Source organism: Canis lupus, chromosome X (genome assembly GCF_048164855.1).
Source record: "Canis lupus baileyi chromosome X, mCanLup2.hap1, whole genome shotgun sequence".
Taxonomy (NCBI): Eukaryota; Metazoa; Chordata; class Mammalia; order Carnivora; family Canidae; genus Canis; species Canis lupus.
In genome coordinates, this window is record NC_132876.1 from 83,382,754 (window position 1) to 83,454,461 (window position 71,708).

A 71,708-nucleotide genomic window follows, 5' to 3' on the forward strand; every position below is an offset into this window, starting at 1 on the left:
TCACTACCTGAGCTGAAGGCGGACTTTGAACCACTGAGCCACCCCGGTGCCCCTGGAGGCAGTCTTTGAGACACTAGTCCACAGTTTTCCCGGTGAAATAAATTCCTTTATTTCCCCACCCCTCGATTCTCTGCCTTTGGATTTTGTCAGTGGCTAGTGGCCAAACCTGTTCTGTTTGGGACCCCTGGAGCCTGGTGCTCTTGCACTCCCACACCCCAGCTATAGAACCAGTAGTAGAATAGCTTAAGGGTGATATGTTTTGGGGGGAGGGGAAGGTGGCTTAGGTGATTTTTGCAATGAATTGCTCAGCTCTGTAAAATATATACTTCCTTCACCACCAGTCTTCTCTATGAAATCTGCAATAAATTGCCCTTTTATAATGATGTTGCCTCGTGAAATGAATTTTCTTTTCAGAGAATAAAACATGGAGTCCTGTTTTAACATTGGTGCAAAGGAGCCTACAGAGAGCCTGGGGGCATGAACAGGTCTCAGAGGACCCAAGCCTGCCAAGTGAAGAAGCCCAGGCTGGCCTGCTTGAGGATTAGACCATGGGAAGCAAAGAAAGACTTCTGCTAGCTGAGGCCTCTATCAACCTGCCAGCTGACTGCAATTGTATTAATCATCCCAGGCAAGACCGGTGAAAGAACCACTTGGCTCAACCTGAAGAGCTGACCCATAAAATCGTGAGCAAATAAAATGTTTGTTGTTATAAGGCACACAAAACAAAACAAACCCCCGCAAAACCATACCCCAAAGGAACCTACATATAGCCAGTCTACAAAATATTATATACAATAATTTTTTTATTTTGTTAAGTAGGCTTCATGCCTGATGTGGGGCTTGAACTCATGACCCTAAGATTTAGAGTTGCATGCTCTACTGACTTAGACAGCCAGGCACCCCATATATACAATAACTGATGGGTTTCTGTATACCAACAATAACCATTTAGAGAATAAAATGGAGGAAAATCACATTCATATAGTGACAAAAATATAGAACGTATCTAAAAACAGATGATTGGAGGAGGAAGGCAAAATAGAGCCTGTACATCTATCTCCCATCCCACCCAACTTCTATTGATTTGGGAAGAAAACTGTTTTTAAGGATAAGTTTTTTTTTTAAAGTAAACTCTACCCCCAATATAGGACTTGAACTCATAACCCCAAGATCAAGAGTTGCATGTTCTATCAACTGAACCAGCCAGGAGCCCCAAGGATAAATTTTTTTTAAGATTTTATTTATTTGGCACAGAAAGACAGAGACAGCGTGTGCACACAAGCAGGTGGAGAGGGCAGGCACAGGGAGAGGGAAAAGTAGGCTCCCCACTGAACAGAGGGCCTGACATGGGGCTCTGGGGCTCAATCCCAGGACCCCCAGATCATTACCTGAGCTGGAGGCAGACACTTAACCTTTTGAGCCACCCAGGAGCCCCAGGTGAGTTGATTAAAAAGCTCATTTGTAGGGATCCCTGGGAGGCTCAGTGGTTTAGCGCCTGCCTTCGGCCCAGGGTGTGATCCTGGAGACCTGGGATCGAGTCCCACATCAGGCTCCCTGCATGGAGCCTGCTTCTCCCTCTGCCTCTCTCTCTCTCTCAGAATAAAATCTTTATTAAAAAAAGCTCATTTGTAGATTCCCCTCCAAATGCTACATACATTGGCTGGCAACAGGCACTTCCTCCTCTAAGGTGAAGCTCCAAGAATTGTTCATTAAAGAAAGTGAACAGGGCATGCCTGGGTGACTCAGTGGTTGAGCGTCTGCCTTTGGCTCAGATGGTAATCCCAGGGTGCTGGGATTGAGTCCCACATGAGGATCCCTTCATGGACCCTGCTTCTCCCTCTGCCTGTGTCTCTCATGAATAAATAAAATCTTAAAAAAAAAAAAACATTTGACCATGTAGTAGGCCCAAATACAATCTGGAGAAAACCATGCCCCCCAGCCCCACCAAATGTAGAAAAATGCAAAAGACATTTGCTGAACACAATAAAATGGAAAAAAAAAGGTTTCCACTAGGAAGGGGAAAACACCCTTTAAAGATGATCTGAAGATGGCTGCTTGAGCAAACTTGTCTACCTCCCCACTGCTCTACTGAAATGACAGAAGAAAAAAATGTATGCAGTACCATAAAACAAGAAAGGGTGCCATTTGGGGAGCAGGAATTGTGAAGAATTCCTTAAAAAGAGAAAGTAGGGATCCCTGGATGGCGCAGCGGTTTGGTGCCTGCCTTTGGCCCAGGGCGCGATCCTGGAGACCCGGGATCGAATCCCACGTCGGGCTCCCGGTGCATGGAGCCTGCTTCTCCCTCTGCCTGTGTCTCTGCCTTTCTCTCTCTCACTGTGTGCCTATCATAAATGAATAAAAATTAAAAAAAAAAAGAGAGAGAGAAAGCTCAGATGAGATCTGCAAGGGTGAAGGGAACTAGAAGCCAGAATGACCAGGAGGAAACAACTAAGAGGATGAGTATATCCAGAGAAACTTCAAACAGAGGGTAAATGGATGAAAAAGCAAGAACTACGGGGGTGTTTGAGTGGCTCAGTGGTTGAGCATTTGCCTTTGGCTTAGGTTGTGATCCCAGGGTCCTGGGATTGAGTCCCACATTAGGCTTTCTGTAGTAAGCCTGCTTCTCCCTCTGCCTATGTCTCTGCCTCTCTCTCTGTATCTCTCATGAATAAATGAAATAAAATCTTAAATAAAAGCAAGAACTACAATTACAACTAAAGGGCTAGGTGGGCCTTCAACACCCTTATACTGGGCAGATGGCATGCTAATGACCATGAACTCCCTACCTCCTACATGGGAAAGTCCCCTAGGGTGTGTGTAGGGAATGCTGAGAAAGAAGTATATTAGAGCCTGGGGTACCTTTGGCCCCTCACAATAATAATGAAGAAGAGAAATGCATTTGTAGAGAAGGGACCATTTTTTTTACAATGCTTTATTATTTTTTTATATATAAATTTATATTTTATTGGTGTTCAATTTGCCAACATATAGAATAATACCCAGTGCTCATCCCTCAAGTGCCTCCCTCAGTGCCCGTCACCCAGTCACCCCCACCCCCTGCCCACCTCCCCTTCCACCACCCCTAGTTCATTTCCTAGAGTTAGGAGTCTCTCATGTTCTGTCTCCCTTTCTGATATTTCCCACTCATTTTTTCTCCTTTCCCCTTTATTCCCTTTCACTATTTTTTTATAGATCTTGAATACTAGCTCTTTATCTGATATGTCATTTACAAATAGTTTCTCCCATTCTGTAGATTGTCTTTTAGTTTTGTGACTATTTCTTTTGCTGTGCAGAAGCTTCATGAAGTCCCAATAATTCATTTGTACTTTTGTTTTCTTGCCTTCATAGATGTATCTAGCAAGAAGCTACCGTGGCCAAGTTCAAAAGGGGTGTTGCCTGTGCTCTCCTCTAGAATTCTGATGGACTCTTATCTTACATTTAGAGCTTTCATGCATTTTGAGTTGATCTTTGTGTATGCTGTAAGAGAGTAGTCTAGTTTCATTCTTCTGCACATGCCAGTTCATAATGGACTTCCGGCACCATTTATTGAAGAGACTGTCTTTTTTCCAGTGGATATTCTGTCCTGCTTAGTTGAATACTAGTTGACCATAGAGTTGAGGGTCCATTTCTGGGTTGTCTATTCTTTTTTTTAATAATAAATTTATTTTTTATTGGTGTTCAATTTGCCAACATACAGAATAACACCCAGTGCTCATCCTGTCAAGTGCCCCCCTCAGTGCCCGTGACCCATTCACCCCCACCCCCCTCCCTCCTCCTCTACCACCCCTAGTTCGTTTCCCAGAGTTAGGAGTCTTCATGATACAGTCAACAAAACTAAAAGACAACCTACAGAATGGGAGAAGATATTTGCAAATGACCTATCAGATAAAGGGCTAGTTTCCAAGATCTATAAAGAACTTATTAAACTCAACAGCAAAGAAACAAACAATCCAATCATGAAATGGGCAAAAGACATGAACAGAAATCTCACAGAGGAAGACATCGACATGGCCAACACGCACATGAGAAAATGCTCTGCATCACCTGCCATCAGGGAAATACAAATCAAAACCACAATGAGATACCACCTCACACCAGTGAGAATGAGGAAAATTAACAAGGCAGGAAACAACAAATGTTGGAGAGGATGCGGAGAAAAGGGAACCCTCTTACACTGTTGGTGGGAATGTGAACTGGTACAGCCCCTCTGGAAAACTGTGTGGAGGTTCCTCAAAGAGTTAAAAATAGATCTGCCCTACGACCCAGCAATTGCACAGTTGGGGATTTACCCCAAAGATTCAGATGCAATGAAACGCCAGGACACCTGCACCCGATGTTTCTAGCAGCAATGTCCACAATAGCCAAACTGTGGAAGGAGCCTCGGTGTCCATCAAAAGATGAATGGATAAAGAAGATGTGGTTTATATATACAATGGATTTTTTTACAATGCTTTAAAGTAATTTCTACACTCAACATGGGGCTTGAACTCACAACCCCGAGATTAAAAGTCACATGTTCCACCAACTGAACCAGCCAGGCACCCCAAGAGGGGATAATTTTTAGTCTATCTGTTCCATGGCCTGTCATCCCAAAGCAAAGAGGAATACTCAGCATGTCCTACCTGCTTACAGAGTCTGAATCAGGTGCCCTACAGCAAAACCTTCATGTATTGTATGATTATAACCATTCAGATAAAACTGCAAAACATGGGATCCCTGGGTGGCGCAGCGGTTTAGCGCCTGCCTTTGGCCCAGGGCGCGATCCTGGAGATCCAGGATCGAATCCCACGTCGGGCTCCCGGTGCATGGAGCCTGCTTCTCCCTCTGCCTGTGTCTCTGCCTCTCTCTCTCTGTGTGTGCCTATCATAAAAAAAAAAACAAAAAAAAAACCTGCAAAACACAGAAAATGTTGTCCAAAGCATCACTGGCCTAATTCACTGACTCAAAAACTATGTTCCCACAAGTACATGTGTCTCCTTAAGGGAGAATAGATCTCATCTTTTTAATTGAGGTAAAATTGGTATATAACATTATATAAAGTTTCTGGTGTACAATATTATAACTCAGTATCTATATATCCTACAAAATGATCACCACCAGAAGTCTAGTTACGTTGCCATACAATTGACCTCCTTTACCCATTTCGCCCAGCCCCGCTATGCCCTTCCCCTCTGGTAACCATTAGTTTATTCTCTATGAGTTAGTTTTTGCATTGTTTGTTTGGTTTATTTAGATTCCAGGTATGAGTGAAATCATATGCTATTTGTCTTTCTCTGTCTTGTTTCACTTAACATTATATCCTCAAGGCCATCCAAGTTGTCCTCTACCCTGAGACTTGGGACAGAACCTGAAGCTTAATCAAGTCCTCTCCCCTCAATACACACCTGTCTTTCTTTTTTAAAAAAGATTTTATTTATTTATTCATGAGAGACACAGAAAGAGAAGCAGAGACATAGGCAGAGGGAGAAGCAGGCTCCCTGTGGAGAGCCTGATGCAGGACTCAATCCCAGGACCTGGGGATCATGACCTGAGTCAAAGGTAGACTCTCAATCACTGAGCCATCCAGGCATCCCCACACCTGTTCTCCTTAATGTCTCTGAAGTCAGAGTTCCAAACCCATCCCTTCCCACACATGCAAGCTTCAGGAACTCTGGCAATAAATCTGACATCTGTCTGTTTCTGTTTATCTATAATCTCTCTCTCTCTCTCTCTCTACATATACATATGTATATACAAATATATATATATATATATCTGTAAAATACAGGATTAATATTAATTGCACTTTCTGTGGTTATTAGAGAAGATGGCCTGAGAAGACTGCAGTGAACCAGACCTCCTTCATTCCTGTAGACGGTGCTCCTGGCCTGGAATGCAGAGTCCTAGATTTGGGACCATCCTACCCAGAGGTGTGACCTCAAGTGACAAGACAATATTCTCAAAGAAGCAGGTAAACAGTGATACCCCTGCTACACATTCCCTAGGAGCTGACTCTGTAGGGAGGGTCACCCCTGTGAATAAGGCTGTACCATGGGGAACACGCTGGTCAGAGTTCATTTGTGTGTCCATATTTGTCTACTCCCCTGTCTCCTCTCACAGACTTCTAAATGGACCATCTGAGCTCCTGACCCTGGAGATCTTACAAAGAGCAAAGGCCAAGGTGTCCAACCAGCACCCACTCCACGATTGGGGTATACAGTGTCCATCAAAATGAAAACTGGAGGGGCATCCCGGATGGCTCAGCGGTTTAGCACTGCCTTCAGCCCAGGGTGTGATCCTGGAGACCCGGGATCAAGTCCCACGTCAGGCTTTCTGCAAGGAGCTTGCTTCTCCCTCTCCCTGTGTCTGCCTCTCTCTCTGTGTGTGTCTTTCATGAATAAATAAATAAAATCTTTAAAAAAAATGAAAACGGAAAACATCCCCCATTAGAATGTCAGCTCCACACGGGCTCAGACATTTGTCTGCCTTGTTCCCTGAGGTTTTTCCAGAACCTAGGACACTGCTTGGTACACAGTACATGTTCAGTAGGTGTTTGTTGAATGAATGAACTCTTTGACATAACAATTCCACTTCTAAGACTGTATGCTAAGGAAACACACATATGCACAGGGCTCTGTGCACAAGAATGAGATGAGCAAACAGCTGAAACTTATGTTTATTAATTATCAATGACTGATGAAATGTAAATGAATAATGGAGGTTTGTACCACAGAGCACCTGCTGAACAGGAACAAGATGAAGGGTACTTGTCTGGGGTGTGCTGGTAGCAGGCAAAAGCAGGTGGGAGATACTTACAGTGGTACTGTGTATGTGTGTGTGTGTGTGTGTGTGTAAATACAGAGAAAAACATGTGCAAACAACCAGAACCGCTCCCAGTAATCACATCAGCAAAAGAGGGTAGTGCTGTTCTGGGCATAGAATAGCTGACAATACTTGTTTTCTAAGTTAAGTGCATGGATATACAAAAAGAAATATGCATTAAGTATATGTCTTGCTCATTAACAAAACTCTAATATCTAACAGAATATTTGGCAGATAGTAAGAAAAATCACGCTTAACTTTTCACTATTGTGAACTCTTGCTTGCTATACACCTGATGACTAGGAGTTCACAGCCATGCCCATGTTCCTGAAAGGCCACCAGGTTCTGCTTCTTATCATGGGCACTTGTCACATCCCTGAGGTTGAGGCAAGGAAAGAGAAGGAAAATAAGTGGCGGTGAGCTCCGATTAACCGATAAATCAATACCGAACTCCTCATCCAGACCTGCAAGACCCCGAGCACTCTGGTTCTGCCCTACCTCATGATCTGCAAGCACCTCCCACTGCTCCTCAAAGAGAACCTTATGCTCATGCCACAGTGACTCCCTTACCTGTACTATGGGTTTCTAGGCTAGAGGAAGGTGTGCCCTACACATCGGGAGCTGACCTGGGGTTTGGGAGCCCACAGCATTCTAGGTAGGGAGGATCCCTGTCTATACAGAGCATGGAGCAGAAAGAGCATGGGAAACCTCATCATTTAGCCTCAAAACTGCACCTCAAGAGACTAGGAGAAAGTAATGATTTGGGGGAATAAGTGACAAGATGTGATGCCAGTACCATAATGGAAAAGTACATTTTGCAGGTGTGTGGGTATGGACTGAAGGGTCACTTACAGAGTTAGTCCTCTTCCTCAGGATCACTGATCTCTTCATACACTACTAGGTTCTTCCTCTCCCGCAGTCTGTAGGCCCAAATACTATTCTTCCCTCTCTTGGGTCCTATGGTAGAGTAGAGGTGGTAAGTGGGGGATGGATGGGTTGGGTAGTGTTAGTCTCTGTTTTGTCAGATAAGGAGATGCCTCCTCCCTTTTTAGTGCCCACAGGCATTTAACAGTCTGCTTTCCACATCTTCTTGCTCAGAGAGGCTGAGATGTTAGACCTCCACCAATACACATCAAATGCCAGTTAGAATTTTAGCTGCTGGCTCCTCCCATTGTCAGGTTTAGATTCCCAACCTCTTTACTTACCAGAACATTCATTCAGACCTTCATTCATTCAACCTATGTTTGTTAAGCGCATATTGTGTGTCAGGCATTGAGTTGAGGGCTGGGAATACATCTGTGAGTCAGATACGTTCCCAGGTTATCACAGATGGAATTGCTTGACGACCTTTCAGGTGGTCAGGCTTTCTAGATCTAACACCTTTGAACAGTTTGTGAACTATGATTCTTTACTTCCATTTTCTAGACTAGGAATCTGGAGTTCAGAGATTTTAGAAGACTTGCCTAGAATCACTTGGCTTTTATATCAATGACCATTCAAATTGGTGACTCTGGAAGTCATGTTCTTTTTTTTTAAAAGATTTTATTTATGTATTCGAGAGAGAGAGAGTGAACGAGCGAGCGCATGAGTTGAGGGAGGGGCAGAGGGAGAGGGAGAAGCAGGCTCTCTGCTAAGCAAGGAGTCCAATGTGGGGCTCGATCCCGGGATTCCAGGATCATGACCTGTGCGCAAGGCAGACACTCAACTGACTGAGGCACCCAAGCGCCCCTGTAAGTCATGTTCTAACATCCCAGCTGGAGCTGGGTGAGCTCCTCAGTCTGGTCTGGCCACAAGCCTGTCCAGGATCCATCCCCCATACTTAGACCACATACTTAACACAGCCAGAAAAGGCAGAGGAGTTGTTCCCACATAGCTATCCATCTCTTACCTGGTATTATCTCACTCTGTTGATCAGAGGTACTTGCTTTTCCAGGGAGGCACAGCACTTTCTGAGCCTGCTCAAATCCAGGTGTTATTGGTATTGGGTCTGAATCCTCTTCTTCCTTCACCGTTTTGAGCATCACCTTTTTAATGTGAAGGTCACATATAAACAATATCAATGGCATTTTCTAGTGCTTTAGAGCTTACAAAGTGTCTTCACATGCAGTACCTTGAGTAATGCCCTCAACAACTCGGGGAGATCATTATTTACCTAAATTATGAGCAACGTTAGAACAAAAGGGAATGGCCTAAATGAAGGGTGTTTCCAGGACTAGAATGTTTGTCTTCACCTTCTTTCCAGGCAGTCTTGCAAACAGCAAAATGCTCCATGTAAATGAAGTGTGGTATACAGAAGATTTGGGGAAGAATAGCATTCTAAGAATCCATGTAATCTGTGGAAGAAAGGAGGGGGTTCTCTAAAATATAAGGGATCACATGGAAGCTAGTAGAGAGCTGCTGGGAGAGTAAATGTATGAATTCACAGAGGGGACAGAACACTGCTGGAAAATGGTACAGGGGAGATGAGTACAGGGGAGAGGAAAGGAATGGTTCACAGAGATGAATAGATACAGCAAAGAAAGCAGCGCCAACCCTGAATAGCGAGGGGAATATTTATTTATTTATTTATTTATTTATTTATTTATTTATTTATTTATTTTTTTTGCGAGGGGAATATTTAAAAAGAAAACCATAGCTGGGGGCATCACAATGCCAGATTTCAGGTTGTACTACAAAGCTGTGGTCATCAAGACAGTGTGGTACTGGCATAAAAACAGACACATAGATCAATAGAACAGAATAGAGAATCCAAAAGTGGACCCTCAACTTTATGGTCAACTAATATTCGACAAAGGAGGAAAGACTATCCACTGGAAGAAAGACAGTCTCTTCAATAAATGGTGCTGGGAAAATTGGACAGCCACATGCAGAAGAATGAAACTGGACCATTCTCTTACCCCATACACAAAGATAAACTCAAAATGGATGAAAGATCTAAATGTGAGACAAGATTCCCTCAAAATCCTAGAGGAGAACACAGGCAACACCCTTTTTGAACTTGGCCACAGCAACTTCTTGCAAGATACATCCATGAAGGCAAGAGAAACAAAAGCAAAAATAAACTATTGGGACTTCATCAAGATAAGAAGCTTCTGCACAGCAAAAGAAACAGTCAACAAAACTAAAAGACAACCTACAGAATGGGAGAAGATATTTGCAAATGACGTATCAGATAAAGGGCTAGTTTCCAAGATCTATAAAGAACTTATTCAACGCAACAGCAAAGAAACAAACAATCCAATCATGAAATGGGCAAAAGACATGAACAGAAATCTCAGAGGAAGACATCGACATGGCCAACAAGCACATGGGAAAATGCTCCGCATCACTTGCCATCAGGGAAATACAAATCAAAACCACAATGAGATACCACCTCACACCAGTGAGAATGGGGAAAATTAACAAGACAGGAAACCACAAATGTTGGAGAGGATGCGGAGAAAAGGGAACCCTCTTGCACTGTTGGTGGAAATGTGAACTGGTGCAGCCACTCTGGAAAACTGTGTGGAGATTCCCCAAAGAGTTAAAAATAGATCTGCCCTATGACCCAGCAATTGCACTGTTGGGGATTTACCCCAAAGATACAGATGCAGTGAAACACCAGGACACCTGCACCCCGATGTTTCTAGCAGCAATGTCCACAATAGCTAAACTGTGGAAGGAGCCTCGGTATCCATCGAAAGATGAATGGATAAAGAAGCTGTGGTCTATGTATACAATGGAATATTACTCAGCCATTAGACACTACAAATACCCACCATTTGCTTCGACCTGGATGGAACTGGAGGGGATTGTGCTGAGTGAAATAAGTCAATCGGGGAAGGACAAACATTATACGGTCTCATTCATTTGGGGAATATAAAAAATAGTGAAAGGGAATAAAGGGGAAAGGAGAAAAAATGAGTGGGAAATATCAGAAAGGGAGACAGAACATGAGAGACTCCTAAGTCTGGGAAATGAACAAGGGGTGGGGAAGGGAAGTAGGTGGGGGGTTGGGGTGACTGGGTGATGGGCACTGAGGGGGGCACTTGGAGGGATGAGCACTGGGTGTTATGCTATATGTTGGCAAATTGAAATCCAATTAAAAAAATAAATTAAAAAAATAAATTTAAAAAAAAGTGCCAGATGTCACATCCTGTCCTACCCTGGCAAGAATGTTTAATGTGGAATTAGGCAAAATGGTTCCTGTACCAATATTGCTGCTGTAGGGGTGCATCACTGGCCAACAATCTTTTATTTTATTATATTTTTTGTTAAAGATTTTATTTATTTCTGAGAGAGAGAGAGAGAGAGAGGCAGAGACACAGAGGGAGAAACAGGCTCCATGCAGGGAGCCCAACATGAGACTCGATCCCAGGATCATGTGATCCAGGATCACGCTCTTGGCTGAAGGCGGCGCCAAACTGCTGAGCCACCAGTTTGACCAACAATCTTAAGCTACCTTTCATTCAGTCTCCTCATTTATGAAACAGTGAACAACAAAAGAAAGCTAAGTCAAAGTACAACTTTTCAATGTGCTAATTAATGAAAATGAATACTTTGTCTTATGATTGTTCTTTGAATGGTCTCAATGGTCTCCACGCTGGCAATCCAACTTCCAGAGCCCTTTACCTTCCAGAGTTTCATCTACAATTGCAGAATCACTTAGTCAATAAAAAATTTGGGCACCTTAGAGGGTCCCCCTGGGCTGGGGACTGAGGCTTCACAGATGCCTCAGGTGCAGACAAGACTGGAAAGGAGCTCACGGTAGGGAGGGGCTGACAGCCCAGGTCATTTCCAAGCCACGTGAGACTGGCCCTGCCACAGAGCAGAAGGGAGCTGGTACTTCTGTTGCAAGAGTGGGTGTCTAAATGAAAACATCAGCAGCTTCTGTGGGGTAAAGCCCTTTTGGGGGGGAACCCTTGAACTTCATACACACATGAAAAGGTTCATGAGCTGGAAAATCATTTCTGGCTTTTCTTAATTGTCCTGTGATTCATTAACAGTGTCTAGCAAGAACAATAACCCCCTTAAAAAAAGAAATGTTTAAAATGTACAGATTATTACCATTGCCACTGTGGTCTCAGGCAAATTACTTAAAATCTCTGTACCACAATACCCTCATCTTTATGATTAGTTATTATTATTATTATCCTCATTATCTGGGAATACTGATAGGAAAATGTCATAGAAGTTTTCTGAAGGATTAAAGAAATTAATCCTTGTGAATTGCTTAAAATAATATCGGATATCACCATGAAAACAAAAGAAGTATCAGCTACCACAATTGCTACTCATTAAGCTATTGATGATGCTACATCAGGAATTGTGATAAAGGGATCAGGAAAGGGAGGCAGTGAGGGCCAGGGTATATTCAATATTCTCCCACTCTTACCAATATTCACATCCGTGGAGAAACAGTCTGTTTTTTTAGATTTGGGAGATACTCACCTTCTGGTGTTTTCTCTTTTTCACATTGGAAACCTCCTGAAGAGGTTCATCTAAAAAAAAGTGATAAATGGTAATTTTACTTTGTTGGCAAATATTCCCAAACTCCAGAGACTCATATAGTATCAGGGAATTCTGCAGGAAAGGGTTATGAGTCCACTCATTATCCAGAAGTTATTTTGAGACTGGCTTTTGAATTATCTTTATTTTTTATTTTATTTTTTTAAAAGATTTTATTTATTCATGAGAGACACAGAGACACAGGCAGAGGGAGAAGCAGGCTCCATGCAGGGAGCCTGATGTGAGACTTGATCCCAGGTCTCCAGGATCACACCCTGGGTTGAAGGCAGGCGCTAAACCGCTGAGCCACCCAGGCATCCCCTTGAATTATCTTTAAATCATGGTTTATTCATTTATTTGTGGTGCCATTCATACTTTCCTTTTGATGATTTATAAAATGTGAACCAAACCCCATCACTGCCTCATCCTATTCTAGTATATATTTCTTCTTCCCCCTAAAGAAATTAAACTGATTGAATTAATTAAATTAAATTGATTGCTTTCACTTAAAGTTATGTGGCAACAAAAATCACTATCCACTTAAGCCAGGTTAATTTTATAGCATGCCAATTAAACTTCAACAAAGCCATCAAGTGTATGAGGAACCCTGGATGATTTAGCCCAGTGAATCTGAAATGTTTCTAGAATAAAGTTACTCCTTTAGTGTCAGAAACTTTGTAGATTCTCAAGCACTAGATTTTCAGCCCTCTCAGTCATTTTGGGAGCCTGTGGAATCTGGCCTATTTTCCTAGAGAGTCATAGGTCTATTGGAGACAGTTTGAAAATTCTGACTCTGCTTACCACTGTGCTGTCAGAGCAGAAGAGAAGTGAATACATCTCATCCCTTTATAGTGAGTACACACACGATCAAATACACAAAGATTTCTAGAATCTGCTACCTTTTTCACCATATGTTACCTCTGCTCACTGATAAGGAGAAAAGCTCCATGTGTAGAGGATCACTTTCTCAGACCCTCTCCCAGGCTCAACAGATAGAATCAGGTTTGATTAGGAGCAAGAAGACTATTTGGTTTTGGTAAAACAGGAAAATAGCTGTTTCACTTCATAATATATTAATCACTCTTTCTTAAGATATTTATCCAATACCTTTACCCTATTATGAAATTGAGCCTGGAAGTTTTTTGTGGATTTATACCTTTTTAATTTCAATGTTATTTTTAAAAAATATTTTATTTACTTATTTGAGAGAGAGAGAAAGCACGGGCTAGCACAAGCAGGGCGAGGGAGAGGGATAACCAGACTCTGTGCTGAGCGTGGAGCCCAATGTGGGGCTAGATCCCATGCCTGGGTGGCTCAGTGGTTGTGTCTGCCTTTGGCTCAGGTCGTGATCCCCAGATTGTGGGAATCATGACTCAAGGATCATAATAAATATATATAAATAAACAAATATTTATTCATGAGACACAGAAAGAGAGGCAAAGAAACAGGCAGGCAGAGGGAGAACAATGCTCCATGCAGAGAGCCCCATGTGGGACCCGATCCCGGGACTCCAGGATCACGCCCTGAGCCAAAGGCAGACGTTCAACCGACTGAGCCACCCAGGCACCCCTACATTTTTTAAAGAAGTAGTTTCTGTGACCAACTTGAATTCATAACCCTGAGATCAAGAGTCACATGCTTTACTGACAGCCAGGTGCTCCACATGGATTTACGCTTAAATTAAATTTTAAAAAATATTTACATATTTATATTTGTTAGAGAGAGAAAGAGAGAGTGCACACAGAGGGAGAGGGAGAAGGAGAGAGAGAGAAGCAGACTCCCCGCCAAGCAGGGAGCCTGATACGAGGCTTGATCCCAGGATTCCGGGGTCAAGACGAACCAAATGCAGATGCTTAACCCATTAAGCTACCTAAATGCCCCAAATTAAATTTTTCTTAATTGTCCTGTGATTCATTAACAGAGTGTAGCAAGAACAATAACTCCTTTAAAAAAAGAAATGTTTCGGGCACCCCAGGTGGCTCAGCAGTTTAGCCTGCCTTCAGCCCAGGGCGTGATCCTGGAGACCCGGGATTGAGTCCCATGTCAGGCTCCCTGCATGGAGCCTGCTTCTCCCTCTGCCTGTGTCTCTGCCCCTCTGTGTGTGTGTGTGTGTGTGTGTCTCATGAATAAATAAATAAAATCTTAAAAAAATAACAAAGAAATGTTTCAAATGTACAGAAAATTATGGAGAATAATATTGGAAACGCATGCCTATTTACCACTGAGTCTAGTCAGAACTTACCATATACCACAGCTACTTCAGATTATTTTTAGATCTTTATTCAAAATATAACACTATAAACAAGTCACAGCTGAAGCCATCTGTGCAGTCCTCTCTGATCCCTGACCTCCTTCCTTATGCACTCCTGAATTTGATGGGTTTTATTCTCATTCAGGTTTTTATACATTTACCATTTACTTATTATCCATAAAAATATATACTCTTGTTTTGCATGCTTTAGGATTTTATATGAATGGCCTCTGACCATACTTAACCTACATCCAACTTTTCTCACTCAGCCACGATGCTTTGGAGGTAACAAACTCTGAGACTCCTTCCCAAGAACTGGACCCCAAAGCAGCTGGGCTTCAGGAGACTCTCCCCAGGCCCTTCCTTCCACTCACTCTGATTCCTGTGGTTCTCATTTTCATCAGAATCATGCCTCTTGGATTTTATGGCACGTTTTTTAGGACACATGAAGGCTGGGAGGGTGGCCCTGAGACCTAGAAAGAAGCAAAAATATCTGTTCCTTAAGAGACAGCCCAAGAGGAGGAATGCAAGATAGAATCCTGGGAGGCAGCAGAGGCAGGCAAGCTTATGAGCTAGGGGATTCCAAACAAGGGTAAGCAGAAGAGAAACATGCAAGATCTAGGTCTGAGCATCTTTGTGGCCACTCCAGGCCCGCAGTCCTGCACAGAATATAAAACAGCAGAGCGTCCCAAAGCTGCCCTAGGATCCCACCCCCCACCCCCGCACAAAAGGAAGGTGTGGGACACTTGCTGCAGCCTAGGAAGAAGCCATGGCATGTAAAGGGACTGAGGTATGGTCACGTGTTCACAGGCTTGTCTGCACCCAAACTTTCTGTTACCTAGACCAGTCATGGTGTCATAGTTTCTCTTCATGTACACATAGGTGATTTTATCTGAGTAGCCAAGCTTTGCCCATTCTTCCTTAGAGAAGTATTTGGAAATATCCTTGAAAGCCTGGGAAAGAAAAATAAATAAACCTTAGCAGCAAGTCAGCTAAACATGTCTGATCATCAGCTGAGGTCTCTTTCTCTGCTACAGGTCCATGTTGGATCTGTGAACTGGGGCTAATAATCCCTCCTGGTTAATGTCAAGGCTAACGGAGAGAACATGGATAGGGGTGCCTGAGTGTCTGTCTTTGGCTAAGGGCCTGATCCCGGATCCTGGATCTGGGGATCGAGGCTCACATCGGAACTCCCTACAGGGAGTCTGCTTCTCCCTCTGCCTGTATCTCTGCCTTTTTCTCTGTGTCTCTCATGAATAAATAAATAAAATCTTAAAAAAAAAAGAACATAGGTAACATTCCCTACCCTCTCCTCAGGCATGCAGTAGATGCTTAATTAATGCTGGTAGCATGCTCTTTCACTTTCTAGAATGGAGTGAGAGTCACCAAATGCAGTGCAAGGTCACAGACCTATTGTCTCCAGAGATGTTAGGTGAGGATAGAGTGAAGGTGGGAAGCTCCTGAGGCTCTGGATTTCCCCGACACCCTGATCCCTTTCCCCAGTGCCTCTGACCTCACCTCCTCAGAAATCTAGTCCCTCTAGTGTCCCCTGGGCCATCCCTCTACCCCCTCCAGATCCCTTACCTTGCATTTCTTCTCTGATTTCTGGGTATCCTCCCTGGAGCTCTTTGCAAAGGAGCTGCCTTTATTCATGGTGCTGGGAATGGTCTGATCTCGAAAGGACAGAACCTAATCTCTCTAGCCACAATGCCAAAGATCCTGAGGAAGGGAGAAAGCACTGAAGGTAGGTTATATCCAGTTAATCACCTGGAATCAAGGTTCTACTTTTCTCCATCCTGGGTTTATCTGTTCCTGAGAAAGGATGGGGGGGGGTGTGTGACAAAAAAAAAACAAATAGAGGGTGAGAGATCTATGAAAGAAAGTATTGATTAGGGACAGCAGGTTTTCTGTAAGCATGATCAAGGCAGCCTTGAGTCTTTGAGAGAAGGTTGGCTACTGTTAGTAGTTTGCCTGAAGTTTGGCTTATACTGAAGGAAAGATATTAAGATCCTTATTGGGGAAACAGTGAAGTGAACAAGTAGTTTTATGGAGGGGGTGACTTTTGAGGCAGAAGGGTGGGGAGATAAGTCTCATAGATTTGTCTCTGAAAAATGGGTTTGGGTTTTCAGGCAGAGGGATGTGGGGTTTTGCTCTGTTGAAAAGAAACAAGGATCGCTAATATAGAGTGGATTTAGAACCCATTACTAGGTTATTTGAAAATTATTAGCGTGAAGAGAACTGGAATTTCCAACTACGGGATTAGCCATCACTTCGGCTGAGAATGTGGAGAGTTTCAATTTTTATTTATTTTTATTTTTTTTATGATAGTCACAGAGAGAGAGAGACAGAGAGAGAGAGAGAGAGAGAGGCAGAGACACAGGCAGAGGGAGAAGCAGGCTCCATACACCGGGAGCCCGACGTGGGATTCGATCCCGGGTCTCCAGGATCGTACCCTGGGCCAAAGGCAGGCGCCAAACCGCTGTGCCACCCAGGGATCCCTGTGGAGAGTTTCAATGCAGCAATCTGGTGCTCCCCAACTGATGGCATTGGGAATCTCTTAGGGAGAGGAAATTTAGGGGTCTCTGACGCCAAGAAAGTTTCTGCTTTATCCTAGAGTTGGTGATAAAAGAGTCACTTAGGCAGCGTCTATTTTCTTCGGTTAAAGAAACCTAGGGACCTCTAGCTGATTTGGGGGTTTCTCAGGCCAAGGTGAGTTCTTTTTCCCTGAGGAAGAGCAATTAGAAAAAGTCTCACGGACCGAAAATAGTTTTAGTTTTATCTTAGCCTGAGAGCAATCGCTCCGAAAAGCTTTAAGTCATTTCTCCGTCCTAAGGATCTGGAGGCTGCTGGAAGGTACAGAAAGAACTAAACCAACTGAGTGAGCTGGAGAGGTTCCTCACATTTTACTAGCCTACCTTTAACTTGTTTAAGAGGATCTAATGAGAAAGCTTACCTCAGGGTTGAAGCGGTGGTGGCAAAGAATCGCTCCACGAGATGATATCCCACAATTCCACTGCCCAGCGATAATCAACCAATCAGAACAGTTAATGAACTTGAACTGACCAATCAGGGGTTAGGGAAGTAGGCGGGGCAAGTGAGTCGAGAACGGGGTCTCTAAATCCAGCTCCAGGGACAGGACCGTCTTTTCAAAGGGGGTTGGTTTTCCCGCCTGAAGCGGGACTGTGCTCTGCCAGACTTGGCCCCTCCAGATGCCATAGGCTCATTGGTGCGCATGCTCAGATTCTCCTGTTCCTTTATGTATCTAGCTACTTTCTGCTCTGCATTTGTTATTTAGTTTTAACAAATGGTAAATATGAGGCCACCACCTCAAATCCTTGCTATCAGTCTCCAATTTCCTCAGATATGGGGTTTTTAGGACCTCTCTAGTGACTTAAGAATTTTAAACTTTTTTTAGACTGAATTACTTTTGTTAATATACACGTCAAGTTATTGAAACAGTGACTTCATATAGTTGTCCCATTAAAGATAGCACTTTCAGGTACGAAGGTACAGAAATGTCTACAGTCTTCATATGTTTACTTGAAAAGATCTTTCAATAGCAGTCTGATATTGGGTTTCCCTCTCTAAATGAAGATTAACAAATTATCCGTAATCAAACTGATGTCTTTGATTAGATGACTAACAAAATTTCTAGTAATTTGGCTAGGAGCTTCCCAACAAAGAGACACACAAATAGGACGCATCACAGGAACTATCTGAAATAGGAGTTATCTGATCATTGTTGCAGTGATTCCATAAATGTTAAGTAAAAATTGATCCTGGACAAAAGGAACACTTAAAGGTTGTATGCCAGGATAACTGGGTATCTCAGTGGTTAAGCATCTATCTGCCTTTGGCTCAGGTCGTGGTTCCAGGGTCCTGGGATCGAGTTCTGCATCAGCTTCCCTGAAGAAAGCCTGCTTCTCCCTCTATGTCTCTGCCTCTCTCTTGTGTGTCTCTCGTGAATAAGTAAATAAATTTTAAAAAAAAGTCAGATGCCCAGAAAAACTTGTATTTTCTTTACAAGTCTCTGTGTTCTCAGAGATGAGTGTTTTATTACTGTTCCCTACTTAATCTTGAGAGATCTCAAAGTTTGGAATGAGAGAGGAAACATAGTATTCATCTTGATACTTCTTTTTTTTAAGATTTTATTTATTTATTCATGAGAAACACAGGAAGAGGGAGAGGCAGAGACACAGGTAGAGGGAGAAGCAGGCTCCATGCAGGGAGCCAGACATGGGACTCGATCCTGGGTCTCCAGGATCATACCCTGGGCCAAAGGTGGTGCTAAACTGCTGAGTCACCTGGGCTGCCCCTTAACAAGATTTATAATGAAGCCTCAAATAATAGAATTTAGTCTGTTTTGCACAGCATTTACAGCTACCAGAAAACTTCCTCACAATAGTTTCAAAGTCTAAGGCTTATTCAGGACAGTCTCTCTCTCTTCTAGTCACATTTCCATAACATAGGGGGTAACATATCTTGCTTTCTCTTGTTACAGTCAGAAAACATTTTTTATAGAAGATGTGTTGATAAGCCATGGCTGCATGGCAGTTTTGAGCACCTCTAATAGGTGGGCCAGTAGAAATCATCTTTGGTGTAGGATGTGTAAAGCTCCTCAGTCATGGTGAGGGATGGAGGATCAAGGCAATGGTGGTGGTGGTGGGTGTGTCAGTGGTGGCCTGCCCAACTCCCCATGTAAACTCAGTGGGGGAGGGGAATCATTTCATTTTAAACTTTATTTTTTTCCCCATTTTTGATATGGGCTTTTAAAAAATGCACTTTTCTGGGACGCCTGGCTGGCGCAGTGGTTGAGCATCTGCCTTTGGCTCAGGGTGTAATCCCGGAGTCCCAGGATCTAGTCCCACATTGGGGTCCTGGCAGGAAGCCTACTTCTCCCTCTGCCTATGTCTCTGCCTCTCTCTGTGTGTCTCTTGTGAATAACTTTTTTTTTTTAAAAAAATGCACCTTTTCTAGAAACCCAATAACCAGGAACAAGTCTTACCCCTTAATAGTAATATTTACAATAGTATTAAAAAGAGTGTCCATGTAATTACAGTTTGCTGTGTACCTCAGGGGCTTCAGAAGTTACTTTCTCCAGGAATTCTCTCCTCCTCCCCACCATGAGTGCCTCCAATGAGTCCCCAATTCCCCTGTGCTTTCAATCCACAGCCCTGAAGTTGTTCTCGCTAAGTTGTTCTTTCCAGAATGACAGAGCTCTCTTAGGATAGGGACAGGGCAATGACCCTTGTTGCTGGCACAAAGGCCTTTATGCACATCATCCCATGTAATTTTCAGAACCTCACCTTGAATTAAGTACTGTTATCCCCATTGTGCAGATGTTGAGACTGAGGCTCAGAGGGTTAAGCAACCTGATTAAGGTCACATAATCAGTGGGTGGCAGAGCTAGAATTCACTCCCAAGTTGAATTGAGTCCAAAGTTTGTGTTTTTTTAATATATTCTTTTTTAAAGGATTTTATTTATTTATTCATGAGAGACACAGAGAGAGAGGCAGAGACATAGGCAGAGGCAGAAGCAGGCTCCCTGGGGAGCCTGATGCGGGTGGGACTCGATCCCAGGACCCCGGGATCATGACCTGAGCTGAAGGCAGACACTCAGCTGCTGAGCCACCCAGGCACCCCAAAGTCTGTTTTAATTACTCTTTTTTTTTTGTCTCAAATATCTGTTGGTTGCCGAATGAATAAATGCATCTTAAAACTCCAAAGGACCTTCAACATAATCTCCATAATCTTTTAAAATCACCGAAATTTCCTTTGGCTGTTGTAAGAAATTATCAAAAATTTTGTGCCATAAAACAACAGAAATTAATTTTATCATATTTCTGGAGGCTAGAAATCTAAAATTATTTTCTTTGGACTGAATTCAGGGTGTCAGCAGGGCTGTACTTCTTTCAGCTGCTCTAGGAGAGAATCTGCTGCTTGCTATTGCAGCTTCTGGTGGCTGTCAGCATTCTTTGGCTGTGGCTGCATCATTCTAATCTCTGCCTCCATGGTCACGTCACATCCCCCCTTCTGTTGGTGTCAAATTTCCCTCTGCTTCCCTCTGTTAAGGACACCTGTGATACATTTAGGATCCACCCAAATAATCCAGGATAATCTCCCTATATCAATATCTTTAACTTAATCACACCGGCAGTCTTTTTTTGTTATTGTTGTAAGATAACACACATAAATTCCAGGAAATAGAATATCTTTGGGAGGGGTGGAATTATTCACTCTCCTGTAATCTGCCCTCTGGTCCCCTAAGATTCATGTCTACTCCACATGTACTATATCACCATATGCCCAAATTTCTCAATATATTGCAATATGAACTCAAGGCCAAAATCTCATTTAATACATATTTTTAAAGATTTTATTTATTTGAGAGAGAGAGAGAGAAAGAGCAGAGGAAAGACAGAGGGACAAGCCAACTCTCTACTGAGTAGGGAGCCTCATATGGGTCTCAATTCCAGCACCCTGAGATCATGGCCTGAACTGAAGGCAGATGTTTCACTGACTGAGCCACTCAGGTGCCCCTCTCATTTAATATTATCAGCTCAAAAAATGCCAAATCTCATCACCTAAAATAGGTAAGGATTAAACTCTGGATACGATCCATTCTGGGTCAAAATTCCTCTTTGGACTTGTACACTAGAAATCAAATTATATAAAAAAAGAAATCAAGTTATCACTCTTAGAGGGAAAGATGGCTGAGTAGAAATATCCTGAATTTACCTCCTCCCGGAGACATACCTGTGACTACATTTGCAGCAGGTCTTTCAGAAAATGACTTGGAGACTAGCAGAAAATTATTCCACAGCCAAAGACATGAAGAAAAAGTCACATCAAGAAGGGTAGGAAAGGCAGGATGCATCCTGGTTGGGAACCAAAGTCCTGGTGTAACAACTCATAAGTGGAAGAAATATCACGGGCATTAAGGTCCTCTGTGAGGAGCAAGGGATTCAAGCCCCACATTAAGTACCCCTAGCCCTGAGGATCTGCACTAGGAAAATGAGCCTCCATAAAATTTGGCTTTGAAAATCAGTGAGGCTTAACTCTGGGAGGGCTGGTGGGCTATAGGAAACCAAGGCTCCATTCTTTTTTTTAAGAATTTATTTATTTATTCATGAGAGACACACAGAGAGAGAGCCAGAGACACAGGCAGAGGGAGAAGCAGGCTCCATGCAGGAAGCCCGATGTAGTACTCTATCCAGGGACTCTAGGGTCACGCCCTGGACCAAAGACAGGCACTCAATGGCTGAGCCACCCAGGCGTCCAGCCAAGGCTCCATTCTTATAAGGCTCACACAATCTTTTTTTTTTAATATTTTATTTATTTATGAGAGAGAGGCAGAGAGAGAAGCAGGTTCCATGCAGGGAGCCCGACATGGGACTGGATCCTGGGTCTCCAGGATCACACCCTGGGCTGAAGGTAAACCACTAAGCCACCGGGGCTTCCCCAGGCTCACACAATCTTACTTGCTTTGACACCTAGCAGAGAGGCAGCAGTTTGCAAAGTACCTGGGCCACACGTGGAGATTGATCGACTAAAAGGGCATGCGCTGGAGGCTAGAGATCTGTAGGAAATTTTTCCTGAAACGGAAGGGCTTGCATTTTTCTTGCCTTCTTTCAGCCTCCAGCTGGGCAAATGCTGGCAGGTACTAGTTCTGACATTCACCATCTACTTTGCTAGCACCACTTGCCCTACCTGACTTCCCTGCAGCCCCATTCTGCACAACATGCCCATCTCAGCAGTCACTCCTCCAAAGCAGCTTCTGCTCTACCACACCCTGTGGACAGCCTCAGTTGGGACTGTTACCCCTCCAAAGTGACTCCTGTGACAGGGAGAGGCAGCCACATCCACCAGCATGCCTACAAGAGTTATAGGTAGGTCTCACAGCCAGCAACACCAGGGGATAACTCCACCCACCAGCACATTCACAACAGCTTCAGCTGGGGCTCTCAGGCAGTCATGCTGGGGGCCAGCACTACCCACCAGCAGTTGCAGCCTGGTCACCATAGGAGAGCACATGCAGCCCACATAGGGGCCGCTCCTGGAGTGCCTGGTTCTCCAGAGAGGATTGGGACCAGAGAGGATTGTGCTTCTGGGCCCCATAAGGTGCCTTCTACTAAGGGCACTTAAAGACCAGGAGATGTAGCTGACCTACTTAATGCATAGAAACAAACACAGTCAGACAAAATTGAGGAGGCAGAGAAATATGTCCCAAATGAAAGAATAAGTCAAAATCTCCGGAAAAGAATGAAATGAAATGGACATAAGCAGTTTACATGAAAAGGGTTCAAAGTAATCATCATAAAGATGCTCAGAGAACTTGAGAAAAGAGTTAATGAACTCATTGAGAATGTCAACTAAGAGGTAATATAAAAAACATCAGATCAAAGCTGAAGGATATAATAACTGAAATGAAAAACATTAATGGAGATTAACAAAAGATTGGAGGATGCATAAGAACAAATCAGTGATATGTAGTGAAAATCATCCAAACTAACATCAAAAAGAACAAAGAATTTTATTTATTTATTTTTTTAAAGAAGACTTTATTTATTTATTCATGAAAGATACAGAGAGAGGCAGAGACACAGGCAGAGGGAGAAGCAGGCTCCATGCAGGGAGCCCGACATGGGACTCGATCCTGGGTCTCCAGGATCACGCCCTGGGCCCAAGACAAATGCCAAACCGCTGAGCCACCCAGGGATTCCCAAGAACAAAGAATTTTAAAAATGAGGATAGGTTAATAGGAGAATATCAAGCATATTAACATTCATATTATAGGAGTTCCAGAAGAAGATGAGAGAGAGAGAAAGGGGCAGAAAACATATTTGAAGAAATGATAGCTGAAAACTTCCTTAGCCTGGGGAAGGACAGACATCCTGGCCCAGAAATCACAGAGATCCCCAAATAAATGAACCGAAAGAGGTCCACATTAAGACACATAATAATTAAAATGTCAAAAATTAAAGATAAAGAGAAAATCTTAAAAGCAGCAAGAGGAAAGCGATTAGCCACATACAAGGAAACACCCTTCAAGCTATCAGCTGATTGATTTTTAAGCAGAAACATTGCAGGCCAGAAGAAAGTGGCATGATATACTTAAGTGCTGAAGGACAGGGCGCCCAGGTGGCTCAGAGGTTGAGCATCTGCCTTGGGCTCAGGTCATGGTTCCAGGGTCCTGGGATTGAGTCCTGCATCAGGCTCCCCTGGAGGAGGAGACAAAAAAAACCTTCAACCAAAAATACTTCATCCAGCAAGATTATTACTCAGAATTTAAGGAGGGATAAAGATTTTTCCAGACAAATAAAAGTTAAAGAAGTTTACCACCACTAAATCAGGCTTACAAGAAATGTTAAAGGGAACAGGAGAAACTCCTAACTCTGAGAAACAAACAAGGGGTAGTGAAAGGGGAGGTGGGCGGGGGAATGGGGTGACTGGGTGACAGGCACTAATGGGGGCACTTGATGGGATGAGCACTGGGTGTTATACTATATGTTGGCAAATGAAACTCCAATAAAAAAATATACAAATAAATTAATTAATTAAAAAAAGAAAAGGTCATTACCAGATGTAAGAAAATTATGAGGGCATCCCCGGTGGCACAGCGGTTTGGTGCCGCCTGCAGCCCAGGGCATGATCCTGGAGACCAGGGATCAAGTCCCACGTCAGGCTACCTGCATGGAGCCTGCTTCTCCCTCTGCCTGTGTCTCTGCCTCTCTCTCTCTCTCTCTCTCTCTCTGTCGATCTGAATAAATAAATAAAATCTTAAAAAAAAAGAAAATTATGAAAGAAAAATATCATTGGTGAAAGCAAGCATATATTAAATGTAGTTGATCAATAACTTATAAAGCTAGTATGAAGATTAAAAGACAAAGATAGTAAAGTCAGATATATCTACAGTAAGTAGTTAAGGGATGCGCAAAATAAAAAATGCAAATCATGACATCAAATACATGAAACATTCAGGAGGGGAGGGAGTAAAAATGTAGTGCTTTTAGAATGTGTTTGAACTTGGGGCACTTGGGTGGCTCAGTGGTTGAGCCTTCGGCTGGGGTTGTGATCCTGGGGTCCTGGGATTGAGTCCCCCATCAGGCTCCCAGCAGGGAGGGGAGCCTATTTCTCCCCCTGCCTATGTCTCTGCCTTTCTCTCCATGTGTCTCATGAATAAATAAATAAAATCATTAAAAAATGTGTTTAGGGACGCCTGGGTGGCTCAGCAGTTGAGCATCTGACTTTGGCTCAGGGCGTGATCCCGGATTCCCAGGATGGAGTCCCACAGCAGGCTCTTTGCGTGAAACCTGCTTCTCTTCCCTCTGCCTGTGTCTCTGCCTCTCTTCCTGTGTCTCTCATGAATAAATAAATAAAATCTTTAAAAAAATAAAAATAAATTTAAAAATGTGTTTGAACTTAAGCAGCCAACAACTTAAATTTAAGACTGCTATACGGCAGCCCAGGTGGCTCAGCTGTTTAGCGCTGCCTTTGGCCCAGGGCGTGATCCTGGAGTCCCGGGATCGAGTCCCGTATCGGACTCCCCGCAGGGAGCCTGCTTCTCCCTCTGCCTGTGTCTCTGCCCCTCTCTTTCTGTGCCTGTCATGAATAAATAAATAAAATATTTAAAAAAGGAAGGGAAGAAAAGTTACAACCAACACCACAGAAATACAAAGGATTATAAGAGAACTATGAATATACCAACTAGTTGGACAACATACAAAAACAGATAATTTCCCAGAAATTTACAATCTTCCAAGGCTGAATCATAAAAAATAGAAAATCTGACTAGACTGATTACTAGCAAGGCGATTGAATCAGTAACAAAAACCTCCCAACAAACAAAAGTCCAGGACCAAATGGCTTCACTGGTGAATTTTACCAAACATTTTTTTAAAAGATTTTATTTATTTATTCATGAGAATACACAGAGGAGAGAGAGAGAGAGGCAGAGACATAGGCAAAGGGAGAAGCAGGCTCCATGCAGGGAGCCCAATGTAGGACTCGATCCTGGGACTCCAGGATCACACCTTGAGCCGAAGGCAGGCGCTCAACCGCTGAGCCACCCAGGCATCCCTCTACCAAACATTTAAAGAAGAGTTAATGCCTATCCTCAAACTATTCCAAGAACTCAAAGGGGAAAGACCACTTCCAAATTTATTCAAAAAGTTTTTTGATATTAAAACCAGATAAAGACACTACAAAAAAAGAAAACTACAGTCTAATATTCCTAATGAACACAGATGCAAAAATCCTCAACAAAACATTAGCAAACCTGGGGTACCTGAATGGCTCAGTTGGTTAAGTGTCTGCCTTTGGCTCAGGTCATGATCTCAGGGTCCTGGGATTGAGTCCTATATTAGGCTCCCTGTTCATCAGGGAGTCTGCTTCTCCCTCCACCCCTACCCCTTCTTGTGCTCTCTCTCTCACTCAAATAAATAAATAAAATCTTTAACGGAACAAAAAAAAATTAGCAAACCCAATTCAACAATACACAAAAAGGACCATTCAGTAATATCAAGTAGGATTTTTTCTGGAGTTGCAAGATTGTTCAATATTCACAAATTAATGTGATACACCACATTAACAAAATGAAGAATAAAAATTACACGACCATCCTAATAGATGCATAAAAAGCATCTGACAAAATTTGATATCCATTCACAATAAAATGCTCTCAACAAAGCGTGTATAGAGGGAAAATACCTAAATATAAGAAAGGCCATATATGACAAACTCACAATTTACATAATACTCAATAGTGAAAAACTGAAAGTCTTTGCTCTAAGATCAGGAACAAAACACGAACGCTCACCACTTCTATTCAGCATAGTACTGAAAGTCCTAGCCACAGTTAATTAGGCATGAAAAAGAAATAAAAGACATCCAAATTGGTGAGAAAGAAGTAGAAGTGGGATGCTGGGTGGCTCAGTGGTTGAGTGTCTGCCTTTGGCTCAAGGCATGATCCCAGAGTTCCAGAATCGAGTCCCACATTCGGCTCCTGTGTGGAACCTGCTTCTGTCTCTGCCTCTCTCTCTGTATCTCTCATGAATAAATAAATAAAATCTTAAAAAAAAAGAAGTAGAAGTGTCACTAACTGCAGATGATATAATACTATATATTGGAAAACCCTAGAGATCTCACTGAAAAACTACTAAAACTAATAAATGAATTCAATAAAGTTGCATATAGAAAATTAAGGTATGAAAATCCACTGCATTTCTGTATACTAATAACAGACTGTCAGAAAGAGAAATTAAGAAAACAATTTCATAAAATTAAAAAAAAAAAAAAAGGGATCCCTGGGTGGCGCAGCGGTTTGGCGCCTGCCTTTGGCCCAGGGCGCGATCCTGGAGACCCAGGATCGAATCCCACGTCGGGCTCCCGGTGCATGGAGCCTGCTTCTCCCTCTGCCTGTGTCTCTGCCTCTCTCTCTCTCTCTCTCTCTGTGACTATCATAAATAAATAAATAAAATTAAAAAAAAAAAAGAAAACAATTTCATTTACAAGTGCATCAAAAAGAATAAAACACCTAGGAATAAATTTAGCAATGGAGGTGGAAGACCTTTATTCTGAAAAACTATAAGACTTTGATGAAAGAAATTGAAGATGACACAAATAAATAAGGGGTTAATATCCAAGACATACAAAGAGAGCATAAAACTCAAAACCATAAAAATGAACAATCTGATTTAAAAAATGGGCAGAAGGCCTGAATAGGCCTTTTCCCAAAGAAGATACAGAGATGGCTAACAGACATACGAAAAGATGCTCAACATCACTAAACATTAGGAAAATGTCAATCAAAATTACAATAAATTATCACTTCACACCAGTCCAAATTGCTAGTATCAGAAAGACAAGAAACAGGAAGTGTTGGTGAGGATATGGAGAAATGGGAACCCTCATGTCCTGTTGGTGGGAATGTAAATTGGGGCAGCCACTATGGAAAACAGAATGGAGGTTCCTCAAAAAATTAAAATAGATATACTATACAATCTGACAATTCCACTTCTGTGTATTTATCAGAAGAAAATAAAAACACGAATTCAAAAATATATATGCAACCCTATGTTTACTGCATTATTTACAATAGCCAAGATATGGAAAACAACATAAGTGTCTATCTCTAGATAAATGGATAAAGGAGATGTGAGATATATCTACAGATCTATGTGTAGATTTATAGATATATATGTATGTATATACTTCTATATGACATAAAAAAGAATCAAATCTTGCCATTTGCAACAAAATGGGTGGACCTAGAGGGTGTTAGGCTAAGTAAAATAAGTCAGACAAAGACAAATACTGATTCATGATTTCACTTATATGTGGAATCTAAAAAACAAAACAAGTGAACAAACAAAACAAAACAAAGCCAGGGGCTCCTGGGTGGCTCAGTGGTTGAGCATCTGCCTTAAGCTCAGGTCGTAATCTGGGGGTCCTGGGATTGAGTCCTGCATCAGGGTCCCTGCAGGGAGCCAGCTTCTCTCCCTCTGCCTATGTCTCTGCCTGTCTCTATATCTCTCATTAATAAATAAAATCTTAAAAACAAACAAACAAACAAAGCCAGTCATAAATACAAAAAACAAACTTGCGGTTGCCAGAAGGGAGGGGTAGGAGATGGGAAAATTAGATAAAGGGGATTAAGAGGTAAAAATTTCCAGTTCTATCAGCCTTTTTATGTGTCTGCAGCATTTTAGGAGTCTGACAGCCTTCCTCCATTTTGTTCTGCCTCTGTCTCTTTCGGTACAATCTGGGAATCTTTCTTATGATATTCTCAAAAACCTTGTGGATCTCCCATATGGCACAGCAATTCATGCCACTAATCTAGGTGGTCCTCCACAGATCTTTCCCAGAGAATCCCATCTGTATTCCTGGCTATGGTTGAGATGGTTGAAGAGATTCACAGTCACAAACCTAATCTCTTTAGTACTAGCAAGCACAACCACACTCTTGACTTTCTCACCATAGCACACCTTCCTAAGAGTAAATCTCTTAATTTTAGTGTCTTTTGTAATCTTGATAGAATCAGAATTTTCCAAATCATCAAGTCCTGGATCTTTCTTGCTTAATAGTTCTTTCCTCAATTTATCTCTTTCTTCTGACATTTTACTAATGCAGCAAGAGTAAGTCAAGCCACACCTTCAACATTTTGCTTAGAATTCTTCTTAGCTAAATATCTAAGTTTACTACTTACAATTTCTGCTCTCCACGTGACTGTGGGACATAATTCAGGTAAGTTTTGTCAGTGTGTAACAAGGATTGCCTTTCCTCCAGTTTCCAATAACACGTTCCTCATTTCTGTCTGAGTTCTCGTCAGCAACACCTTTAATATTTATATTTCTACCATCATTTTGCTTTAAAGAAATATGTATGTATTTTCTAAAGTGATGTACGTTTTATCTACCATGCTCTTCTAAGAGCATGAGCTACCATGAGGTTCTAAGAGCTCACCAGAATAATATTCAATGTTTGTATTTCTACCAACAATTTGTTTAATTCAATCTAGGATTTTTCTTTTCTTTTCTTTTTTAAAGTAGGCCCCGTGCAGTATGCCCAGTGCAGGGTCGAGCTTGGGGCTTGAACTCATGATCCTGAGTTCAAGACCCAAGCAGATATCAAGAGATGTTTAACAACTGAGCCACCCAGGTGCCCCAATCTAGGGTTTTTCTATCATTCTTCTAGTCTCTATCCATTCTCCAATTTTAAATTCACTTGCACATTTTTAGGTATTTGTTATGGCAGCATTCCACTTCTAGATACCAAAATCTGCGTTAGTTTCCTGTGGGTGCTGTAACAATTTACTGCAAACTTGATGGCACAAAACAACAAAAACTTATTATCTCATGGTTCTGTAGGCCATATTGTCTGAAATCAGTATCACCGGTCAATACCAAGTTGTCAGAAGGGCTGTCTCCCTCCAAAGGCTCTAGGGAGAATCATGCCTTACCTCTTCCAACTTCTGTTGCTGTCATTATTCTTTGGCTTCTGGTAGCATTGCTCTAATCTTCAAGGTTAACAATCTCATATCTCTCTGTGTTTCATCTTCACATTGCCTTCTCTTCTGTATCTCTTCAAGTCTCCTTCTGCTTCTTTCCTTTTTTTCTCAATGCACAGTCTTTATTTTCTCTAAAAATTGAGGTAAAGGGAACTGTTTTGAAAAGGAAATCATCTGCATGCTTGAAAATGGATAGGTCCTAACTTATATAATGTTATATGTCAATTATTCCCAATAAATCTGGGAAATTTTTTTTAATACAAAAAAACTGGAAAAAGAAAATGGGAAGGTCCAGCTTCATGCAATAGCTCCACTATGCTCAGAGGAAGAAATCAAAGTTGGCCAAGGTTAACCAAAAATTTCCTGAGTATTTCCTGAATGACTAGTATTTCCTGAGTGACTAGTATTTCAAAGATGAAAGTGATCAGTCAAAAGTTTGTCTTATAGTCCTTGGAAATATGTAATGCTGATGCTCCTATCACCTCAGCTGAGCATGCTGGATAGCATTTCTGCTATTGATGACAAAATTGCTCCAGTTTTCTAGGCCCTTCTGCTTTCCTCAACCAGCCTGGGATCTGCCCAGTCCCCCTGCCCCAAGAGAGCAGCCAGTTCTTGTAAGTCTTGGAGAAGAACGCTCTGTAGGTGTGATTGTCTTGTACCATGAACCAGCTTCACAAGAAAGTCAGGTATGCAAAGACCTCTAGAAGGGTCAGGAGAATCAGAACAGGGAGAATTTTTAACAGTAGCTACCTGGAAGGACAATCTTTCGGGTGGGCCTTCTCCTTTGTTCCCTTTCATTATGTCTGGATTGGTATTAATAAAGCTGAGACTCTTCCATCAGCTCTACTCCCAGTGTATTTTTAGAAGCTCACAGCGACATTCCACAGGTGCTCAATGGTTTTGCTATTTCAGACCCCTAGGGGCACCCAGGTCATCTTGCAGTCACCAAAATACTTGCCACACAGGGGCACCAGGCTCTCAGCTAAGGCACAGTACAGCCTGGTCTATGCTCCCTACCATGTTGACTTGATAAAGGGGAGAAGAGCCTCCAGAACAGACACAGCAGGAAGGAGTGCCAGACTAGTCAGGGGTAGATGATGCCTGAGTGCACTGCATAAGTGGTGACCCCTATGTCTTGGAGTCTCTTGGCCAATTCCCAATTAAAAACACATTGGCCACTTGGTTGTGGCAATGAGCAAAATCCCCAGCTGTAGTGTTTCTCACCCTGGAGGTTGTGGAAGTGAATCTTGCCAGTGTGGTGGCTTACTGATGACAGGCTCATCACCTGTGAGGGCACAGACTTTTTTGGTGGCTCCAAGAGCAAATGGGTACAAAGAAAGTGGACTAGGTGGTTGACTCGCAGGTGAGTCTCAAAGTCACCAGCTGTTTTGGAATATGGATACATCACCATTCCTGCATTGTTGATCAGAATATGGAGCTGCTTTTTCTCTGCCAGAAAGCCTTTAGCAAAAGCTCAGATGGATTTGGTATTAGATGGGTCCAGTTTCTGAATTAGCATCTGAGAGTTCTTTGTATTGGCCTGGAATTCACTGGCCAGCAGATGATGCCTTCAGTATATCTCAGTAGGCAATGCATACTTGGGCTTCTCTGCTACCAAGCTCTCTGGCCGTCTCCTTGCTGATGCCTATGTTGGCTCTGGTAATTACCACTATCTTCCTGGGAAGCTGCATGTTTGTTCTCCAAACCCCAGCAGCAAAGAACAGCTTAATGGATATAACTATTATATATAGGAAAGAAAGGAAGGAGGTGAGCTGTCCCAAGGTAACCAGCATCTTTCAATACTTTTAGTTGTTGCTGCTTTAGCAAAATCAGCTTTTACTTCAACTCTGGCTCGGTCTCCTGGTCTGGCTCCAACTCTTGGCTGCTTCTCTCTCCTCTTCCTTTAGCTTCTTCAGCAACTAGGTTCTCACTAACAGCTTGACCTGCCTCTTACAAGGATACATGTGGTTGCATTTAGGGCCCACCCGGATAATCCAGGATAATCTCCCTATCCCAACAGCCTTAATTTAATCATATTTGCAAAGAACCATTTTCCAAATAAGGTAACATTTACAGGTTCCAGGGATTAGGACCTACTATCTTTAGGGGCTATTATTCAGCCTACTACCAGGAGTAAGTCAGACACTCTGCTCTGAAGTTCTAGGATCACTGGGTTTTGAAAGGAGTGACTGGAGCTTTCTGAGGCCACATAGGCAGGAGTCAGTGCAGCCTGATGGGAGGGATATGGACTCTGTGGTCAAATAGACCTGAATTCACTTCCCAGTCCCAACATCTGAGGACCTTGGACAAATCACTCAACCTTTCTAACTCCCCATTTCTCCCTCTGTGAAATGACATAATAACTACTTCTCTCTCACAGGGTTGTTATCACTTGCACTTAGCATAGGGCTAGGCACATCGTGGTGATCAACAAACATTAGCTGTTATTATTAAATCAGGAACATGGTGACAATAATAGCATGCACTTATTCTGTGTTTACTTTCTTCTGGGTTCACAAGGGATCTTAACATACACTCCCAGGAAGATATGATATAGATGGCCTTACTGCCCCACGTCACAGATGTAGATTCAAGAGGCCAGGATTGAGGTACCTGGGTGGTTTAATCAGTTAAGCATCTGTCTTCAGCGCAGGTCACGATCTCTGGGTCCTGGGACTGAACCCTGCATTGAGCTCCCTGCTCAGCAGGGAGACTGCTCTCCCCCCTCACTCCCCCTCCCCAGCTTATGCTCTCTTTTTCTCATAAATAAATAGATAAATAGATAGATAAATAAATAAATAAATAAATTCTTTTTATTTATTTATTTTTTTTTAAATAAATTCTTTTTAAAAAGAGGCCAGGGGCTGCCTGGATGGCTTAGTCCATTGTGTCTGTCTTCAGCTCAGGTTATGATCCCAGGGTCCTGGAATAGAGACTTGCATGAGGCTCCCTGCTCAGCAAGGAGCCTGCTTCTCCCTCTCCCTCCACCATTCCCCCTGCTTGTGGGAGAATAAATAAATAAAATCTTAAAAAAAGAGGCCAGGGTTTGTCCAGAGTCAGACAGTCAACAAATACTAGAGGAAGAGATGAAGACCATGTATGGCTGATCTTTCAACACAATGCTAGTCTCCACCACAGGAGGAGATTGCAAATCCCAGGGCATATAGAGAGCATATGTAAATGATAAACACGTCTGCAAGCAGGAAAGTCTGTGGCCAGCTGTATGGAGGGACTTGCCAACTCTTAGGGCTGCAGACTCTGGTGTGGAAAACCATGATGGTGGACATCTCTGCTCTCAGTACTTTCCCACAAAGACAAGAGACTCTGTGCACCAGTGGTGGTGACAGACTCCAGCATGAGAGCAAGGTCTATATCAAGACCCAGGATCCTGTGGACCTTCTGACTCTAGGCTGAATGGATGAAAAGGCCAGCACCATGTGACTCGGAGTTTCTCATGATTTCCCAAGAATATTGCTCATTGAGCCCAAAATCTTTTCACTTTATAGTATAATTCCACTTCTTTTTAAAAAGAAATTTAGATTTTATATTGAAGTATAACATAAAGATGGGATCTTGCACAAATTGTAACTTTATCATTTGACAGAAGTAAGGGAACTCAGGATCTGAGAGTTGGTGTTATTTCCTCAAGGTAAATCATTGCTGTTGAGTTTGAGATCAGAAAAATATATCTGCCAGTTTCATGGTTCAACAACTTTGACTTCTTTGCATGTAGTTCTGGTATGACTGGCCATGCAGACTATTGTTTTGCTTTTAAAGATTTATTTATTTATTTATTCATGAGAGACAGAGAGAGAGAGAGAGAGACAGAGACATAGACAGAGGGAGAAGCAGGCTCCCTGCAGGGAGCCCGATGTAAGACTCCATCCTAAAACCCCAGGATCATAACCTGAGCTGAAGGCAGACACTCAACCACTGAGCCACCCAGGTGCCCCCAGACTATTGATATCTGTGGCATTAAAAACAGCTTTATTGGAGCATCTGGGTGGCTCAGTGGTTGAGCGTCTGCCTTTGGCTCAAGTTGTGATCCCAGAGTCCTGGGATTTAGTCCTGCTTCTGGCTTCCCACAAGAAGCCTGCTTCTCCCTCTGCCTATGTCTCTGCCTCTCTCATGAATAAATAAATAAAATCTTAAGAGGAAAAAAACCCAGCTTTATTGAGATATAGTTGACATACAATAAATTGTACGTATCAGTATACCATTTGATAAATTTATATATTACATATATATTCACCATAATCAAGATAGTAAACATATTCATCACTCTCTCATCCTCACTCTAAGACTCACTGATGCTGTCACTAAAGATTGGTTTGCATTTTATTAAGTTTTATATAAATAGAAACATGTGGGCAGCCCGGGTGGCTCAGTGGTTTAGCGCCGCCTTCAGCCCAGGGTGTGATCCTGGAGACCCGGAATCGAGTCCCACGTCAGGCTCCCTGCATGGAGCCTGCTTCTTCCTCTGCCTGTGTCGCTGCCTTTCTCTCTCTGTGTCTCTCATGAATAAATAAATAAAATCTTAAAAAAAACATGCATTATGTACCCTTATTTGAATAACTTCCTTCACTTAGGGTTATTTTGAGATTCTTCCATGTTGTATTGTATGGATATGCTCCAATTTGTTTATTCATTCATGGATATGTGGGTTGTTTTCAGGTTTTTACAAATATTTTATTTTTTATTATTTTTAAAATATTTTATTTATTTATTCATGAGAGACACAGAGAGAGGCAGAGATACAAGAAGAGAGAGAGGCAGGCCTCCCTGGCAGAGCCCAATGCAGGACTCGATCATTTTAACTTCCTTTATTTTTTAAAAATTTTAAGGTAGGCTCCATGTCCAGCACAGAGGTCAACACAGAACTCAAACTCACAGCCCAGGGATCAAGACCCAGAGACTCAACTGACTGAGCTACCCAAGCACCTCCCTATGGTCATTTTAATTTTTTAAAAAAGATTTTATTTATTAGAGAAGGAGAGAGAGAATGAGAGGTGGAGGGGGAGCAGAGGGAGAGAGAGAGTGAGAAGCAGACTCCCTGCTGAGCAGGAAGCCTTTGGCTGGGCATGATCCCAGGACCCAGAGATCATGACCTAAGCTGAAGGCAGACTGAAGGCTGAGTCACCCAGGCACCTTGATCATTTTAATTTTAGCCATTATATTAAGTGTGTAGAGGTATATCTTTATGTTTTAAGTTTATATTCCCCTAACGCCAATGATGCTGAGCACATTTTCATGTATTTATTTGTCACTTGTATATCTTTTGCTCAAATCTTTTGCCCAATTTTTATTGGGTTATTTTCTTATTGTTGAGTTTTGTGAGTCATTTTTACATTCAGATACATGTGTTTGCAAAGACTTTTCCCACTCTGTCCTGTAAAGAATGGATTTTTTAGTTTTGATGAAATCTATCCATTTGTTCTTTTATAAATTGTGCTTTTGTTGTCAAATCTAAGAAATCTTTGCCTAACTTAATGTCACAAATTTTCCCCTGTGGTTTCTTCCAGAAATTTTATACTTTTAGGTTTTAAATGTAGGTCTATGATTCATTTTGAGTTCATTTTAAAAAATATTTTATTTATTTATTCATGAGAAACACACACAGAGAGAGGCAGAGACACAGGCAGAGAGACAAGCCGACTCCCTGCGGGGAGCCCACTGTGGGACTTGATCCCAAGACTCTGGGATCATGACCACTGAACCACCCAGGTGTCCAGATTTTGAGTTAATTCTTGAATATAGTGTAAGGTTTCGATCCAACTATGCTCTTTTGCATTTGTATATCCAATTGCCCCAGCACCATTTGTTGAAAAAGCCATCCTTGGGCACCTGGGTGGCTCAGTTAAGCATATGCCTTCTGCTCAGGTCATGGTCCCAGGTTCCTGAGATTGAGCCCCTGTTGGGCTCCCTGCTCAGCAGAGAGCCTGCTTCTCCTTCTCCCTCTGCTACTCCCCCTGCTTGTGTCCTCTCTGTCAAATAGATAAGTAAACTCTTTAAAAAATAAAAGGCCATCCTTTCCTTACTGCATTGTCTTTGCATCTTAAAAAAAAGTTATAACCCACATATATGTGTGGGTTTATATCTAACATATCTGTTTGCTCCATTTATCTACTATTTGATCTTTATACCAATACCAGTGTCAATTGGTAATTGACAGTGTCAATTACTGCAGCTTTATGATAATTCTTGGATCAGTGTTAAGCTCTCCAACTTCATTTTCCTTTTTGTAAGAGTTATTTTGGCTATTCTATATACTTTGCATTTCTATATGAATTTTAGAATCAGCTTGTCAGTTTCTATAACAATCTTGCTCAGGTTATCATTTAGATAGCATTAGATTTATAGATAAATTTGGGGAGAATTGACATTTTAACAATATTGACTCTTCCAATCCATGAACAAGGTATATCTCTTCATTTATTTAGATCTCAGTTTCTCTCAGTAATTTTGTAATTTTCAGTGTATAGATTTTCACATGCTTTGTCAAATGTATCTAAAAGTGTTTCATGTTTTTTTTTATAATGTTGTAAGTGATATTGGTTTTTACATTAAATTTCCAATTGTTCATTGCTGCTATATAGGAATACAATTGGTTTTTGTATATGGATCTTGTACCCTGCAACCTTGTTAAACTCACTTATTAGATATAGTAACTTTTTAAAAGATTTTATTTTCTTTTTTAAAAAGATTTATTTACTGGACAGCCCCAGTGGCACAGCGGTTTAATGCTGCCTGCAGCCCCGGGGTGTGATCCTGGAGACCCGGGATCGAGTCCGACGTCGGGCTCCCTGCATGGAGCCTGCTTCTCTCTCTGCCTGTGTCTCTGCCTCTCTCTCTGTGTGTGTCTCTCATGAATAAATACATAAAATCTTAAAAAAAGAAAATAAAAAAGATTTATTTACTTATTTGAGAGAGAGTGTGTGTGAGTAGGTGGGGGAAAGGGAGAGAATCTCGAGCATACTCCCTGCTGAGTGCAGAGCCGAATGCTGAATTCAGAGCCGAATGCTGAATTCAGGGCTTGATCTCACAACCCTGAGATAATGACCTGAGCTGAAATCAATAGTCAGATGCTTAAATTACTGAGCCACCTAGGAACCCCTTAAGACTTTATTTTTTTATAAAATAAAAAGATTTTATTTTTTATAATCTATCCAATTTGGGGCTTGAACTTACAACTCCAAGATCAAGAGGCACATGCACTACCGACCAAGTCAGCCTGCTGCCCCAAATCTAGTAGCTTTTTATTAAATGCCATTGGATTTTCTACAAAGATGGTTATGTCATCTCTGACGTTGTCTTGTTTTTAACAATGAACTTTCTTTTAACCATAGATTTGTCATTTTAATGTGTTCCTCAATACTCCACCCTAAAATATGTATTGAAAAGTAAAAACAGAAGCCATTCCACAAAACCTTTTATTGAGCTTTTGCTACTATGCTCACTATAAATAAACCATTAGAACAGTGGTTCTCAACCAGGGGTGATTTTGCTCCCCAATGGACATTTGGCAATGCCTGCAAAATTTTGTTTCTTACAACTGGGAGGAGGCTACTAGGATCTAGTGGGTAGAGGCCAGGAATGATGCTAAACATCCTACAATGCACAAGATAGCCTTCCACAACAAAGAGCTATGTAGCCCTAAATGTCAATACTGTTAAGGTTCAGAAATTCTGCACTAGAAATCAGTAAATACACAGATGTGATCCTCACAATAAATGTCTTATTCAGACAACACATTGTAGACAAATGTAGCAGGGCTCATTTAAATTTCATATAAATTTTATCCTTTCCCCCAAAACTGTAAAAAAGTACCTTATATACCTTATATACCTGATTCACCATGTTAGATGCCCGCATTGTCTCTGGTTTTCTCTGCTTATCTCTTTCTCTTTATCTCCTTCTCTCCATTCTCTTTCTCTTATATTATAGTCTCTCAGAGGCCTCTCTCCTTCTCCCACAGGCTTCCTCTTTTGTTCTCTTTACCTCTTGACTAAAGGTGTTGGCTGCAGCACCTAATACAACTACAAATAGGGGCAGTGACATTGTCTTTAATCACCTGTTGCTGTCACATCCTGGGGGACCCTGACAATGCTGACACCCCATTGAGGTCACCGGTGCATCATTCCCTCCCAACTTTGAATGAAATAATTCACTGCAAACCACCTCTGAAGATGTGGCATCAGCCACCAGGGAGGCAGCAAGGGGTAGTTGAGGAACTCCCAGCATCATCTTCCCACTTAGGTCCAAGACTCCTGAACTGGAAAGGGCCCATCTGCTCAGCCGTCCCTCTTCCCATGTGGTAGGTTTTCATGGATGTTTTTTTTTCTTATACCTACAAACTTCTTTTTTTTGCAAAAAACAAAAAACAAAAAACCTTAAAGTATATATTGCATAATTAACCAGATTTTATTTAGAGGACAACCTTAATTCATATTTGTTAGTTAGAAAAACAATTTTGTTACATTTTATTTCCTACCATTGTAGCAATTACTCTAGAGATAAGAACTATATATTGGCTGCCCTGGTGTACAGGACAAACTTTATCTTTTAAAAAAACCCCTAAATTAAATAAAATGGTGAAACTCCTCAATTTCTGAGTCTAGACTGAACAAATCTAACAATGAAGAGCTTAGGTGAATCTTACCTCCCTTCAACACATCAAACCAGGGAATACAGAAGGCAAGGACATTTGCAATCAGGGCTTTGGAGACATTTACTGCAGAAGGGAACTGGAGCATAGAATCATGGAGAACATATCTCCTGGGGCCCAGCACCTTCCCCCTGGGCCTGAACATGAGATAATAATGAATCTATGTCCCTCAGTTATGAACTTTGGTCCTTGTTCTCCGTTAATTTTTCCACTCTCATAGGCACTCAGGTCTGACCTTGCACCTGGTTCTCTGCTCAGTTTTCTCTCTGCACAGGCTGCTATTAATGCGTCTGCCATTTATGCTCCACTTGTTGGGGGCATTTAATTTAGGTGTCTGTCAACTCATTATTCTATCATCAATTTACTCTGTCATGAAAACCAAACATGAGTCTTTACTTTTTCGATCAATGCCTAATATGATCTGTAAATGAAATCCAAGTCTTTTAAAAACATTAGTTTCCCCTGTTGATCTATCTATATATATATATATATTTTAATATCCTGAGTTTTTATTTTTTAAATTTTTATTTATTTATGATAGTCACAGAGAGAGAGAGAGAGAGAGAGAGAGAGAGAGAGGCAGAGACACAGGCAGAGGGAGAAGCAGGCTCCATGCACCGGGAGCCCGACGTGGGATTCGATCCCGGGTCTCCAGGATCGCGCCCTGGGCCAAAGGCAGGCACCAAACCGCTGTGCCACCCAGGGATCCTTGATCTATATATTAAATCAAGATTGTAGTTATATAGATTTTACCATCAATGCCCCTTTTTTTCTGACCTTGACTCTGGCTGTCTATTAAATCTTTATTCATTGATGATCCTTTAACCTTAAACCCAGGGCTTTGTTAAGTATTCTACCATCAATGTGTCTATGTTCTAGATCTTAAACCTAGACTTCTGTTAACTTTTCCACCAGCAATGCTCTTATGATCATTATCTAGGGTCCAGGTGCCTATTGAGATTTCCATCAATTTCCTTTGTTCTGACCTTGAACCCAGGCCTTTGAAGAAATCCTGAGAGAACAGCCTGGGCCCCTTAATCGATACCCATCTGGTTTGAATTCAAGCCAGATCTACTGGAATAATAGCTTTTCCCTATTAATACCTTATGCCTCAGTCAATAGTCTTCCACTACTGACCCTCTGAATATGTTATCTTGCATGAAAAAGGGACTTTGTGATCTTTAAAAAGGGGGGTAGCAACGCCTGGGTGGCTCAGTAGTTGAGCGTTTGCCTTCAGCTCAGGTCGTGATCCTGAGGTCCTGGGATGGAGTCCCACATTGGGCTCCCCATAGGGAGCCTGCTTCTCTCTCCTCCTGTGTCTCTGCCTCTCTCTCTGCATCTCTCATGAATAAATAAATAAAATCTTTTAAAAAATTTAAAAAGGTAATTCATAGATATGATTAAATTAAAAATCTTGAGATGGGTAGATTATTACAGATTATCAGATGTGTCCAATGTAATCACAAGGGTCCTTATAAGAAGGAAAGAGCGCGGTCAGAGTCAAAGAAGGTGTGATGGTGGAAGCAAAAGATCATAGTCAGAGAGAGATATGAGCATGCTACTTTTCTGGCTTTGAAGATGGAAGAAGGGGTTATGAGCCAAGGAAGACAGCTGGCCTCTAGAAGCTAGAAAATGCAAGGAAATGTATTCTTCCCTAGAGCCTCCCCAGGGAGTATGATTCTATTAATACCTTGATTTCAGCCCAGGGAAACTCACTTTGGACTTCTGACCTTCAGAACTGTAAAATAATAAACTTGTGTTGTTTTAAACCTGTAAGTTTTTTGGTACTCTGTTAGAGCAGCAATGGGAAACTACTAAAGGCATCTTTGAAAAATTCTGCCATTGATGCCCATCTGCCCAACACCCAAACCATGTCCTTATTAACCTTCCACCATCCATGCCCCTCTGTGTGACCTCAAATCCTAACCATTGTTAATTGTTCCACCATCAAAATCCCTTATCTATGTCCTCCAACCTGGATGTCTATTAACTTAAGGGCCTTTGTAATTAGGCCGTCACTGATGCTTCCCTCAAGTTTGAAACAGAAGTTAGCATTTCCGTTTCAAAGCCTCTCTGGAAAGACTTCATAACTAGGCCACTATTTTACCGTCAGTGCCCTTCTGGTGTGACCTAGAAATAAAATTTAAAAAATATATTTTATTTAGGGACGCCTGGGTGGCTCAGTGGTTGGGCGTCTGCCTTTGGTTCAGGCCGTGATGCCCCGCCCCTGTCCTGGAATCAAGTCCCGCATCATGCTCTCCACGGGGAGCCAGCTTCTCCCTCTGCCTATGTCTCTGCCTCTCTCTCTGTGTCTCTGAGACATAGGCAGAGACATAAGCAGGCTCCCTTGCAAGGAGCCCGATGTGGGACTCGATCTCAGACCCCAGGATCACGCCCAGGATCTAGTCTTCTGTTAAGTTTTCTTTTTTTTTTTTTTAATTTTTATTTATTTATGATAGTCACAGAGAGAGAGAGAGAGAGAGAGAGGCAGAGACACAGGCAGAAGGAGAAGCAGGCTCCATGCACCGGGAGCCCGACGTGGGATTCGATCCCGGGTCTCCAGGATCGTGCCCCAGGCCAAAGGCAGGCGTCAAACCGCTGCGCCACCCAGGGATCCCCTGTTAAGTTTTCTAAAATCAAATGCCTCCTTAAGTTTTAGCCATAAACCTTTGCCTCTCATACTTCTTTCAGCTTTGATAATAAGGCTGCAATAGAGCCACATCAGCCCACTTTAAGAGACCGGGCAGAAAGTCGGGCCTGTGCGTGACAAGAAAGGGCGGGCCTTCTGTGTCCGAATGAGCCAATAGAAGACCAGGAGCGCCGTAAAGCGGAGCCTTGAGTGACAGACGAGTCGGGGGCTCCGCCCCATCGAAGGAACAATAGGAAGGCTGGACGGCGGTGACGTTAAGCTGTGAGAGGCAGGCGGGGTGTGCGAGTGAGAGAAGACGTTATGTCAAAAGACTTCACTTTCACCAGAGGTTTAGAAATGTGGCTTCTGCCGAGCTGTCTCCCGGGCGGTGCTTCTACCCTCGGGCCTTACCACTGCCTCCCCGCTGCCCCCCTTGGGCCCGGTTCCCACCGAACTCCCCTACCCGCCCGTCGCCACGCCTTTGCTCGGGCCCGGCCTTTGCCCATGGCCGGGAACGCCCATTCACCCGCCCGGAACAGTCGCTACATAGCCGAGCCTCACACTGCTTTCGAAGCACAAATTCCGAATACCCTGCCTCGGAAATAGCACGGGGACTTCCCGGACGCTAAAACGCAAATCTCTTCTGGCTGGAATGGGAGCCTCAGGAAGCAGTGCGAGGCCCTGGCCATTTTCCTGGCCGGCAGAGTTCCCGGCGCAGACTGAATGCCGCCATTTTTGTTACTGGTAGAGCTCGGCTTGGAGGCTGTTTCTGAGCCTGCGAAAGATAAGCTGATGCGTCATCCAGACCCACCAGGAGGGCTGGAGGAGAAAGGGAATTTTGGGCGATGTTGAGCCCATTTGTGCAAGCAGGGAGCCAAGCTCGACTTGAGAAGGAGCTTTGGGGTCCTGAGAGCAGAGCCAGGGTGAGGGGCCCGGTTGAGTGATGTGGGTCTGTGTGGTCAGTGATGGGGACATGTGGAAGGACTAATGAGGGGGTCCTTTGGACTGAATGATGTAGAGGGCAGTGATAGGGAAGGGAGTCCGTAGGACTGTGTGTGGGATATGTGATGAGTTTATGGAAGTGAGCAATGGGGTCTGCAGGGTGAATGATGGGGTTTCTAGTAAGTGAGGGAAAGGGGTTTGTGGGGGTGAATGAATGGAGTCTGGGCTGAGTGATGGAGAGTCTATCCAGTGAGCAATGGTGTCTTAGGGTGAGTGATAAGTTTTCAAGGGAGTGAGTGAAAGGGGTTTGTAAGGTGAGTGATGGAGAGTTTGTTGGGTGAATGATGGGGGGTCTGGGGGGGCAATGGGGTGGTCTTTAGGGTGAGTAATGAGAGTCTATGGGGACAGGAATGGGAGTATGTAGTGTCAATGTTGGGATTCTGTGTGGTCCATGATGGGTGGCTCTTTGAGATCAATAATACATCCATGAATAAACAAAAATCCTTGCCCTTGTGGTGGCAACATTCCAATGGAGGGGTCAGACATCCAGGCTTTAATTTGTAATTCCCTGATGACTACTTTTTCATATATGTTTTGATCTCTTAGATCCTTCTTTGTGAGGCACCTGTTCACATCTCTTGCTCATTTTTCTATTGGATGTTTGCCTTATTGATTTGTAGGGCTTGTTTTTATATATTCTGATACTACTCCTTTATCAATGATCCGTGTTTTGCAAATATTTCCTTGATTTTTGGCTTCTCTTTTCCTTGTGTCTTTGAATATTAAGGTTTTATTTATTTATTTATTTATTTATTTATTTATTTATTTATTTATTTATTTAAAAGATTTTCTTTATGTATTCATGAGAGACACACACAGGGAGAAAGGCAGAGACACAGGCAGAGGGAGAAGCAGGCTCCATGCAGGGAGCCCGACTCGGGACTCCATCCCAGGACCTGGGAATCATGCCTGAGCCAAAGGCAGACGCTCAACCACTGAGCCACCCAGGCATCCTAATATTAAGGTTTCAAGTTAACTTTGAACTGTAAAGCACGATGTAAATTTAGTTTCGTTATTCTCAAGTTAAAAATCAGACAATGTCCTTTGTAATTTAGGATGAGAATTAGTTTTTTAGGGCATTCAGAAATAAACAGAGTTGCATCTCTGAAAACTTTGATGCCATGACATCTAGGGAGGAGTTCTCTGCTTTTTGTTTTCCCACCACCCCACCCCCTGGTCACTGGCTGTGTGATCATAGAGAAGTCACTCAACCTCTTTAGGCTTCAGTTTCCTCACTGTGAAATGAGAATAATAGCAGAGTCTATCCTTTGAGGCTTGGGATGTTAAGTGAGTTAATACCTGATTATTATTTATTCACCTTGGTTTTGTAGCACTGATCTTGGATATATTTCATGGATCTTCCATGAACTCAAGGTCAGTTCTATTCATGTAATAGCCAAGAAAATAGAATAAAGGAAATTAAATGCCAAGGAATAAGATTTTGTCAGGTAGGGTTGATATCTGGAGGGCCACAAACCATTGTGATGTCTTGGGGAACAGATATTATTAAATAATTGGGAGTGTGATCTTGTGATCTGCCTCTTCTTCATTTTGTAGCTATGTTTCCATGCTATTAACTTTATTTCCATAATACTACTAAGCTTATTTCTTATTTTTTTTTTAATTTTTATTTATTTATGATAGTCACAGAGAGAGAGAGAGGCACAGAGACACAGGCAGAGGGAGAAGCAGGCTCCATGCACCGGGAGCCCGATGTGGGATTCGATCCCGGGTCTCCAGGATCGCGCCCTGGGCCAAAGGCAGGCGCCAAACCGCTGCGCCACCCAGGGATCCCTACTAAGCTTATTTCTATGGAAATTTTCAAACATTCAGCAAAATAGAGGGACTTATATAATAAACTCCCATTATGTCCATCACCCAGTCTTATCAATCATCACCCGATGGCCACTGTTGTTTCATCTAGACCAGGGGATGGAAAACTAGGCAGTGGGCCATATCTGGCCTCGTGCTGTTTTTATACAGCCGTATGCTACAAATGGTTTTCACATTTTTTAATGTTTGGAAAAAATCAGAAGAAGAATATTTTGTGACATGAAAATGATTAAAATTCAAATTATAGTGTTACTAAATGAAGTTTTTAAACAGTAGTATTAAAATTTCTTTTTTTACAGAGAGAGAGAGCAGTGGGAGTGGAGGGGCAGAGGGAGAGAGAGAAAATCTCAAGCAGGCTTCACGCTCAGTGCAGAGCCCCATGCAGGGCTTGATCTCACCACCTGTAGATCATGACCTGAGTTGAAACCGAGAGTCAGAGGCTTAACCAACTGAGCCACCCACGTGTTCCATAAATGAAGTTTTATTAGAACACAGCCAATAAACAGAATTGGCTTACGTATTGTCTGTGGCTGCTTTCAATCTCTGAGTGGTTGCAACAGAGACTGTAGGCTTCACAAATCTGAAATATTTACTATCTGTCTCTATACAGAGAAAGTTTTCCAATTCCTAATTTAGATCACCCATTTATTTCTCCCTCCCAGATTGTTTTTTCTTTGTTACTGATAACATAAAATGCACAAATATTAAGTGTATAGTTGAATGAATCTTTACATATGTAGTCCTTATTATTTTGAAAGAAATCCCAGATGTATCATGATGCAGGTGCCTGGGTGGCTCAGTGGTTGAGCGTCTGCCTTTGGCTTAGGTTGTGATCCCTAGGGCCCGGGATTGAGGTCTACATCAGGCTCCTCTCGGGGAGCCTGCTTCTCTCTCTGCCTCTCTCTCTGCCACTCTCTCTGTGTCTCTCATGAAAAAATAAAATCTTAAAAAAAGACTTCATCATGTATTTGTAAAAGATAAGGTCTTAAATGTCAATATTATTATTTGAGGTAAAATATTTAACAATAGTAACGTCAGATCATCACTGGTTAAATTTCCTTTTTTTTTTGGTTACATTTCTTTTCTTTTTTTTTTTTATAATAGTTTCTTTTTTTTTAAAATTTTTATTTATTTATGATAGTCACACACACAGAGAGAGAGAGAGAGAGGCAGAGACACAGGCAGAGGGAGGAGCAGGCTCCATGCACCGGGAGCCCGATGTGGGATTCGATCCCGGGTCTCCAGGATCGCGCCCTGGGCCAAAGACAGGCGCTAAACCGCTGCGCCACCTAGGGATCCCTTTGGTTACATTTCTTAATATCAAATATCTAGTCAGGGTTCGAACTTTAATGATTATCTCAAAGATTTTTATATCTGTTCAAATTAAGATCTAGACAAGGTCCATACTTTACAGTTGGTTGTTGTATCTTTTGAGCCTCTTAATTGTCTTTGGTGTTACTTTAAATGGTCACCTGCCTTTCTATCTCTTGGAGGTTCCATAAATTATTTTCTCAGTCCTCAGCGATTGGGCATTTTGAGAATATTTTCAGAATTACGGTGTTAAAGACAAAGCTGTGATGAAAGTTCCTTCAGTTAAATCTCTGCACAATCCATGATTATTACCTTAGAATAAAGTTCTAGAAATGGAATTGCTGGTCAGATGATAAACACAAGTTAGCAATAAATTAACAAGCAACACATTCTACATTCAGCCATTGAAGAGTAGTTAACCCAGCTTGGTCTCTGAAGACTCTTCTGTACCCCACTGCACCCCCAATTGCTTTCCAAAGACAAACAGAAAATGACTGAGTCCCAGGTAAGTTGTTTGTTTCCCACTTGGTTTTCCCATAGTAAAATGAGAAAGGGCAATACATTGGCAATAAGAATTAGAGAAATCTAGACAGAATAGAAGATCAAGATGCAGGTAAAGTTGCTGTTAAGATACATAGATTATCTGGCCTTGCTTCATATAAACTGAGCTAAACATTTTACCTTTGAGCTTCCTGGCAGCCACAGTGAAAATGGCAAAAGGGATATATCAGATGGTTTGCATTCTTCATCAAGAGAAATCACTTTATCAGTCTAGCTCTTCAGCAGGTCAAGATTTCTGGGACTTTAGCTTAAGAAATTTGATTGTTGAGTTTTCCTAAAGGCCAGTGTGGTATTATCGGTAGTTGTTTCAAAGAGGCTATTTTTAGTTAAAATTTTCTGGCAGAGGCTTAGAGGGTAGGTGGTTTCCTGGTTTTCCATGGCCCCTTTGTTATCATCTCATAGTTTGTGGGATCATGCTCCAACGCAAGGCCAGTTTCCTTCTTTGCTCTTCCATTTTATGTCTTTTTATCCCCTCTTTGCAAGGGTAATTTATACATGGTGCAAAGAATGTAAATAATATTGCAAAGTAAAACTTAAAAAGTAAGGGAAATATCTCTGTAATCTAACTTCTGCCCTCTCCTCTGGCATAACTAGTATTATGTAGTTTGGGGATGCTCTTTCCAGATACATATAACCTCTGTGTATATAGATATATATGTATAAATGTGTGCTAGTGATTTTATTATTTTCATGTATTTTTCTTTACCATACACACTATATATTCTGTAACTTAAAAAGAATGTATTGCTAAAACATTTCCAGGCACCTGGGTGGCTCAGTAGGTTAAGTGTCTGCCTTTGACCTAGGTCATGATCCCAGGGTCCTGGGATCTAGCCTCACATTGGGCTCCCTGCTCAGCAGGGAGTCTGCTTCTTTTTCTCCCTCTGCCTGTTGATCCTCCTGCTCTCTCTCTCTCTCTCTCTGTGTCAAATAAATAAAAATCTTCAAAAAAATTCCAATACATATAGTTTTTACATTTTATTATGGGAAATTTCAATTTTGAACATACACAAACGTAGATTTTTGTGAACGTCTTTGTGCTTATCACCCAGTTGCAAATATTATTAACTGGTGGCCAATCTTGTTATATCTATGGTTAATCTTCACCCATTTCTGTCATCTCCTCCTCATCATTATCATCAAGCCAGTCTTTTTTTTGAAGGTTGAACTGTTATTCAGCAAGGTTCAAACAATTGTATGCTAATTTCCACATCTAGATTGCACAAAAAATGACTTGAAAATTTCCTTTTGGTATCCCTGAAGAACTGGATTCCTGTTATATAGGCTTTGTTCTTTCTTTAGACCTACAAAAATATATGTACAATTGACTTCAACAAGTGATTTATTCCCCTTTCCCATATTTAGAAATCCCTATGATCCCTCAGACAGTTCCTTCTGGAGCAAGCCTCCTCCTTTTCCCCAGCCAGCCCCAGTGGGTTCACCTAAGCCAGTCTTTTTTTTTTTAAGATTTTATTTATTCATTTATGAGAGAGAGAGAGAGAGAGAGAGAGAGAGGCAGAGACACAGGCAGAGGGAGAAGCAGGCTCCCTGCAGGGAGCCCGATGTGGGACTCGATCCCCGGATTCCAGGATCACGCCCTGGGCTGAAGGCAGGCGCTAAACCGCTGAGCCACCCGGGGATCCCCCTAAGCCAGTCTTCTATTAATATTTTGTTGAGGATTTTTACTACCATGTTCCATGAGACATATTGGTCTGTACTTTTTCTTGTATTCTTGTTTATGTTTTGGAATCACAGTTATGTTGACTTTATTTAACAAGCTGGGGATCCCTGGGTGGCGCAGCGGTTTGGCACCTGCCTTTGGCCCAGGGCGCGATCCTGGAGACCCGGGATCGAATCCCGCGTCAGGCTCCCAGTGCATGGAGCCTGCTTCTCTCTCTGCCTGTGTCTCTGCCTCTCTCTCTCTCTGTGTGTGACTATCATAAGTAAATAAAAATAAAAAAAAAATTCTAAAAAAAAAAAAAAACAAGTTGGGGAGTATTCTCTGAAAGAGTTTGGGTAAGATTAGTATTATTTCTGTCTTGAATATTTGGAAGAGTTCTCCAGTGAAGTCATCAGGGTGTGGAGTTTTCTTTGTGAGTAGGTTTTTAAATATGAATTTGACTTACTGAAAATATTTAGTACCATTAAGATTTTCGGTTTCTTTGTATATTGCTTTTGTTAAGTTGTGATTTTCAAGTAATTTGTCCAGTTTGTCTAAGTCAGGGGTCAGCAAACTTTTTCTGCAGAAGGCCAGATAGAAATATTTTAGGCATGTAGGCCATATGGTCTCTATTGCAACTACTCAGCTCTGTTTTTGTAGGTTGAAAGCAGCTGTAGACAATATGCAAACCAATGAGCATGGCTGTAATCCAACAAAATTTGAATATAATTTTCACATGCCACAAAATATTCTCCTTTGGCTTTTTTCTTCAACCATGTAAAAGTGTAAATACCATTCTTAGCTCTCTGGGCCATATTTGGCCTGCGTGTTATACTCTGCTGTCCTAAGATCTGTATTGTCAAATTTCTTGTCATAAAATTGTTCCTAGCATCCTTTTACTATATTCTTTTAATGTTTGTAGGATACCAGCCCCTTGTTGATGGGCTCTTTTATTGTTCTGTTTTTTTCTTTGATGTCTAACAGTAATAAGAATAAGAATAATTACAGCTACTGTTTATTGAATGCTTACTTTGTGCCCGGCACCATTATAATACGTTATAATGGAATTACTTTGTGCTGGATACTATTATTATCGCTGTTTTTCAGAGAAAAAAGCAGGGGCATGGCTAGTACATAGGTTAGCCAGGACTCTAAAGCAGGAAAGTCACAAATAAAGGAACAACCTTATCAAATATTTATGTAGACCAAATTCTTGGACATGACTGTGCTAGATCAGAGAGCAAAGCCTGTTTAAAATTTAAAGGATGTTTCTCAAATTGTATTTTGATATTATATAATTAGCTTCTACATGTGGCTATAAATCATTTACAAGGAGGCCCATTTCCCAATATTTTTCTTACTACTAAATAGCATCGGTGTTTTTCATTCTTACTATTTTTATGGTTGAACATTGTATCTTATTTTCATTTGCTTTTCATTAATGATTAAATGAAATTCGGCATTTTCCCCACATATTTGCCATTTAAAAATTTCTCTGTCAATCTCCCTTTTTGTCAGTCTTTTGCTTATTGCTTTCTATGAGCTTTTTTATATGAGTGATATGAATTTTGAAGTGCACATTACAAACTTTTCTTTTTTGGCTATTTGTCACTCAGTCTTGTTGGCTGTGTCCTCTCACTAGAATATGAGATGCTTGAGGGGAGATATTTTTGCCAGATTTCTTTTTTGCTGTATCCCTAGTTCCTAGAATAATGCCTGATATTCAGTGGGGTCTCAATAACTGCTTGCTGAATAGATGAATTTTTTTTCACCTAACAGTGTATTTTAGAGATTGTTACATATCATTCCTTGTTGCTTTTTATGGTTGTTAATGGTATTCCCTTATGGGGATTGAAGCATAATTTATCCAATCCCCCATAAGGTTGCCTTCATTATTTTGCAATTATAAACAGTACTGTAGTGAAATGACTTCACATATGCTGTTTTGCTCACATATATGAGTATATGTGTTGAATAATTTCTAGAAATGGATTGCTGATCAGATAGTATATACATTTAAATTTGATGGATATTGTCAAATAAATTGCCTTCAAAATATATTGTACCAGTGTATACCCATAATTTGAGTGTGTTCCTTTTTTGATATCTTTACCAACTTCATGACTTCTTAAACTCTAATCTTTGATAATATGTAAGAAAAATATGATGTTTGTTTGTTTTCATTTACATCTCTCTTCACATGAATGAAGTTGAACATCATTTTTCATGTTTAAAAGCCATTTGCATTTCCTTCTCTGTGAATTGATGGTCATGTCCTCTGCTTATTTTTGATTTATTTATTTTTTAAAGATTTTATTTATTTATTCATGAGAGACACAGAGAGAAAGAGAGGCAGAGACACAGGCAGAGGGAGAAGCAGGCTCCATGCAGGGAGCCCGATGTGGGAATCCATCCTGGGTCTCCAGGATCATGCCCTGGGCTGAAGGCAGGCACTAAACCGCTGAGCCACCCGGGTTGCTCCTCTGATTATTTTTTAAAAGGTTAAGTTGTTGGTCTTTTTCTTCTTGCTTTTTAGGAGTTCTATAAATTGAAGAAATTAGCTTTTTGTCCATTTTATGTGTTGTGCACATATATACTCCCCAGTTAGTTGCTTGCCCTTTGAGTTTGTTTATATTTTGCTATGCAATACATAAAGTAATCAAATTTACCGGTATTTTCCTTTGTAGCATCTGGATTTGTACCATGCCTAGTGAGAAGAGTTTTCTCCACTTTGAAATTATTTTTAAAAACTCTCTTGTCTTTGTTTTATGACTTCTTTTTTTTGTTTAAAATTTTGTTATATCTCAAATTTATTTTTTTGGATAGTGTGAAATAAGGAGTCCAACTTTACTTTTTTTTCTGATAGCTACCCAGTTTTGAATAATCTGTCTTTTCTGGACTTATTTAGTTATAAATTTTATTTTTAAGTAATCTCTATACCCAGCTTGGGGCTCAGATTCACAAACCCGAGATCAAGTCACATGCTCCAGGGATACCTGGGTGGCTCAGTGGTTGAGTGTTTGCCTTTGGTTCAGGTCGTGATCTCGGGATCCTGGGATCAAGTCCCACATTGGCCTCCCTTTGGGGAGCCTGCTTCTCCCTCTGCCTGTGTCTCGGCCTCTCTCTCTGTGTCTCTCATGAATAAATAAATAAACTCTTTAAAAAAAGAGTCACATGCTCCATTGACTGACCAGCCAGGCACCTCAACACTTATTTAAAATACTGCTTTAGGGATGCCTGGGTGGCTCAGTGCTTGAGCGTCTGCCTTTGGCTCAGGGCATGATCCTGGAGTCTCAGGATCGAGTCCCACACTGAGCTTCTTGCATGGAGCCTGCTTCTTCCTCTGCCTGCATCTCTGTCTTTCTGTGTCTCTCACATTTTCATTTTTAAAATGAAATCTTTTAAAAAATACCTCTTTATTATATATTAAATTTCTCATTTATTTACATCTAGTTTTAGACTGTTCATTCTGTTCCACTAGCTATTCTTGCTAATGGCAGAATTTTACAGTTTTTCTCATTAATAGCTACACAAAATGCTAATTAGGTATCCTACATGTATTAGTGTGATAAAAATGATCAGAATGAGCAGATTGTATAGGAATGTGCTGTTATAGGAACTAGTGACATATGAGGATGTGGCTGTAGACTTCACCCAGGAAGAGTGGCAGCACCTGGACCCTGCTCAGAAGACCCTACATAGAGATGTGATGCTGGAGATCTACAGCCACCTGGTCTCTGTGGGTAAGGACAAATTCTCCATGTAGCAATGAAGCAAATCCTCCTCATCCTTCTGAGCTTTCAAGGCCATGACCTTTATGATTTTCCATTAATAGGGTCCTTTCTTTTATAGTTTATATTTTATGTTTATATTTTTGGTATATCTGGAATTTATTTTTGTGAGTTAAGGATCCATCTTTCCTGGGAGGCCCCTGAGACTGCTTCTTTTCTTCATGAATTTCTGAGCTGCCAAGGCCAAGACCATTATAATTTTCCCTTAACAGGGTGTTCTGGTATAAAACCAGGTATAATCTTCAAGTTGGAACATGAAGAGGACCCATGGATCAAAAAGAGTGAGTTGTCAAGGTGGATTCACTCAGGTAATTGAGAATTGGGTAGATGGCTGAGAGGGTATTTTCTTTATCTCTGACATCTTTGGCCTCCTTTCTTCCTTAAAATTCATTAGGCCTTCTTTATAACATCCATCCTACATCAGCACTTTCCTAGCATTTCTATTTGTTGTTTCCTTTTTTGGTTTCTATTTGATTTTATCTTTTCTTTTTTCAGACAGGGAGGAAAGCTTTGACTCTTCCCAGCAGGTCATTTCTGAAGAACTTTTGTTTCAAAAGGAGATAATGGAAACATCCCCAAAGGATAATTCATTGTACTCTCTCTTAAAAGTCTGGCATATTGATGGTCAGATAGATAGATATCAAGGAAACCAAGACAGAGTTTTGAAGCAGATCACAGTCATTAGCCGTGAAACAGTGGCCAGGGAGAAAGGCCCCAAGTGTAATACGTTTGGAAAAATTTTTGGTGGCTGCATAGACCTTGATCCTTCATGTAAAAAACTCCATGATTTTGATTCATGTGAAAAGAGCTTGGAATCTAATTTAGACTCGCTGACATGCAGTAGGAGCTATGCAAGAAAGAACCCCATTGAGATATTTGGATGTGGGACATCACCTAGCTATAGTGATTCCTGTTCTGTGCCTGAGAAAATTTACACGGGCATGAAACCCTGTGGACATAGTCAATGTGAAAAAGTCGTCAATCATAAACAAGTCCATATTCAGTATAAGAAAGGTCAAGCAGGTAAGAAACCCAATGTTTGTAGTGAGTGTGGGAAAGGCTTTATTAAGAAGTCACAGCTTATTATACATCAAAGAATTCATACTGGAGAGAAACCCTATGTGTGTGGAGATTGTGGAAAAGCCTTCAGCGAGAAATCACACCTCATTGTGCATCAGAGGATTCATACTGGGGAGAAACCTTATGAATGTACTGAGTGTGGGAGGACTTTCTCCCAGAAGTCACCCTTCATCGTTCATCAGAGAGTCCACACTGGAGAGAAACCCTATGAATGTTTTGAGTGTCAAAAAGCCTTCTCTCAGAAGTCACACCTCATTATACATCAGCGAGTTCATGCTAGAGAGAAGCCCTTTGAATGCAGTGAATGTGGAAAAGCCTTCTGTGAGAAGTCTCACCTTTTTATACACCAGATAACTCATACTGGGGAGAGACCCTATGAATGTACCGAATGTGGGAAAACCTTCCCTCGGAAAACACAACTCATCATCCATCGAAGAACACATACTGGAGAGAAACCCTATAAGTGTAGTGAATGTGGAAAAACCTTTTGCCAGCAGTCTCACCTCATAGGGCATCAAAGAATCCATACAGGAGAGAAACCTTATGTATGTACTGACTGTGGAAAAGCCTTTTCCCAAAAGTCACACCTTACTGGACATCAAAGGCTTCATACAGGAGAGAAACCTTATATATGTACAGAATGTGGAAAAGCCTTCTCTCAGAAATCACCTCTTGTTATACACCAGAGAATTCATACAGGGGAAAAACCCTATGAGTGTAGGGACTGTGGCAAAACCTTCTCCCAGAAATCGCCCCTCATTATTCATCAGAGAATTCATACAGGGGAGAAACCCTATGAGTGTATGGAATGTGGAAGGGCCTTTTCCCTGAAATCACACCTCATTATACATCAGAGAGCTCATGCTGGAGAGAAACCATATGAATGTAGTGAGTGTGGAAAGGTCTTCTGGGAGAAGTCTCCACTAGTTGTACATCAAAGAGCTCATACAAGGGAGAAACCCTCTGAATCTGCTGAATACGGGATGGCCTTTTCTCGGAAATCACAGATGATCACATATGAGAGAACACACATGAGGGAGAAACCCTCCAAATGCAGTGAATGTGGGAAGGTATTCTGCCAGCATATACACCTCACTAGACAACAGAATCCACATAGGAGAGAAACCTCCTCTATGTACTGATTGTGAGAAGGGCCTTCCCAAAAGGCAGATCTCACTGTGCATGAAAAATCTCACACTGAACAGAAATCCTACGGATATGTTGGTCATGAAAAAAATGCGGCACCTCCTTAACTGTAGAACAGACAGATCTGTTCCTAAGTGTTTTTTTTTTTTTTAGAGATTTTGTTTATTTATTTATTTGAGCAGGGGTGAGGAGCAGAAGGAGAGGGACAAGCTGTCTCTGTGCTGAGCTTGGAGCCTGATGAGGAACTAGATGTCAGGTGTCTGAGATCATGACCTGAGCCGAAATCAAGAGTCGGATGCTTAACTGACTATGCCACCCAGGTACCCCATTCCTGAATATTTCTGATTACCCCTCCACAGAATGATCTGATCTGGCTCTCAGAATATTTTAAACACTCTAAATATGGAATGCATTTGCTCACCCTCAAAGTATCCCATCTCCTCTCACAGAATAAAATGTATCTGGAAGAATTAGCACTGTTTTGGTGTTATTTGGTCCTTGAAGGTCCTTTGTAGAACTCTCCTTGAATTTACTTGGGTATGGTACATTATTTGAAGGCAATCTCATTGTCATCTTTCTGTATTTCTTTCATCATATTTTCCCTCTCTAGATTACATATGTATTTATGTTGATATATCTGTCAATATATAGATATAGATATATGAATCCCTGTAATTTTCATAAAAGTCATCCATTTTCTCAAAATTCTTAATATATTTGTGATATTTTAAGCATAGTTATTTCATATGATTCATTTAATTTTCTCTACATATGTAGTTATTTCTCCACTATCATTTTTCATAGAGGCTATTTGTGACTTCTTTTTCTTCAATTAGGTAAACTAATACTAATGTTTTATTTATTTTATGCCCTCCCACCCAAAGACCAGTTCTTGCACTAATATATTTTTTTAATTTTCTGATCGATTCATTTGTACTTTTGTTTCATTAATGTCCTTCTATTTTCTTTCCTCTTTTTCTATCTTCTTTTTTTAAAATTATTTATTTATTTATGATAGGCACACAGAGAGAGAGAGAGAGAGAGGCAGAGACACAGGCAGAGGGAGAAGCAGGCTCCATGCACCGGGAGCCCGACATGGGACTTGATCCCAAGTCTCCAGGATCGCGCCCTGGGCCAAAGGCAGGCGCCAAACCGCTGCGCCACCCAGGGATCCCTCTTTTTCTATCTTCTTTAGTAAAATGTGTGAGTCAATTAATCTCATTCTTTCTGGTTTGTTTATACATGTATTTTGGGCTGGTATTAATCTGAGGACTACTTTAGCCATTTTTGGTTCAATCTTAGAGTATTCTGTGTTTTGGTAGGTTAAGTCCTACTGTTTAACCCAATTTTGTTTGTGGATAAAACAGATCTATTTAGTTGTAGGCCTCCTAGCATATTGCCTGTTGTGCATCCTGTTTCCATTGCTTTTATGTCTTAATCTTTCATCATGTGTTCTACTTTCTTTTCTACTGTCTTGAATGTGTTATTTGTGTTCCAGAGCATAGCAAAGAGAGGGACACTTTACATATATCCTCTGTTGATAAATGCTTAAACGCTGTGGAGGAAGGTAAAGCAAAATAGGAGAACAAGGAGTGGCTTGTGGGTTCTGGGTGGGCAGGGATGGCCTCAATATACCATTTGAGCACAGATCTAAAGGAAGTGAGGGAATGTATGTTTGAAAGACAGCATGCCAAACAGAGGGAACAGGAAGTATAAAGGCCCTGAGGCAGAGGCATACCTGCCATCATGCAGCCTGAAATTACATCCCCAATGTATTCCAAATATGCCTCAAGGATTAAATGGTTCCAGGTTATAGTGACCCCAGGTCACTGAAAGAAATAAATGTAAATTCACTCTACTATAAGCCACCTTTCAACCCGTAGATAAAATTCCAAGATATGAGAGCCAACAGTGGAAAAAATAATCACAAAACACACAAGTAAAGAGGACAATATTAGTAAGATCCATAAGAAGCAACAAACAGAATCAAATCCATAAAATTTCAGATATTAGAATGATCAGATATAGACTATAAAATAAGGATTTATTTATTTATTTATTTTTAAAGATTTTATTTATTTATTCATGAGACACACACACACACACACACAGAGGCAGAGACACAGGCAGAGGAAGAAGCAGGCTCCATGCAGGGAGCCCGACGTGGGACTCAACCCTGGGTCTCCAGGGTCAGGCCCTGGACCGAAGGTGACACTAAACCGCTGAGCCACCCAGGCCGCCCCAAAATAAGGAAATATTTAAAGTAACAAAAGAAGATTTATTAGTTTGCTAGGCCTGCTGTAAGAAAGTACCATAGACTAGGTGACTTAAACAAAAGAAATTTACTGTCTCACAGTTCTGGAGGCTAGAAGTCCAAAGTCAAGGTGTTGCCAAGTTTGGTTCCTTCTGAGGGCTATTAGGGAAAAATAAGTCCCAAGCCTCTCTCCTTGGTTATAGATGGACATCTTCTCCCTATGCCACATTGTCTTCCCTTTCTGTTTGTTTCTGTGCCCAATTTCCCTTTTTTATAAGGACAGTAGTAATACTGGATTAGGGCCCAACTTAATGAACTGATCTTGATTACCTCTGTAAAGTACCTATTCCAAATAACATCACATTTTAAGGTATTGGGGGTTAGGACTTCAACATATGAATTTTTTTGGGGAAACAATTTAACCTGTAAAACAAGAATGAAACACATAAGCAAAGAATAAGAGAATCCAAAATGACTAAGCAGATTTTTAAGACTCTAACAGAATTTCTAGAAATGACAAATATAACATTTGAAAATAAATACTTAATAGGCAGGTTTAGGAGCAGATGAAGCTTTGCTGAACATAGAATTCATGAACTAGAGGAATGATCTGAAAGATCATTTGGCAGGACCAAATGCCAAGGCCATGGAAATTCTAAAGACATTAAGAGGTAGGGTGATAGAATAAGCAGGATAGTGTATATCTTAATCAGAATCTTATAGAAGATGAGAGATAAAATGCAGTGGCAATATTTTAAAAAGATAATAGCTGAGAGTTTTCCAAAAGTGAGAAGAAGACATCAACCCATCATAACAATGAAACTCTCAGGTAGCATCCTGGCAGCAAAAATGGAAGCCAGAAGATAGTGGATTTATTTATTTTTAAGATTTTATTTATTTATTCGTGAGAGATGCAGAGAGAGAGAGAGAGGCAGAGACACAGGCAGAGGAAAAAGCAGGCTTTTTGCAGGGAGCCTGATGCAGACTCGATCCCCAGAACCTGGGATCACGCCCAGAGCTGAAGGCAGATGCTCAACCGCTGAGCCACCCAGGCATCCCTGAAGATAATGGATTTATATCTTCAATATGCTGAGAGGAAAGAACTGTCAATATGAAATTATATATCTAGCAAAAATATCTTTCAAGAGCAAGGTGAAAATTAAGACATTTTCAGACAAATCAACATTAGGTGAACTTGCCACCAGTATACCCTCACTATGGGTATCTTAAAAGATGTATCTCAAAGAGAAACTGATGCCAAATAATGATCTGAGATACACGAATGATGAGCAAAAAAAAGTGATAAAGATGTGGGTAAGTTTGAATGAACACTAACTACAAAAATTCAGTAATGATAAATCATGGGTATAGGAACAAGACAGAAACAAAATGTTCATGTGAAACTTAGTAGGAAATATATTGACTAAACTTAGACTATAGTAAGTTAAAATGCATGCTGAAATTTCTAAGGTAACCACTAAAATAGTAGAAAAAGTATACAACTCCAAACTAATACAGTAAAAAAGGAATGGTGTATTATTTTCCTATTGCTGTTGTAACAAATTATCACAAACTTTGCAGCTTAAAACAACTTAGATTTATCTCATGGTAAGTCATAAGTCTAACACAGGTCTCACTAGGCTAACTCAAAGTGTTGACAAGGCTACATTCATTTCTAAGCTTTCAGAGAGAATTTATTTACTTGCCTTTTCCAGCTTCTGAAGGCTGTCTGAATTCTTTGGCTCATGACCTCCTTCCTCCATCTTCAAAGCCAGCAGTGTTACAGCTCTCTTACTCTTCCTACATTGTCACATCTCTCTCTGACTATAACTGGGGAAGGTTTTCCACTTCTAAACACTTATGTAATTAGATTAGGCCCACCTTCCTAATCCAAGATAATTCCCCCATCTCAAGGTCCCTAACCTTAATCATATCTGCAAAGACTCCTATTCCATGTAAGGTAACATATTCACAGGTTCTGAGCATTATGGCATAGGCAGTTTTGGTGGTCATTATCCTGCTTATCACAGGTGGATTAAAAAAAAAACAACCCAAAAGAAAGCAAGAAGGGAGACAAAAAGAAATATTGAAAAATAATGTTACAAATAAAAAAACACAAAATAAGATAATAGAAATAAATACAAATATATCACCAATCATAACAAATATGAACTGTACTCACTAGTTAAAAAACAAAATTGTCAGGTTGCATGACATAAAATCTAGCTATATGCCATTTTAAGAGACATATTTAAAGTCTAAAGACATTGTCAGGTTATTTTCAGAACATTAAACAATAGCACTTGCTCTTCCTGGGCTTCTCATATTGTTGAGAGTCAGCATATATATTGTTTTTCCACAAAACATGTAGGCTTGAGTTGAGAGAGAGATAATATATGATGGTAAGGAAGTATCCATTTGTCCCTATTTTGTTGGAGTTATTTTTTTGAATCATCTCAGCATCTATGGAGATGATCATATGACTATTCATTTTGATCCATTATATAGTAAAATATATTAATAAATATGCTTATATTGAACCCTTCTTGCATTAGTGTAATAAACTTCATCTGTTCATGCTATGAACCAGAGTGCAGCAAATGCAATTTTGCTGGTATTTTAATTAGTAGTTTTGCATTGATATTTGCAAATAAATCTGATCTATAGCTTGCTTTTTTGTCCATATTTTTCAGATTTCTGTTTTACAATTATGTTGACTTCCCATAAAACCTTTAGGAGTGTCCCTCCTTTTGTTATACAAGAAATGTACCCAAAATAATATGAAGGAAACCAGGACCACATGACAAAAGATTAAAAGACAAAAGCGATGAAAACAGCCCGACCAATAGGAAATATGCTGGGAGACTTTAAGACCAAATAGATTTGTCAGGAGTACAGACAAAATCAGGGTAACCCTGTTTATTTATTAATTTTTAAAAAAGATTTTATTTATTTATTCATGAGAGATACAGCGAGAGAGAGGCAGAGACATAGGCAGAGAGAGAGAAGCAGGCTCCCTGCAGGGAGCCCGATGTGGGACTTGATTCCAGGTCTCCAAGATCACACCCTGGGCCTAAGGCAGGCTCTCAACCCCTGAGCCACCCAGGCATCCCTAACCCTATCTATTTAAAGACCAAATATATTCAGTTTGAAATATAAAATGAAGCCCAAAATATAAGAGACAATTTACAAAGATTAGAAATAGAAGGACAAATATAAAATCACACCTGACAATTGCAAACAAAAGGAAGTGAGAAAAAAGTCTTAATATCTGAAAATGTTGAGTTTAGGGCAATAAGCAAAAAAATGAGAAAATATAGACAGTTTTTCTAAAAGATTTTGTTTTTAAGTAACCTCAATACCCAATGTGGGACTCAAACTCACAACTCAGAGATCAAGAGTCACATGTTTTACTGACTAAGCCAGCCAGGCACCCTAACAGTTTTTATTTTATTTATTTTATTTTTATTATTTTTTTACCCTAACAGTTTTTAATGATGAAGCATGGAATTCAAAATGGAGATCTAAATAGAACCAGTACATATGTCTCAAATAGCACAGCGTCAACATTTATTTTTTTATTTTTATTTTTTAAAGATTTATTTATTCAGAGAGAGAGAGAGAGAGAGAGGAAGAAGCAGGCTCCATGCAGGAAGCCTGATGTGGGACTCGATCCCAGGTCTCCAGGATCACACCCCGGGCCGCAGGTGGCGCTAAACCGCTGCACCACCGGGGCTGCCCAGCTCGACATTTATAATAAAACAGAAACTATGGGGCACCTGGTGACTCAGTTCGTTAAGTGTCCCACTCTTGATTCCACATTTCCATGAGCATGGAATATTTTTCCATCTCTTTGTGTCTTCCTCAATTTCTTTCAGAAGTGTTCTATACTTTTGAGGGTATAGATCCTTTACCTCTTTGGTCAGGTTTATTCCTAGGTATCTTATGCTTTTGAATGCAATTGTAAATGGGATTGACTTCTTAATTTCTTTTTCTTCAGTCTCATTGTTAGTGTAGAGAAATGCCACTGATTTCTGGGCATTGATTTTGTATCCTGCCACACTGCCGAATTGCTGTAGGAGTTCTAGCAATCTTGGGGTTGAGTCTCTTGAGTTTTCCATGTACAGTATCATGTCATCTGCAAAGAGGGAGAGTTTGACTTCTTAAAAAAATACTGTTAAAGGAAAATCGTAAAGGTCTTTGCCTTAACAGTTCAAAAATTCATGAATAAAAGAAGCAGTTTCAGGGACATCATAATGAAGCTGCCCATTAGCCTCCCATCGAGACTGAATCCCTAACTCATACCATACACAAAAAATAAACTCCATATGTAACAGAAAGGTAAACAGTAAAAAAAAAAAAAAAATCCCAGAAACCATAAAAGTAATAAAAGACGAAAAACTCTGTTATGGGAAAAACATACGGACAGCTCTGAGGGACAGAGAAAAGGATTAGGTTAATTAAACTACAGAGGGTCGCCATTCTTACCCACAGAGACCAGGTGGTTGTAAGTCTAGCTTCACTTTCCTATTCAGCATCCTCTGAATAAGGCTCATGTTCCGCCACTTCTGCTGGGATAAGTCCACAGTTACGTCCTTAAATGTTACTGATCCCTGTTCAGCCTGAAGTGATCATTCTCATCATTTTTATCACATTTGTGTAGAATGTTTACCATGCACCTAGATTTTGCCTGTACTTTATAAGAGAAATAAAATCATGCCATCAGTATAACAGTAATTGTAACAAAATGGAGTCCAAAAAGGACCCAACTACAAATGGGAATTTAATAATATGATATACGTGGCATTCTACATCCATGGAGTAAAGATAGATTATTTAAAACCAAGTAGCAAAAAAAAAACAAAAAAACAAAAAAAACCAAGTAGCCCTGAGGGAAAAAAAATCTAGTCGGACTCTTATCTCACACCTTAGAAAAAAGAATTCCATATGTAACAAAAACTTAAACCTAAAATATTGAAACCATAAAACACGGAGAGAAACAATAAGAGAAATACAAAAGAATCAAGAGAATTTTTGTTTATAACTTCTTAGTGGAATAGTCGTTATAAGGCATTATATGAAACCTAGATTGTATATAAGAAAAGATTGGTAAGTTTTTCTCTATAAACATTTTTTCGTCAAATTATGTCAAAATCTACCATAAGCAAAGCAAATAGGGGCAGCCCGGGTGGCTCAGCGGTTTAGTGCTGCCTTCAGCCTGCAGCATGATACTGGAGACCTGGGATTGAGTCCCGCATCGGGCTCCCGGCATGGAGCCCCTGCTTCTCCCTCTGCCTGTGTCTTTGCCTCTCTCTCTCTCCCTCTCTCTCTCTCTCTCTGTGTGTGTGTGTCTCTCGTGGATAAATAAACAAAATCTAAAAAAAAAAAACAAAACCCAAAGCAAATAGGACAGAACATATAGTAGATTGATTTTCTTTTTGTCAAAGAAAATACAGGATATAATGAGCAACACACTCACTTTACACAAAGTTACACATAGATGGGCTTATATGTATATTAAACAAAATCTGGCCAGAAGTTGTTCAGACCAGATAATCATGGTTACGTTGGATTGGAAGTCAGGGAATACATTATGGAGGATTTTCCTTTTCCTGTTACAGAGATCGTTCCTTTCCTAATGTTAACCTATATTGGGAACCCTGGGTGGTGCAGAGGTTTAGCGCCTGCCTTTGGCCCAGGGCGCGATCCTGGAGACCCGGGATCGAATCCCACGTCGGGCTCCCGGTGCACGGAGCCTGCTTGTGTCTCTGCCTCTCTCTCTCTCTGTGACTATCATAAATAAATAAAAATTAAAACAAAAAAAAGTTAACCTATATTGTTTACATTTTTTTCTCCACATATGGATTGTGTTTGTGGAGAAAAATTGCTCTTCAGGTGGAAGAGCATAGGAGAAGGAACTTACCTTGAGTTGGGGCATAACTTTAGAAAGAACCAACAATAAAATTTAATAGGCCTAAGTGTCTGGAAATCTTTACTTCCTTAGGAGCGGATTCATTTTCTCTGTATGTTGAATGCAAATCATGTAGCTGATTATATTTGCCTTTTTTTATTGTGGTTGTTAGGAAGCTAACAGACAAATATGTATGTAGGTTATATAGAAGGAGGGACATATAAGCTATTACCTTTTTATTCTCTCCAAATTTCTCAAATCCCCTTTTTCAATTATTTTCCCTTTTCCACTTTGTTGTATGGAAAAACAGGTGGGGAACACTGTGTTGGGGGTCCCAAAGACCATTCTCAGTTATGATGAATCACTAGACGGACTCACAGAATTCAGAAAAGCTGTTATGCTTGTGATTATGGTTTATTACAGCACAAGATACAGACTAAAATCATCAAAAGGACAAAGTCCATAGGCAAGAGTCCAATATAAACCAGGAGCAAGATTCCAGCTATTTTCTCCAAGTAGAGTCACATAGATAGTAGTTAATTCTCCCAGCAATGATGCGTTACAATACATAAGAAGTATAGTGTTGGGCCCAAGATCGCGAATCCGAGGAACCACCAAGGAGCTGACACCAATGCAAACACACGAGGGTTTATTTACAAGATCGAGCTTGGGTCCAAGTATACCCGACACAGCAGAGCAGGGACCTGGACCCCGAGGTGGGTTTCAGCTTAGTTTTAAGGACTGGTCTAGGGGATCTCCCGAAGGGGTGGAGCAATTCCTCAAGTTCTGTTTACATTCTGATATGGGGCCTTCAAGGGCATTGAGCTCTGTTCTCATTCTAATAGGGGCTTCCTGCCCTTGGTTTGGGCTCTGTTTTTATTCTAAGATGGTGCTTTCTAGGACGTTAAGCTGTAAGCTGTTTTCTTCCTGTAACTGAAGTAAGGTAAAGTTCAGCTCTTATTCACAGGGGCCTGGGGTGGCTGTACTTGTGATAACGCTGAACTCAAAGTGGAATGGCCTTAATTTTCTCGGCCTCCACATTTCCCCCTCTCAGAGGAACCTAAGGAAGGACCCAATCATGGGTCCAGGTTGCTCTCAGAGTGAGCCAGGGGTAATGATTAAACCAGGATTCGAACCAACCTTGTTGCTGTTCTCGCTCTCATTTACATTTTAGCGAAGAAGGAACATCCTACATTAAGGCAGCACATAACCCCCCACACACCCTTTGTTGTAAAAAGACTAAGTCTAATCCCCTTCTATTTTAAAAGACAACCTCAGACTAGGGAGCCTTGGAGGTGGGAAATAAGTGAGAACGGCGCAGTCTTAGCTTTAGGGGATGGTCCTTGTCCGGTTGGCTTTTCCATTCTGGAACAAAGTCCTTGAGAACGGCGTGTGCGTCAGCTGGCCGGACGTGGGTGTAGTGGACCCAGGGAGTAATCCTGTCGACCTTGAGAGCGGTGGGAGTGGTCAGGATCACGAGGTAGGGTCCCTTCCTTCCAGCGAGGTTGAAGGGTCTGGTGTTGGTATCTCCGCACATATACCCAGTCACCTGGCCGATATCGATGGGGGTCCGGGGGTGGCCCAGTCTCGTAGAGGGCCCTCAGCTTAGGCCACACCTGCTCATGGGTTCGTTGTAACATTTGGAGGGAGAAAAGAAGTTGGTGATCATCAAATTCAGCAAGCACCTCAGGTTTTAAATTGGGGATAACAGGTGGAGGAAGACCGAACATGATCTCATGATCTCGTAGGGAGTCAGTCCCATCTTATATGGGGAGTTCCTCACCCTATACAGGGCGAAGGGGAGGAGTCACCCAGTCCCCGCCAGTCTCCAGGGCTAATTGAGTTAAGGTCTCCTTTAATGTTCTGTTCATCCTCTCTACCTGTCCTGGGCTCTGGGGCCTATATGCCCAATGTAATTTCCAATCTGCCCCAAGTACTAGTGCCACCCCCCGTGTTACCTAGAGACGAATCCTGGGCCATTGTCTGACCCAATCTTAACAGGAAAACCATACCTCGGTAAGATGTCGTCCAGCAGTTTCTTGGTGACGGTCTGTGCTGTTTCATGTTTGGTGGGAAATGCCTCTGTCCATCTTGAAAAAGTATCTACAAACACTAGTAAATACCTGTATCCGTATTTTCCAGGTTTTACCTCAGTGAAGTCCACTTCCCAGTAGGCTCCTGGGCAGCAACCCCCCCCCCCCCCGGAGCCGGGTGCCTGGGTTAAATCCATGGGCGGTGGCATTAGTTAACTGGCATGCGCGGCAGCTCGCCACAATCTGTTCGATCTTTGCTCGAGAGTCTTTAATAGTGATCTTTGCATGTGTATGAGGTCTCCCATCTTCCTCGTTCCCATGTGAGTGCTCCGATGCATTCTGGATAGGACTCGCCGTCCTAGTTCCTCTGGCAGGATGATGCTGGAGTCTGCGGCCCTCCACCAGCCAAACAAGCACTGGGTCATGGGCAAGCGTTTGATCCAGTGTAAATCAGCATCAGTATAGTTGGGGGTGTCAGGCAGGGTCGGTGCCCCCAGATCGGGTCTCCGTTTCCATGGTTACAGCTGCCCCCACATCCGATTCCTTCTCAGATGAAACTGCTGCTGTCCCTGTACCAGGTAGCATCTGCATTCTGCAGTGGCTGGTCCTGGAGATCAGCTCTGATTCCATGCACCTGTGCCAAAATTTCTTGACAGTCATGCAGAGGGGGGTCCCAGTCTGGGTTAGGGAGATGAGAGGCATGGGGTATTGGCGGACCCTGACATGGTCGGCCCCCGGCTTTAGTTATGGCTGGTCAGTGCCCGGCCAGCCCAATTCCCCCAGGTTCTGCCCACACTTGGGGAAATTCCTGCAGCCAATGGTCAATGTCAGTCATTGGGGCTGAGGGCGTTTGGTGGAGACAATATTTGTCTTCTGAACTCAGGAGAAACACCTGAATCGGGTGCCCCTCCTTGTTTAGGATTTTTGCCCCTTCGGGATGGAAGCAAATTTGTGCCCCCATCTTGGTGAGCAAATCCCGACCTAACAACGGGTAGGGACACTCAGGGATGACCATGAAGGAGTGGGATACCCGGCCCATGCCGAGATCCACAGTTCTTCGGGTAGTCCATGAGTACTGTTTGGTGCCCGTGGCCCCTTGCACCCATGAAGTCTTGTTTGCCAATTTCCCTTGGGGTTGTAATAAAACTGAATGTTGTGCCCCAGTGTCCACTAGGAATTCAACAGGTTGCCCCTCCACTTTAAGAGTTACCCAGGGCTCGGGGAGGGGTGCCGAACCCCGACTCCCCTAATTGTCCAGGTCCTCCATTTTCAAGATCTTGGCAGGGGCCTTAGATCTTTTGTTAGGGCAGCTTTTTACCCAGTGGCCCTCTTCTTCGCAATAAGCACATTGGTTTTTGTTCAGCTTAGGGTGCTCCCGAGGGGGACCAGGGCCATCCTCCTTACCGGTCCCTGAAGCCAGCTTCTTGAGGTGCCTCCTGTGGGTCGTCCATGGTTGTGGCCAGCAGGATCTTGGCCAGGTTTCGGGTCTGCCGGTCATTTAGTTTGGTTTGTTGTTCTTCCGGACTTTCTCTATTATTATAGACTCGTTCTGCCACTATCACTAAGTCCTGCAAGCTCTTCTCTCCCAGCCTCTCTACTCTTTGCAATTTCTTTTTAATATCCGGAGCAGCCTGGTTAACAAAAGCCATGATAATTGCGGCCTTTGTTTCCGGGGCTTCTGGGTTCATAGGGGTGCACTGCCTAAAAGCCTCTATGACTCTCTCTAAGAAGGCTGCTGGACTCTCATCCTTACCCTGCCTCACATCATAGACCTTGGCCAGATTGGTAGGCTTGTGCGCGGCAGCCTGGAGACCTGCCCCTAGAGTCTGGCGGTGGACCCGGGGTCTCTCCTTACCTTCAGCCGAGTTGTGCACTTTGGGGGGTAAAAAGGGTTTTAGCCAAGGAGGGGAATTCTCGATCATGTCCTGCCAGGCCAGGATGTTGGGCATCTGGTCAGGGTGGCCGTCCGGTTTGTCCCTGAAGATCCCAGCCTTAACCTGTAAGATAATAGGTAGGTGAAAAGTTCCTTCTCAGGGCCATCCCACGTCAAAGGTTGGCCATTCTGATATGCAATAAATTTGGAATCTCTTTCTCTGTATGTCTATGCTCAGAATACGAGCTCTTTCCCTAACATCCGAGAAGTGGGAGAGCATAAGAGACAGGGGAGTGGTTTCTCTCTCCCCCATTATGTCCCCAATCCACACCAAGACACAGACAGTAAAGACGATTAACAAGGACCCAACAACACAGACAAATGCACAAACAGTTAACAAGGACATAGTAACACAGACAAACGTGCAAACAGTTAACAAGAACACGGTAACAGACAAACGTTCCGTGGGGTCGCGGAGACAAAACAGAAAGTAACCTGAAGGGCTGGCAGCCGGCCCTCCTTACAGATGAGGACCCCGTCCTCCAGGCAGGGGCAAGGGACGTCTCCTCAAGACCCCGGGTCGCCGGCCCGCCAGCGCATCCACCTAAGCCAATGCCGACCCAATACAGATTGGAATTCCTACAGGTAAAAGTACAGTTTAGAGCTCTCAGAAAATATGCGCGCAAAAGGTGGAAAAAGTTGAGTGCACTCACCACGCGTGAAATCCTCCGGATGGGGTCCTGGGGGTTTCTCGGATCCCGGTCGAGCCCCCAAATGTTGTGCCCAAGATTGCGAATCTGAGAAACCACCAAGGAGCCGACACCAATGCAAACACACGAGGGTTTATTTACAAGCTCGAGCTTGGGTCCAAGTATACCCGACACAGCAGAGCAGGGACCTGGACCCCGAGGTGGGTTTCAGCTTAGTTTTAAGGACTGGTCTAGGGGACCTCCCGAAGGGGTGGAGCAATTCCTCAAGTTCTGTTTACATTCTGATATGGGGCCTTCAAGGGCATTGAGCTCTGTTCTCATTCTAATAGGGGCTTCCTGCCCTTGGCTTGGGCTCTGTTTTTATTCTAAGATGGTGCTTTCTAGGACGTTAAGCTGTAAGCTGTTTTCTTCCTGTAACTGAAGTAAGGTAAAGTTCAGCTCTTATTCACAGGGGCCTGGGATGGCTGTACTTGTGATAACGCTGAACTTAAAGTGGAATGGCCTTAATTTTCTCGGCCTCCACATATAGTCAATCAGGGAAGCTCACCTGAGCCTTGCTATCCAGAGTTTTTATTGGTGGTCAGTCATGTAGGCATGGAGTGTCCAGCTGTGGGAATGGAGTGGTTGACCTTAGCTATTCAGTCTCCAGCTCCCAAGAAGTCAAATTGATACAGTGTAGCCTAAAAACCTAAGCATACAAAAACAGGCTTTTGTATAAGTCACACTGTTAGCTTAAACTGTCTGGCATGACCCAAGATCTCAGGTATACAAAGACATTCTCTATCAGGCAAGATATTTCTTTTTTTTTAAGATTTTATGTATTTACTCATGAGAGACAAACACAGAGAGAGGGGCAGAGACACAGGCAGAGGGAGAAGAGGCTCCATGCAGGGAGCCCGATGTGGGACTTGATCCCGGGTCTCCTGGATCATGCCCTGGACTGAAGGTGGCGCTAAACCACTGAGCCACCTAGGCTACCCAAGACAAGATATTTCAAGGGCTCAGGAATTATGTCCCAGAAACTGGTTAAAGGCCAGTCCTGAAGACATTTGGAATATGTAGAGTTTGGTCAGCTCAGGCCTGCTAACTATTTTACTACATAGCTCATCCCCCTGGCCTTTGGCCTAGACTCTCTAACAGCAAAATGATCAGACTTGTCTGAACATCTACATTTAGTGTCATATTTAATACAACATGTATTAGGTATAGCAATAGTACTAGTATGAATATCCCTATATATTTGGAGGAACTTGTACAAGGTAAGGGTGGATTTAAAGAAACAACTAATCCTTCTATAAAGCCATTACATTTTTGTACTCATTTCATTTCTCATTTGTCCTCTTGATCTTCTACTATTTGTACCTTATGATAAACTTGTGTAGAGCTATTTAGCATAGAAATGAGCTCATGATTAGGCAAATCCAATTTTTCCTCAGGCTAGTCATTCTTTACTATCTTATATCTTAAAAAGGATTTAACTGGGATCCCTGGGTGGCGCCGCGGTTTAGCGCCTGCCTTTGACCCAGGGCGCGATCCTGGAGACCCGGGATCGAATCCCACGTCGGGCTCCCTGTGCATGGAGCCTGTTTCTCCCTCTGCCTATGTCTCTGCCTCTCTCTCTCTCTCTGTATGACTATCATAAATAAATAAAAATTAAAAAAAAAAAAAAAGGCTTTAACTAAATTTCCCGATAATTTTATCATGAACACCAGTACCATCACTTGAGTTATTTACATAAGGAAGTTGAATCTTACTGACAGTGCCAGTGTTATACCATATTACAGTAATGGTCAGGGTATGATTCATTTCAAGTCAGTAAGAAATACAAAGGTGTGTTAACTATACTTCAATTTAAAAAAGGAATTATGGAGATATTTACTAGGTCTTCTCAACAGAATCAACTCTTTTTTTAAAAAGATTTTATTTATTTATTCATTCATTCATGAGAGACACACACAGAGAGAGAGGCAGAGATACAGGCAGAGGGAGAAGCAGGCTCCATGCAGGGGTCCTGACGTGGGACTCGATCCTGGGTCTCCAGGATCACACCCTGGGCTGAAGGCAGTGCTAAACCGCTGAACCACCTGGGCTGCCCAACAGAATCAACTCTTACCCATATACCAGATTTTAAGCTGGACATATGTCATTACAATTTGTAATGTATTATAATTTGATTATTTCTGGGTTCCAAGTCAGTCAGGGAGAAAATTAGTCATCCTATGCGTGATTCATAGGACTGGGATTGGCTTCTTTTGTATACTGCTTTGTATGCTTTTATATAGCAGGATCTACTTCCCTCCTGTGTAGAGGACACAAGTGGTATTCAGGCGTAGGTTCCTATCTCTGCTAACTGTACTGCAGGATATATCTCATTCTGATCTATTCCTGGGTCAATGGTAGTTATAGTACATTGATGTATGTTATTTACAAGAGTCCCCAGAGACCTTCCACAGGTTTGGAGACCATAATATTACCATAGGTGTGTCCCTTGAATCTCATCAGCTGAATGGAGAGCTACTGCCCAAAGGCCATTTCAGCTTCCATCTGTATTAAAACAGTCAAGAGGTCCTGTTAGGTTAGGGTACAAGCACTAGACCCTAACATCATCCTGCATTATTTGTCGAGTCTGCCTGATGTATTTCCCTAAACAGCTGATGCCTATCCTTTGCCTTCCTCCTGGAAGAGAATCCCTCTAGTCTGCTCATACTATTTTTTTAAAAAGATTTTAAAATTTATTTATTCATGAGAGACACAGAGAGAGGCAGAGACATAGGCAGAGGGAGAAGCAGGCTCCCTGCAAGGAGCCCGAGGCAGGACTCAATCCTAGGACCCCAGGATCAAAACCTGAGCCACAGGCAGATGCTCAATCACTGAGCCACCCAGGTGCCCCAAGTCTGCTCATTCTAATTAATAAATCTTTTCCCTCTGAATATTGCTCTTCATTAAAAGTGAATTCAACTTTTCCCATGATATTTAAACTAGCACCTATATTCCCTGAAGCCTTTTTTTGTTTTGTGGACTTAGGTTGTTTTAATCCACCATGCATGTTGCTGCCACTGTGAACTAATGGCCTGAGTGTAGTTAGGATATATATTTTGTACTCAAAATTTTGGGACCTCCACTAGTGTTAGATGAGTGGTGGGCACATCAAGATTTAATTTAATCTGAGAATGCCATCAGGCCTCCAATAGACTTCTTCATCTCAGAGAGAAGCTGTCCCGCAGGGAATTTAAACCCACCATGTGATAACTGCTTTATTCCCCATCCGAAACCCACTCCCCCACCATTCTGTTTAGTAGTTTTCTGTCCATAAAAGCAAGGGCACAGCATGCTGTGCTGCTTCTGTGGTTTTGCCCATTATAATCAGGGAACTTTTTTTTAGGCACCTTTTTTTTAAGGACTTATTTATTTGAGAGAGAGCAGTGTGAGCATAGGGAGGGGCAGAGGGAAAGGGAGAAGGAGACAAAGGTAGAAGGAGAGAAAGGTAGAGACATAGGCAGAGGGAGAAGCAGTCTCCCTGTGGGGAACCTCATGCAGGACTTGATTCCAGGACCCTGGGATTAGGACCTGAGCTAAAGGCAGATCCTTAACCACTGAACCACCCGGGTGCCCCTATGGCTTCACTTTTTTAAGCATCTTGTATAATTGTGTTAAAAGACAATATCATTACTTTGCTCTGAGCCTTTCTCAAGGCGTCAATGTAATATTGATTTGCCTCATTGCATTATTTATTTAAAAAACTTATTCATTCCTTTTCCTTTACTGCTATTCCTCCTTCTCTCCATTTGTCAGTGATTTGCTTTTTTTAAAAAAATTTTTTTGTTTGTTCATTCTTGAGAGACACACAGAGAGAGGCAGAGACACAGGCAGAGGGAGAAGCAAGACTCCCTTCAGGGAGCCCAATGCAGGACTCAATCCCGGGATTCTGGGATCATGCCCTGAGTTGAAGGCAGATGCTCAACCACTGAGCCTCCCAGGTGTTCCTTGTCAGTGATTTGAACCCAAACTTTTCCACGTTTGGAAAGGTCAGCCACTGTGATGGTTCAGATTGCCAATGACAGTATCAGTCTAGCAATGCTTCCCCTCTCAGTCCATTTGCATTTATATGGGGTAGGGTTTCATGAGTACAGAACTAGTGGGCTATTTGGACTTCTAGGTAGTCATGCTGGTATCGACACCCAGGTAGTCATACTGGTTTCTGAAACCTTTGTGTCCTTTTCTGAGTGGAAAAATACAGATTCATAGTGGTGAATCACATCTCTTTTAGTCCAATGCTCTGGACATTTGTCTGTTGTAGCATGGTAGTAAGATGTTACTTTTTTTCTGGAAAACACATGTTTCTTTGTTCTTCTGTAAGGCCTCTTCTGTTTTTCCTTGGCTTCCCTAAACTGGGGATTATGCATGGGAATTTCCTGGATTTGGTGTGAAAATTCCTTTAGCTTTCCAATCCCTGGAGATTGCATGTGGGGGTTCACTTGGCTCCCTGTCCTGAAGATTGCATGAAGGGTTCCCTAAACTCTCTAATCTTGGTTTAACTATCTGTTAATCCCATAGGTAACTCATTCTTTTAGGCACCTTCCTTCCTCTTCTTCCCTGTTTACTACATGATTTGCCATTACTGCACTTAGTTTAAGATCTTCACAAATAGCAAAAATTTACCAAAGGCAATTTGGAACTTCAGTAAACTCTGGAAAACTCGAGGCTTTCCCAATCTGGCTCATTTAGGATCTGATCTATCTATCTATCTATCTATCTATCTATCTATCTATCTATCATCTATTATTTATTCATGAGAGACACACAGACAGAGGCAGATACACTGGCTGAGGGAGAAGCAGGTTCCCTGTGGGGAGCCGATGTGGGACTCAACCCCTGGATCCCGGGATCATGACCTGAGCCAAAGGCAGATGCTCAACCACCAAGGCGCCCTACAACCCTACTTTTCATTGCTGGTTATGTGTTCTCTTTTCTTCAGGAGCCTCCAGTTTTCCCTAAATTCCTATGCCCTTTCAGATTTAAGGGCATCCTTAGTGCTATCACTCAGAGGTGCTTTAGCTTTTCTCCCTAGATATAAGGAATCTCCTTCAATCTCAATACTTTTCAAGAAGGGCAATCTATGCTTAACCAGATTGCTTTCTTTTTTCCTTTTTTAAAAGATTTTATTTATTTATTCATGAGACACACACACACACACACAGGCAGAGACACAAGCAGAGGGAGATGCAGGGAGCCTGATGTGGGACTCGATTCTGGGACTCCAGGATCATGCCCTGAGCCAAAGGCAGATGCTTTACTGCTGAGCCACCCAGGCATCCCTCTTTTTTCATCTTAAGTACTCTATTACTTCTGATTCAGGTTTTCCAGATTCTAGATGAGCCAGAAGGTTTATAAAAGCATGTTATATCTATACGTTTAGGCATACTTCAAGTCCCAGAAGGAGGCTGTGGCCCTTTTTTCTCATCATATTCTTAATAAACCTTAGAACAAGAGACTAGACTAGGAGTAAATCTAAAAGTTTTGCTGCAGCAAATCATGTATGGGCAACCTCCATACTTAGACCTGCTGCTGCCATGTGGGCCACTCTGAAGTTCACCAGAACTCCTGCATCTTCCATACTCTGCCACAGGAATTAACCATGACTGTGGACAATTTTATCAGAACCACCAGGATGATTACCAAAGAACTCCAGGAACTCCAGGTGGT

The 71,708-nt window shown here is 41.8% G+C and overlaps 2 protein-coding genes and 3 pseudogenes across 3 annotated transcripts; 1 reads left to right on the forward strand and 4 right to left on the reverse strand.

Moving 5' to 3' along the window:
- Positions 1 to 6,639: 6,639 nt before the first annotated feature.
- On the reverse strand, positions 6,640 to 17,625 carry SSX4 (SSX family member 4). Its single transcript, XM_072815573.1, has 8 exons — positions 17,493 to 17,625; positions 16,124 to 16,258; positions 15,378 to 15,492; positions 14,914 to 15,012; positions 12,232 to 12,281; positions 8,690 to 8,825; positions 7,654 to 7,758; positions 6,640 to 7,177 (listed from the first exon to the last, which is right to left on the reverse strand). The coding sequence occupies exons 2-7, from the start codon at positions 16,190 to 16,192 to the stop codon at positions 7,658 to 7,660; spliced, it is 570 nt and encodes a 189-aa protein (XP_072671674.1). The 5' UTR covers positions 16,193 to 16,258; positions 17,493 to 17,625; the 3' UTR covers positions 6,640 to 7,177; positions 7,654 to 7,657.
- A 442-nt stretch (positions 17,626 to 18,067) lies between these two features.
- On the reverse strand, positions 18,068 to 19,165 carry LOC140628652 (E3 ubiquitin-protein ligase RNF138-like; annotated as a pseudogene).
- Positions 19,166 to 30,389: 11,224 nt separating this feature from the next.
- On the reverse strand, positions 30,390 to 31,339 carry LOC140628651 (retinol dehydrogenase 12 pseudogene; annotated as a pseudogene).
- Positions 31,340 to 41,185: 9,846 nt separating this feature from the next.
- On the forward strand, positions 41,186 to 53,697 carry ZNF630 (zinc finger protein 630). 2 transcript variants are annotated; one of them, XM_072815741.1, is made up of 5 exons: positions 41,186 to 41,763; positions 45,388 to 45,491; positions 50,824 to 50,950; positions 51,211 to 51,306; positions 51,494 to 53,355. In XM_072815741.1, exons 2-5 carry the CDS (start codon positions 45,477 to 45,479, stop codon positions 53,218 to 53,220), a joined length of 1,965 nt encoding a protein of 654 aa, XP_072671842.1. In that variant the 5' UTR covers positions 41,186 to 41,763; positions 45,388 to 45,476; the 3' UTR covers positions 53,221 to 53,355. The 2 variants fall into 2 exon arrangements, with proteins under 2 accessions (XP_072671842.1, XP_072671840.1); XM_072815739.1 differs by lacking the exon at positions 45,388 to 45,491 and having other exon boundaries at positions 41,187 to 41,763; positions 51,494 to 53,697.
- Positions 46,924 to 47,037, reverse strand: LOC140628933 (small nucleolar RNA SNORD22; annotated as a pseudogene).
- Positions 53,698 to 71,708: the final 18,011 nt, after the last annotated feature.

Excerpts from the sequence above, each read along its gene's own strand:
- ZNF630 (XM_072815739.1), top strand. The coding sequence starts at position 41,686 with ATGTTGAGCCCATTTGTGCAAGCAGGGAGCCAAGCTCGACTTGAGAAG. Across the intron at positions 50,951-51,210 it reads CAGCCACCTGGTCTCTGTGG|GGTGTTCTGGTATAAAACCA; the intron begins GTAAGGACAAAT and ends TTCCCTTAACAG. Across the intron at positions 51,307-51,493 it reads GTCAAGGTGGATTCACTCAG|ACAGGGAGGAAAGCTTTGAC; the intron begins GTAATTGAGAAT and ends TTCTTTTTTCAG.
- SSX4 (XM_072815573.1), bottom strand. The coding sequence starts at position 16,192 with ATGAATAAAGGCAGCTCCTTTGCAAAGAGCTCCAGGGAGGATACCCAG. Across the intron at positions 15,493-16,123 it reads AATCAGAGAAGAAATGCAAG|GCTTTCAAGGATATTTCCAA; the intron begins GTAAGGGATCTG and ends TTTCTTTCCCAG. Across the intron at positions 12,282-14,913 it reads TGAGAACCACAGGAATCAGA|ATGAACCTCTTCAGGAGGTT; the intron begins GTGAGTGGAAGG and ends ACTTTTTTTTAG.